We start from the raw sequence: 60,948 nt of genomic DNA on the forward strand, positions 1-60,948 counted from the left end.
CAGTAATCAGTAGAGAAACTTGTAATTAACAAGCATCAAGCCATCGACGTTCACCAACCATGAGCAGGCTTTTCACATTTGGTTTAAAAAAAATTTTTGCAGTCAGCTAGATTTTTAACAATGGTAGAGCGGGAAATAACATAAAAGTATATAAATTAATTTCAAGGTTATAAAAACCCACTAGATTCTCCAAGAAAACCACTAGTTTATTTCAAAAAACACTAGATCTAGTGGAAAACCACTAGGACTGACAACCCTGATAACAATTAAGCGGCAGCAAGCCCAGCATAGTTAGGGACATCATTCCCCTACTGTAATACAGCTAAATTGTTTGTATTTAATAAAATATTTATGTAATTTTCCCTTTCTAAATGCTTTTATTATTAAAATTATTTTTTTTTTGAATTTATTTCTTAAATATTTAGCCATTCATCATTGCACAATCTACGAACAAATGGATACCTTAGTGCAATAAAAAAAACAAATATTACTTTTCTGTACGGTTTCCAGGCCAGTATATCACACTCACGAAGATTCGTGAGTGTTATGAGCGAGTGGAATAAGCTATCCGCATAAAGCGGAACGCTAAGCCGCCAGTGGATCAGTGGACATCCACGGGATTGCTTGAAGGCCAAGGAAGTGAAATTATCAGACGGCTTGAAGCGACCGAAACGAGTCGGATCGGGTGCTCCATGGCAACACCAATAAAGCCTTTCAAAGAACCCGCGTGGAAGGACTACGCCTGACTGATCGCGCCTTTTCATACCGAACAATGCCACGGGTGCGACACAAAAACCGAAAGGCGAATGTAATTTGGCGAAGCAGGTCAAACCTTATTGTAGTCGGCCGCCCACTCGGATCTTCCGTGCAAAGATAATGTTGACACAAAGTCTGATATTTTCAGGGCTCGTAAATAACGTGTTCATCTCTCTGGGTTACCGGGTTCTATTTAATGGGCGTGGGGAGATTGTTGTGTTTACCGGCTACAGTTTAAATATTTGTAAAGTAATTCGTTTGTAAAGAACGACAAGCCATCCCCCATACTTTGGAATCACTGCAACTAAGGGGCGATAAACTACGACTTTTTGCGTCGGATATTTACCGCAATGCTTTCGCAGTTTATTTTCTCAAATGATAATTCCCCGTAGTTACGTGCTTGAGTTCATAGAATTCAGTGGTTCCCAACCTTACTGTTCTCGCGACCTTTTTTAAGTTTTCGATAAGTTGCGTGACCTCCAATTATATTGCGTATGATGCGTAAACCAGGGTCAATTAAAAACACATTCCAAAATTGGAAAAAATTTTAGACGGATTGTATTAAAATTTGGTTAAAATGTCTGAATTTCAGTTTGCACAAGATAAAGTTTGAGGGTTCTACTATTTTTATTATACATTGTTTGACTGAAGCTACGCTTGATTCATTAATTGAAAACTGTAATGGTGACGGTCGGTTGCTTGTGCTCCTAAATGGTTATATTTTATTCGTTCCCAATATCTTGCGGGTGACGACAACCACTAAATAGATGAGAGTTTAAATAACAAAGATTCCTTTTCTTAACTCTTTATACTTTACTTAAGGAGTCAGTTTTAATCGACCCGAAGCATCACGTTAATGATTCACTTAAGCGATAAAAGTACTTCGGACTTGAAACTTCAAGCACTTGATAAACACGAAGCTCAAAACCAAACAAATGGAGAAAAATTTAACAAGGACGTTTTGTTTGCTCAACTTTTATTTCTCCAAGGCGAATTGAAAAACGCGAGTTTAATATTCATCTTCGGCTTCTTCAGCTTCGCCCTCGACCGAATCGACTCCAACCTCCTCGTAATCCTTCTCCAGAGCTGCCAGATCCTCGCGAGCTTCTGAGAATTCACCTTCTTCCATTCCCTCGCCAACATACCTTTGATCAAAATCAGTCATTGGCATTAACTCGGAAATGAACAGGGTAATTTAAAGCAACGCAACTTACCAGTGGACGAAGGCACGCTTGGCGTACATCAAGTCGAACTTGTGATCCAAACGAGCCCAGGCTTCAGCGATGGCTGTTGTGTTGCTCAACATGCAAACTGCACGCTGCACCTTTGCCAAATCACCACCAGGAACAACAGTTGGAGGTTGGTAGTTGATTCCAACCTTGAAGCCAGTTGGGCACCAATCCACGAACTGTAAATAAAGAAAATTGAAACAAGGCGGAAAATATAAGAAAGTTTACGGGAAATATAAGAAATAAAGTGTGTTTTTATAATTTCCTGGATGGTACGCTTGGTTTTGATGGTTGCAATGGCGGAGTTGACGTCCTTAGGGACGACGTCACCACGGTACAACATGCAACAAGCCATGTACTTGCCGTGACGTGGATCGCATTTCAACATCTGATTGGCTGGCTCGAAGCAAGCGTTGGTGATCTCGGCAACAGAAAGTTGCTCGTGGTAAGCTTTCTCGGCCGAGATCACTGGGGCGTAAGTGACCAATGGAAAGTGGATACGTGGGTATGGCACCAAGTTGGTTTGGAACTCAGTCAAATCGACATTGAGAGCGCCATCAAACCGCAGAGAAGCGGTGATTGAAGACACAATCTGGCCGATGAGACGGTTCAGGTTGGTGTAAGTTGGTCGTTCGATGTCGAGGTTTCGGCGGCAAATGTCGTAGATGGCCTCGTTGTCGACCATGAAAGCACAGTCGGAATGCTCCAGAGTGGTGTGGGTGGTCAGGATGGAGTTGTATGGCTCAACAACGGCTGTTGAAATCTGAAGGAAAAGCGTAACATGACCCGATTGTCGAAAAGCACACCAGACAATGAAGTCAGATATATAATATTTCGCCCGAAGCAACACAGACCGCAGTTTTACAAACATATGTATCAAGTTTCAGTTGCACAATGCAATAAACAAAACAATTATCGTTTTATCACATAAAAATCGCGTATGCCAGAACTTAGGATGTTTTTACCTGTGGGGCCGGGTAAATAGCGAACTCCAACTTAGACTTTTTTCCGTAGTCGACTGACAACCTCTCCATGAGAAGAGACGCGAATCCGGATCCAGTTCCTCCTCCGAAGGAGTGGAAGATGAGGAATCCCTGGAGACCGGTGCACTGATCGGCCAACTTGCGGATGCGGTCAAGGACCAAGTCGACGATTTCCTTTCCTGAAACCAAACCATTTATTAGTTCACCATCTAGTAAGCAGAAAAGCAAATCGTGCAGGCAGCAACTCACCGATGGTGTAATGTCCACGAGCGTAGTTGTTGGCGGCATCTTCCTTGCCGGTGATCAACTGTTCGGGGTGGAACAGCTGGCGGTAGGTTCCGGTGCGGACCTCATCTGAAATTAACACACGATTAGGTATATTCGGTAATCACGGGTGAATGTCATGTTGATGAGTAAAACAAAATAGGTGCCCATCAGTGGCGTATCCAGGGGGGGGGGGGGGTTTGGACCCCCCCTTTTCGGAAGTGACATTAACGTTTATTGTTCGATTTTGTCAGGGTTTACCTCACCGTCCTAAGCTGCGTGTTTTTTTCAGTGTAATTGGGTCGCACGTCTTGCTAATGCGAAACCAAAATCAAAGGCAAAACGCCTTTTTCGTTTCTTGTTTGGTCGACCGTAAACGCAGGATATTTTTTTGTCTTTCGCCTTTCGTTATTCGTTAGGGTTGGCTGATAAACAAGTGGGTGTTCGACAATTAATAACAGTCAATCAAGCGGTCGCTGTAATTAATCGGGCCCGCTGCCTCTTTAACAAACTATACACGAGTCCATTTTAAATACTTTTTGAAATCGCGCTCGCTTCGCTCGCCAGGTCTGTACTGAGTTAAAAAGGTGAAAAACACTGAACTAGATTAACTATTGAAGTGGCGTTTTTGCAGATGTTGCGCTAATGAAATAACACCGGGAAAATGCGATCTTCGTTTAGTATTGCAGGTGGCGAAAGACGTGCTTTTAATTTAGCGTAGTCCCGTAAATGGATTTACCAAAATCGATCACATATATTTCACGGACTTCTTTTCGTTTTTCTCATGAAGTTAACGATTCTACACTAAGCGGTTTCGCAGCTGGCGCCTGGCAGGAGTGTCAACGATGTACGTGTGAAATGTGTTTTGCGTCTAAAAGTTTGCTTTTGCTGGACGTTAATTGGCTGTTTCTGATGATTTTTTTATTATTTATGACGTCATTACAATCGCTGTTTTATGACGTCATATCTGTCAATATTTTATGACGTCATTTACGTCAGACGGAAAATTCCCGAAGTTGAAAATTCAGGACCCCACTCTTTTTGGATTTCTGGATACGCCCCTGGTGCCCATACAGTCTTCCTAGGTATTAAGCAGGGCTGGGGAGCCACCATAAAATAGCATTAGCTCCGGCTCCAGCTCCGGAGCCATGAGGCAATTATTAAATGGCTCCGGCTCCAGAGTCGTAAAACTCAATCCTTTGGCTCCGGCTCCAGCTCCGGAGTAGTAAAACTCATATCCTTTGGCTCCGGCTCCAGAGCCATCAAACACACACCCAATGACTCCGGCTCCGGTGCCACCAGTCACTTATTCAATGGCAAGTTTTAAAAATTGCTTTTGGCTAAATAACGTTGGAGATGGAACAAAATATAATTTCTTAGCTTTAGCACCACAAATTGTAAAATGGCTCCAGCTCCACAAAAATAATAAAAAGGGCTCCGGCTCCACAAAAATAATAAAAATGGCTCCGGCTCCACAACAAAAAATAACAATGGCTCCGGCTCCAGAGAAAATGCTTAGCTCCGGGCTCCGGGCTCCAGCTCCCCAGCCCTGGTATTAAGTATGCACTATTGTTCGTTTTCCAAGCAGACATCTAAGCATTATGCATTTTAATTATTTTTTGTTTTTTGGTTAAATAACGTAGCCTTTATCAAAGGGTGTTTAGTCGACTGTATGTAAAGGTGGTTGTAAAACTTTATGCCACGAAACTTTGCATTTTGAAACTTTAGTAGTGAAAGGATATGGAGTGGCACACAACGTAACAGGCACCGTGATGTTATTCCATAGTACAGTTCGAAATTTCCCTTATTTGCCCTAATGCTGGCAATCAGGCCTGCGCAACAAACGATCCGGAACGAAGTGATAACTTTTGTGCCGTCAAATGCTTACGAAATCACCGAATTTCTCAAGTTAGTTGTTACTTGTGAATATATTAACGTTGGAATCTGTTAAAAATAAATGAAGCCCAGCCTGCTAGAAATGCGTCAAAACGCCATTGTTGGCAACCGAAATTAAAGTAGCCAAAAGCGTAACAGGCAATATTAGGTTAAGGGAACGCTTCGCAAACTTCTCAGTCTGCGACCTTTTGTATTAATTTAATTACACTTTTTGTGAATTTTTTGGTTTGAACGATGTTAAAGTGAATATTAAATAAGTGAGCTTAGCTCTTTCGCTACCTTCTCAGTGAACAGTTTTCTCATGTGCGCAAATCTAAAAGCGTTATGCATATTATGGCATGTTGCATCGCGTGACTCAAACTCTGTGAAAGCAAGTAATATGCGAATCTATTTTGTGTGCCTAATACGTCACGTATCCTTTCAAATAGAAAATTTTGACACTTAAAACCAAAAAGTCAATTTTTTTCGCGCTTTGGGCGATTAAGACTGGGTTTCTGGGTAGCATAGTAGCCCACGAGTACGCTAAAAGAACATTGAACGGTATATTTTTGGACAATATAAACTTCAGTATACGGACATGATATTTTATTTTCTTGTTGCGACCCTTTTACCATTTTGAGTTTTGTAGACTGAGTTTAGCAATCACATAGATAATGGAATAGCCAGATTATAGTGAAAGTCCCGGTCCTTTTACTAGGTTAAACATTTGCGCTAAAAATAGCCAGCGCATAACAAACGAGGCTTTGGGCACAAAACCATGAATCTTTATATAATTTATCACGAGCGAGGTTCCTAACACATGTTAGGAGGTGAGGAGGGAAATGGGAATGAGCAAATATAACTTAAGGGTACTTCAGAAGTCACTCAAGCGGAAAACACAAGTGGATGGGATTGAGAAGTAAACCGGGAACGAACAAAGCACCTTAAAAAGTAGAACTAAAGCGACTAAATTTGTTTATTTCATTGCTTGACACAAAAAGGAGAAAGTAAACTATAACCAGGTCGCCGTTCTTTGTTTAAGGAGGCAAAAACGCGCCGCGCGACTGTGACGTCATACCCACGAGTCGCGGAAATGAATTTAACATGCTTGAATAAGCTTTGCGTTACGGCATGAATTCAAGTTAATGTTTAACGTTTACTTGTCGAAGCTGCTTCCAAACCACAGCGGAAATTGATCAACCCTGAACATTTATCATCCAACTCAATGTCAAACCTGTAATAATGAAACCCTTACAAAGTATAATTATCTGCGGAAAAAAGGTTATTGTGAAAATAAAACATGTTTTATTCACTAACCGACAACAGTCGGCTCCAAATCGACGAACACGGCTCTCGGCACGTGCTTTCCCGCTCCGGTTTCACTGAAGAAAGTGTTGAAGGAATCGTCGCCGCCGCCGATAGTTTTATCGCTGGGCATCTGACCGTCGGGCTGAATGCCATGTTCGAGGCAGTAAAGCTCCCAACAGGCGTTTCCGATTTGGACTCCGGCTTGGCCGACGTGGATTGAGATACATTCACGCTAGAAATGTTAAAGACACATTTGCACCCTAAGTTATTGATTGGGGTTTCATTCGCACGCGATATCTATATCGCAAACCGCAGCCGTGTTATAAAGCGGTGCTAGGAACCTGGACGCTTTTAGTCAAGTTTTGTTAAGGTATACAACACAGCATAAAAAATATAATGCAGAAATATTCCCGTAAGTTGATTTCTGGGCGCTGGTCTGCAATCATAGCACAGCGTTAAAACAATTGTTAAATCAACGCACATTGTTTTGGGTTTTTTCGGTTAGTGTTTGGGTGAGTCAAGTATTAATATTTAATAATATTGATAAACCTACCTAAATCCAAACCCTAATAACGTCCATTGTGGTAGGATTCTAGACCAGTGCCGGTGTTTGCATTATTGGCGATTTATTTTCGACAATCCCATTTTGGGCGCTCTTTCACTATTGTACGTAAAAATTAATAAAAATTTTTTTTCTTTAAATACCGCATACCACAACGCATATAATAAGTGTTATTAATAACAAACATAATATTACTTGACCCACCCTCACCCAAACAATATGCGTTGTGGTATACGGTATTATTATTTTTTTTTTTTGCATAACTTTTCACGTACAATAGTGAAAGAGCGCCCCATTTTGCATTATTGGCGATTTATTTTCGACAATCCCCATTTTGCATTATAATAGCATCAAACTTTGTTAAAAATCGCCAACGGTTCAGTACTCGCAACTTTGCGTGAACAAAACGTTACTTGAATCCTACTTTTTCGTTCGGTGCGTTTATTTTGCTAAAATTATTTGGGTGCGAGTTAGCGTTTGAGTTGGTCAAGTATTATTATCATATTTATTTCTTCCTTGAAATTTCAATTTTAACAACTCGTTTTGGTACTGTACATTAAAAAAGTGGTAGAAAACCAGCGCCAAGTATTTGCATGTTTAGATTTCGACATTTCATAGGCGAACATTTCCCATTTTGCGTTAAAATAGCATCCAACTTTGTTAAAAATGACCGTTCAACACTTGATACTTTGTGTGAACAAATAGGCGGTAAAACACCAGCAGCCATTATTAATGCCGCCTAGATAAGTCTAGAAGTGTACTTTTTAGCTAGCTCTCAGTAACTGTACACCGCAAAACAGTTGTTTACCTACGACGAATAAAGTTAAATCAACCTTAAAACTTACAACACAAGTATTAGCAACAAAATAAAGCATACCAAGTCAACGTACCATTATTCTGAATTAGTAGATCGAAGATTTTCAAGCAAATTTGCGCAGAGGAACGAGACACAGCTTTACGATGTGACTTCACCACTGAATGTGCGCAAAACTCGTGAGTGTTTGTCTGATGTGTCTAGGCGACTATGACGTAATAGTAAACAGTGTTTTTTCGGGCCTGATTGAACAAGATTTAGGTAACTAAGGCTTTTGATTGGTTGTTATTTGTTCTAGAAAACTATTCAAATTAGATAATGTTATTGGTTGGAAATTATTTTAACGTCACGCAAGTTTTATTTGTTTTTCGGGGAATGCGGGTTTGGAAAGACCTTATTTATCATTCCTGGGGTTTTAGGATTACGTATATAACAAATTATTTGATTTGCCAAGTGCCATTTGTCAAATGTTGCAAATAATACCATTAGTTGATAATTTCGTTTGAAGCTATTTAGTTATGAAATCTGTTAAGTTATGTGGGAATAACTAACTCTATAACTCTTGACTACCTTGTGTATTTAAGTGACCAATAATAACCCACAATTAGACGTGTCCAAATTGCGCCTGGGGGTTAGCTTATCAAACATAACCCTAATGCACATTTCCTCTTAGTTGTATCTATTACCATTCAGAGAAAATGTTTAAGACTTCGGAGTTGTGCCTAGACTTGATTACTGAATGTAGATTTATTAAAATCTTACAGACTGTACCCTGAGTTGCAAAGCTGTAGAGATAAAAATACAGAACAAAAAACAATTAAACCTGATAATAAAGTTCCCAGGTTTTATTAACGGGTGACGGCTTTTATAACATGCAATCAATTTCATTGTTTTTAAAATTTAATTTAATTTACCCGAAGAAACAGGGCACCATTCATACAGGACAGGTCATTACAAAAGATAGTGTCAAACTAAATTGTACTACAAAATGTTTTTGTAGGGCTGTTTGTGGGACGGGTTGCTATCCCGCAAGTAAAAGTGAGCCATAATTACAAACAAGCTGTGATGGAGAACAAAGGGTAAACCTGCTTTACGGAAATAAAATATTAGTGTCAAAAAGCAACTGGACACCATTATTAGCGGTTTATTGAATAAACGTTGCAAATATAAAATAACAGTAAGTTAATTTGGACCCATTTAGGACAGACAAACATCTTGTCAGGTAGCTATCAATAGAAATGTTTTAAAAAAATGAAAAATGTGCATGTAGCCATAGTTTAAAATTGTCTCTTCCTATTATAGTAAGTGGATGTTGAAATCAATTGTTTCATATAACATAGCGTGTGCTTCTCGACCTAACCGGCGATTTACACCACAGCACAAAATTTTAAACGAGGCAAGGAAATATTCCATAAGCGCGTTTACAGTTTTGGTATAAGGTGACCTCTCCAAAAGAGAGATAAGTTACATCACATAACTCCAAAACAAGTCGTCGGGGTTCTTGTCAGAAAAGTTGAGAACACTCCAGCCTACACGCGGCATAAACAATCAGGCCAGGCCCCCTGAAGAAACTGACACGTGTATCCACGATCTTATTCTGTTTCCAGCAACTAGGCACTCAGTCGGTCACTGGAAGGTTGTTGAGTACGTCGTACTTCAAGCACCTTAAAAAGCTAACAGGGCGGTATTAAAGAGCGACACATGATATCGAACTGAATTGTATCAAATCTAATCAACTGGGATTTTAATTTGTGTCAAGCGAACGCCGCCGTCATACGATAAGTTTTGTAATGTAATTACGTAACGTTGCTCGAATGCTTGAATTCATTATTGAAGCGTTTCAATTTAAAGGTTTTCCACAAAAGGGACCACTCTTTTAAATTCGAATTTAAATCGCTGTGATTGCCTTGTTTTCACGATTTCACCCAAGCATTTATCCGCATTTCCAGGGCTTGAGTAACGCGAATTAAAGAGCATATTAAAAAGCAGGTCCTGTACGTGATAGGCGTCGAGCCGCGACATGCCATACCGCCGGGAAAGAAAGCACAAAGCTAATTTGTTTGGCCTCCTATCGCTCGGCAAACATGGGTGCGGTGTAATCGCCCAGCAACCAGCCCAGCAAATCTGCGTTCAGCTATCATCCAAACGAGCCTGGCTTCGTATGTTGTCTGCTGTGGCTTGTACTTGTGTATTCGTTGCCCTGGCTGCATTCGAATCACAACGATTAGGCCATCCAGCTGCCTGGCGTACACTGCTGGCAAGTGGAATCGATAAGCCTTCAGTCGCTTGGTCAACATTCAGTCGCTTGGTCAAGGGTGCTGAATCTGACGGTACAGCTCTCACCGAAATAAGATTGAGTAATAGGTAAGACCCCATTAATCACACAAAAACACACATACCGCGCTGGTTTAACCTAATGCAAATCTTTAACTTTGTATGTTTTCGTCAATCGTTTCAAATAATAGGTTTCCCCAATTGTATTGTCGGTAATGTGCAATAGAAGTTTTAGTTTTTGAATAAACTTATTCTTGAGTTATAAGGTTACGCGTTGGTATATTAAATTATGGAACACGTTGCAATTTTTTGAAAACATATCTAGTTTAACTTACATAGTGTATTGGCATTTAACGAAAAAAATCGATAGTTATATCACCTAAAAAAAGGTCATATGAAAGTGTATTTAGTGTCATTAGGGATTTTATTCTGCAACAAAAAAATAAGTTCAATTAATATTTGTTTAAACTAAAAAAAGCTTAATGGCGCACATATACATCCAAACCAAAACGTCAAAAAACTGTTGCTATACTGTTCCACAACGAAACAAGCAAGTTGGTACAAAATGTGTTTCATAAAGCCACAATACAGTATGTGGGAGTCTTATTCATAAAGGCGTTGCTGAACGATTTAAGATTACCTTTAGCGCACAACCTAGTGGTGGAAATATAGGTCTACCGCTGGATAAACATCTTTTATAAATCTATATAGTACAAGAAATTGTCGAATTAAAGTGTGCAATTGTATTTCCATCTGTGAAGAGTTTCTGTAGGCTATTGTACTTTTCAAAAAGTGAAGCAAATTTAAAGTTTAACGAACAAAAAATCTATTGAACTTATTTTAAAATATTCATCATGCTTTACAAACTTCTTAGGTTGAAATCACTCCAGAAAAGATGTTCAATGCAAGCCAAAGATTCGTATACCATCAGCAGTAGTTCAGTTACGCCAGCACAATTTCAATACGTCATAGTTGATGACGTAAACAAGGTAAAAGTATTTGCGATGGCATTTAATCTGGAGTAGTCTTACGTAAATCATATAAGTAAGGCACTTCTTTCGATATTTTAATTCGTGTAATTTTCCTAAAGCATTTTTTTTAGTTAACGACAGTTTTTGAAACAAAAATCGGTTCTCGTTGACCTGGGTCAGGAATTACTTAACAATTAGAATTTAAAAACTTGCTGTTTTCGGTCAAACTCATGCGTAAATATGAAACTGAAATTAAATCTAAATACATTCAAGCAGAAGGCACCAAAAGCATTATTTTCAATTTACTCTAAAATTGAAAAAATGAATAAAAATTTAAAATTTAAAATATTGAAATTGGAACAACATTATTTCCACGTACCGCAATGGGTCCACGGATCACAGGTTACGAACCCCTGACTTAAAGTTAAATGACTAAAGGTATACTCATGCATTTGCAAATGCAAAACAAAATATTAGGCTAATTTTATTTTTTATTATCCAAGTGTGATTATTCAACGTTGTGATGTTGGGCACTTTTTGCATGACGACGTTTTTGTTGTTGCAGGTTTTGTTTTGCTATGTGTCGAAGGCAGGCAACAGCCACTGGAAAGCAGTTATGGCAGTTTTGGGAGGTTCACTGAAAAATTCAGACCACTCACGTCGCTATGGCAACGTGTCAGAAGTTCCAGTTAAAACAGGATCACCAATACATGAGCCCGAATTTTTCAAGTAGGTCCCGAAAATTGCATAATTTGTTAATAGTTTATTATTGCTTTTAATAGATCCCAACTGTTTCCCTATATATTAAACATTAAAGCAAGAAAAGCTATCGATATTTATATGGTTTCGTAACTCTGTATAAATTATTTTTACCAGAAGTGATAAGGTTAATTCAGCGTAGCTGAAACAGCATTCTTTATTGCTTAAAAATAGTTTGGTTTAAACCTTTGTAATTATTTTTGTTCGACTTGTGCGTTAAATACGCCTTTTTATTGTCAAAGAAAAACCGCACAAAATTTCGTAAGAAACGCAATTACTTTTTCTTAATAAAACAGTAACACATTTTTGTCCGTTGTTTTCCAGAAAACTTAGCGACTACAGTCCAAGCAGAATTGAAAAGATTCTGAGAGACCCGGCGTACTGTCGATTTATGGTCGTTCGACATCCTTATGCAAGACTACTATCAGCTTACAAGGTTTGTATTAATGCCCAATCAACGCCGTGTTTGCAAAATTTGATTAAAATGCCATATATAGGTTAGCAAAAAAGACTACGATTCAAATCCTGTGTTGTACTGTAGTTAGGCATATACAATCGAACTAGTGTGTAAAATTAGCCAAGTAGGTGCAACAATTCCAGTTGTAAATACAGAGCCCTAAGCATTTGTCGAACATTAACGTAATACCTTTGGATCGTAAAAGCTGGAACTTGTAGTAGACATAGAATAAATATCAAAGCCCATTCCAGAAGTAGGTGGCATATTTCACATGTTTCGAACGTTTCATATATATTGTTGTTGAATTGTTGAAAAGGGACAAAGAATCATCAAACATTACAAATACGCAAAATTTGCTACCTACTTCTTTATGACATTGATATTCAAGGTAATACCTATTTCTTGCGTCTTAAATGTAAGGGCGTAATTAAAAATGTGAACATATTTATATTTCCTTGGTAAAAACTACTCTCCGTAAAACAACTCTTGTTTTAAAGTGCGTTAATTATAATTGGAAGTCTTCATTTTGAAAACCTGCGTTGTTTTTGAGGACAAGTTTGCGCTTAACAACACCATCGTGCGGCGAAAGTACGATCGTTTTTACGGCAAATATATTTTCCACAAATATCAGCGGGGAAACTTTTCGGAAGCGGAAACTGGCTACAAGATTTCCTGGAAGGCTTTTAATAGGTACAGAAATTCGGTAAAGAAAGTAGCAGAGGTTAAATTTCGACTTTAATTAATCAAATAAATACATTGGTCGCACATTTAATTTTAGTTTCTCCGACCTAGTTGTGCTTAGTCACATTTTTGGCATTTTTGAAATTATGAAGAGATTGTTATATACTATCACAATTCATTGATACCTGTAGGTGTAAGTCAAACGGCAAAACAGTATTATAACATTGTCCAGCAGATTAATGAGAGATTTTCAGGCTTAAAATATTTAAATGTGGTTATCAACTACTGTCGATATACTATCAGCCACATATGTATTTTTTAATTGGTGTTTCAAATATATTTTTTCTATGTTTTCCCGTTAAATTCCTAATGACAACTTGCATAGCTATGTTTAAAATGAGTTATTCGAAACGTTTAAAGTGATACCTAGGCTACTTCTGTACGGTCATTAAGATTCTTATTACAACATGCATTTAAAATAAACACCAAAAAGACAAAAACATGGACGACTAAAATCTTTCAGATACGTCGCAGATCCGAGCCTCACAAAGTTGAACGAGCACTGGCGACCACAACACCAGCTTTGCCTTCCTTGCAAAATACACTATGACGTCATATCTCATCTTGAAGCAAGCCGAACAGAAGCTCCTTACATTTTAAAGAGGCTGGAATCCAAACTACCCGAAAACGCTGGGATAAAGCTGACTTATGCAAACGCATATCCGGGACACGTCAGTTATAGAAAAGCAAGGTCGTATTTTCGAAACTTGCCCAAATATGTGTTGAAAGGCCTTTTCAGCCGCTATGAGCTTGATTTCGAACTGTTTGGATACACACCTGGAGATATATTGCAAAATTTATAGGATGGAAGGGGAGTCCGATAATATCGGATCGTTCCCGATACCCGATAACGAATGGTGGTATCGGTACCCGTCCGATATTAAGGTGGAATCGGTGTCGGCATTATACCACACTCACATGAACTTTCGGCCATGATTTGCAATGAAACGCAGCAATTTTTACACTGAACAGCAAATTTGTCACAAAATAGTAAATTACCAATTAAAGATAGCTTGAAGCTTTCTAGCGTTAAAGCAAGTTGTGGCTTAAAACACCCTCAAAAATCTTTAATTGTACAAATATTGCTTGTTTCAACAATATTTTAAACGTCATGTTGTATCGGATCAGACGCAGTGTAAATTTGGCCGAAGCATCAAGTACGATGTCAGACCAAAAAATAAATTATTGGACATTCCTAAAAAGAAACCTATACTGCACTTTTTCGAATGTATTTGACTGTTGTATTGTGAAACGACATCAGATATTCCCTCACCTTGGCGCACACGATTTCAAGACGAATGAATAAAAGTGGACGTCGTATAAAAAGTAGCGCCGCAAAAAAGAAGTTCGTGAAATAAACACCTTACGTTAGTTCGCCACCGTCAAATAAAAAAGAAGCAATACTGATGACGTTAGACGAGCAGTTCATATGTTTAAGATGAATTTCTAGGCAGGTTGGTTTTGAAAAATTTAAATCAGGAACTTTTTTTGTTCTGCTATATCTTTATTATGCCGAGTCAGAATTTTTTTACGTTGATAATAAAAACTCTCCACAAAGACAACAAACATGACAAAATCGTTGTGTGGTTTTAACCGTAAAAACACAATAGGCATCATATAATTGTCAGTCAAGCATTCAAATTAAAGAACCTGGCTCAATAATCTCAGGCAAGATTGCAGATAAAAAGCACCTACAAAAAGCCAAGTATACAAATAAACACGCGTTCATTTTTTTCGGTCCGCAACTCAAAACAGCAAGAGAGTAGTCTACGAGTAGATATTACAGTTAAACTATCCGAGTACTCCAGGTATTCTTAACTATAATTAAAACCCGAGTGTATAGTAAGTTTGACACATTGCGAGTACTCAGAGTTGGATTTTTCACGAGTAAATTGAGTGTTACATTTAAGTTAAGGTATATTCCCGCTTTGATGACGTTCGAGTTAGACTGGCAGTGAGAAATTCGGGTAGCCAGAGATAGGCTTGTCAAATGTAATCAAACAGTCTGAATAAGATTAAATACCAGTCGTTTGATTAAGCTGATGTTAAACTGATACAAGCACGCCTTAATATAACGAGTGAAACGAGTAGCGCAAGTTAAAAAAGTTATAAACAACGGAAAATCTCAAATAGTCTAGTCAGCCAAAGTATTCCGAGTAGGCAGAGTTAGACAAACCTCTAGTAAAACAAACCAAAACGAGTTAAGCTGACCACGAGTAGTGTGACATCGAGTTATCTACGGTTGTGCGAGTTTGTTAGCCACCGACAATCTTTATTTTAAGTCAGAAAAAAATCCCTAAAAGGCCGAGTTAGCTGACCGTGAGTTATATTCATATTACAAGTCCAAGAATAAGCCCTTACATGTCATTTGACCAGGAGTTATGCGAGTCGTGCGAGTTAGGATAACCACGAGTACCGTGAATCAGGCGGACATCGAGTTATATTTATTTTTGAGCAGGAGTTAGTATTCGGGTTATTTTGATAGTACGAGTGAGCAGTGTTTTTTTAAGGTGTTTTGGGGGACCGAACTACTTGGCGGTCACCCAAACCACACCTTAAAAAAAACTTGCGAGTGAGTACGAGTTTGAATTCGGGTTATTTTGAAAGTTCGAGTTAGTACTTGAGTTATTTTGACATTACGAGTTTGTATTCGAGTTATTTTGAAAGTTCGAGTTAGTACTTGAGTTATTTTATTAGTACGGGTTACTACGCGATGTCTTTTGATGGTACGAGTTGGTACTTGAGTTATAGTGAGTCAAGAAGACCACGAGTACTTCGAGTTATTGTGAGTTAGGGCGAAAGCGAGTAGTGCGAGTCGTGGAAAGTGTGCCAGCAGTATGCCCACTTGGGGTCGCCACCGTAGAACGGATGATCGGGAGGTGCATTGAGTAGAGCCTAAAAAAATAAACAAAACAAGTTCGTTAAAAACCTTTGTAGATTCCGCTTATGGATTAGGAGGAACTGTCCATGACCCCTTATTTCTAAATAGTCAAGTTCTATATTCAAATCCTGATAAAAGCTCATTACAAAGTACGTGCGACCGAATTTATTTAAATACCTTCCAAAAGGCGGTTTACAGTTGGGCTAAAATAAAAACCAAAGCTGAAATGTGAGTAAAAACAAATTCTGCCAACATATTTCGCCTGTGTTTAAATACTAAATAATTTTTGTATTTTTTGATATTTCACTTTATATCAGGGACGGCCATAATATAGTAGGCCTACTAATATATACAAATCGCAAATATCAGTTCAAGAAAAAAATAAATAAATAAAAATGAAAAGCAGAGTGCTTCATTATAGACCAAAAGTCATAATATTGTTTCAACTAGTTTCTGTATTGTCGACCGCAAAGTATATTGACACTTTTACATAAACTTTTTCCTTTTTCGATTCACGTACTTTAAGAAAGAAGTACATTGTTCCAAAGACGAATATGATTGTAAACACCCAGAGCAGCAATCGATCGAGTACAGCTGCCACAAAATGCCAGTCTTCAATCATCTGCGATAAAACAAATTTCGTCAAACAAGTCGACGTACAAATGCGATCAAACAAAACATGGTAAAAAGTTATTTGGCGAGCAATTATACGGACATACTTCAGTGCTACCTAACCGGGGTGCTGTTTATAATGTCCTGGGAGTCCAGAGATATTGTGGAATCTTAAAAAATCTGATTTTTGATGAATTGTTAAGCCTCTTACACATCTATGTGTACAATTGGAGTACAATAAACCAATTGATACTTTCGTATATGTGCGTAGTTGATTGTGCTGCTTCAGTTCCATTTATAATGAATAAATTACACTAAACCACTTACCGAAAATTTTAGTAAGGGTGCCGCAAACTATTTACTATTTCTGGGATGCCGTATAAGCCATGAAACGTTAAGAACCACTGGTATACGTAAAAGTGAATGTATTTTAGTAGTGAGACCTTTCAATTATCTGATTTTTGTGTATTTTTCTAGTTAGAATTTGAAGTAATATCGGAAGGATATTTTGCAAAATTAACAATTTTCTTGCACTTTTGTAATTGCAAGTCAACGCCAGCACAAATATAATAACGAAAAGAATCAAAAATGTGAACCAATATTGACTTTAACCATCATATATCGCGACTGTCATCCCCGCTGGTATGATGTGAGCCTTTGTGGGCCATCAAGCAAGCACAGGTAATTCTACCCACCACTTTCATTCTGTCTGTCGTTTTCATGTTCTCGGCGATGTACCCGACAGCGTTGGCAGCGATCAGCATTCCTTCGGGAACGTGGCCGGTAGATGGCAGTAGAGGAGCGGGCGAGTTGTAAGCGGCCTCAAGAGCTGGAACTATTTCCGTGTCACTACCGTTGTCGGAACTAAAAAGAGAGAGTAGCATTGATGAGATGTTCGAGACAAACAAATAGGGGTTTTGCACTGCATTTTAAAAAGCAAGAGTCTCGAGTACAGGGGTGGCCAACCAATCAGAGAACAAGAACCACATTCTTACTTGGCTAACTGCAAAAAGCCACACTAATGTACACATGGGTAGAAATGAGTATCACCCTGTTTCTTACAGACGTACCTTCGCTCAGCTAGATTTTTTATTGATATCGCAGAATAACATTATTGCGTAGGCTTCATTGAACGTATTTTTATTCGGATTGCTTTTCAAAATAGATGCCATCACGCCCTGTCATAGTTTCTACAATGTTGTTGATTAAATATTAGCAAATTGCCATGAGACGTACGGCGTGTTTATGTTGGCAAGTGGCAAGATTTGCCAAAGTTGTCTAATATTTGTGACACTACTACTAATTTGAAATTCGCAAACTGAAGTCCGCGCAACATTTTAAAAACATATTGTTAACCCATGCCACGTGGATATTAAATCATTTGATAGCTCATATACAGCAACTGGTTTCTTTAAGTTGTGATTTGTATGACACAGAAATTAATGTGATTTAAAATAAAGATTTGATCTGTCTGATTTCAAAGAAGCAAAAGGTTCTTTTGAGAACATCTGTCCGATAATATCGATCAGGGCCAATACTTTTGCGTTAAAAAAATACTGGGTATTGTATCGGAATAAAAAAGTCAAGCATGGGACATCGCCAGTGTGCAAGCCGGTGCTTGACAACCGGGGTGCAGTTTCGAATGCTCAACAGCGCCGAGGGATATTTCGTAATCTTTTAAGGTCCAATGCTTGCTTTATTTGTAAGCTTCTTAATACAATTTTTTGTGGAATTGCGATTATAGAAGGCAAACGATCGTGAAGGTTTTTTGTACCCTGTTCGCAGTTAATGTGTGGTGTTTCTATTTAGTGTATTGCGTAGTTACAGTGAACCAGTCAGCAAATGTGCTAGTAAGGGCCGCATAAACTGCTATTTTCTGAAGTATGCAACAAGACAAAAAAATGTTGAGAATCAGTGGTGTAAGCAATAGTTTAAAGAAAAGTTCAACCAGCCAGAATTATCTGCAGCTCAAAGAAACAAAAAGTAAGTACAAACCTGGAAGATCTTCTCTCAGTCTTCTTCTTCGAAGATGCCCTGAAGAAGGCTCGTTTCTCCTGCGCACTCCGAGGAGAAGACAAAAGAGCGCAGCTGGAGTTGCTCCCCACCGGAAGACTGCTTGAAGAGGCGAATGATCTCTTCCTCCTGTGTCCCGGAGACCGCACGTGGCAGAAAGGACGCGCGCTCCTTCGCCTGACCCGCGTCTGCCCCTGGTGGTCATGCCGCGACGGTTTGGTCCGCCACACGTGGGCGTCGTGCGTCCGGTACACGAATACACTGCTTTGTTGTTGTTCGTGGGCGCCCGAGTCGTCCCAAAAGCCCTGGTCGGCCTCGGGTAAGTCCCGGCTCGCCAGGGACCCGTGACCTCTGACCCTCGCGGCGCCGGGGAAGCCCCTACGACGCGCGATGTGCTCATTGTGACGTAGCTGGAGCCTGTTTTTGATCGACGATCGCAGGAGTTCGTGCGAGGCTGAGAGGTTCTTGAGGTCAAAGTTCGTCACGCACGAATTGCGGCATGTGACGCATCCAGAGGAGGCGCTCCTCTTTGCTCTTAACTCCTCCTGCGGATGTTGGATGGAGTCGGCCGGAAGAGTCCGGCTTGAAGAAGACGAGGTTTGCTGGTCGCAGCTTTCTCGCTTTAGACTGGCCGCCGAAAAAGCGCGCTCGTAAGTTTCAAAGCGCGGGAAAACGCAGCCCTCATCCGACAAGTGGACTTTGCCCTCATCCGGCAAAAATCCGTTCCTCTCATCCAGCGAAAATGCGCTTCTCTTATTCGACAAAAATACTCTTCGCCTATGCGACATTAAAACGTTTCGCTCATGCGGAAAATCAACCGTGCTCTCATTCGGCAAATTAACCTTGTTCTCATCCGATAAATTGAATTTGCTCTCATTTGTTAAATAAACTTTGTTCTCGTCTGGTAATAACACGCCCCTCTCATTCGGTAAAAACGAATTCTTTTCCGTCATTGAAACGTTTCTCTCATCCGACATTGAAACGTTCTTATCATCCGGCAAATATACGCTTCTATCATCCGGTAAATGCACCCTGCCCTCATCCAGTAAAGCTCCGTTCGAGCTGCTTACTGATTGGACAGATTCAAATGACGTCGATTCAGGCGGTTTTGAAACCGACTCGCTTACGCAGTTGCAGCTGAGTAGTCGAGTAGAACCGCTGTGCGAGTTACTCGCCCTACTCGACTTCTTTCGGCGCCTGGCGCGAGGCAAACTCGAGTCGGAGAAGTCGGGTATAACCTCCGGGCACGAGTTGGTTTTCGTTGAACACGAGTCCTGGATAAAATTACAAGGAAATAGTAAGAAAACAAGGAATCAAGTAGGTGAAAAATATAGTTAAGCAATAACCAAAATACAGCTTTTTTAGTAATTGTAGTTCTTGTAAACGTTTCGCAAAATATAATTACCAAAGGAGCGTAATTAATATTATGCCTGTTAGCAATAGTTTATATTATGTTAGTTAAGCACGTTAGGGTTTTCTGTCTAAAAAATTTACAAATGACAAACTGTGCATATGTGTTTAGACCGCAATACAAAATCAAACAAGATAACGCAAACAAAGTAGCGTCGTAAAAGTAATTCGACTTAAACAAAGTATAGATCCATTCAAGAAAAGTCTTGTTTTCAATCCCTTGGTCAAAAAAATTCATTCTATTTTTCAAATTATAAGTAGGCTAATATTGGGTAAAGCGTCTTAAGCTAATACAAAACCGAAATCAGAGCAAAACGCCTTTTTCGTCTCTTGTTTGTTCAAGGGTCGACCGTAAACGCAGGACATTTTACTTTTTTGCTTTTCGTTATCGTTTAGATTGGCTTGATTAGCAAGTTTATATTCGACAATTGACAACGCAAAGTCAAGCCTTCTTTCTTTTTTTCTCGCTAAAAACATGAGTTACGCGCAGCTATATTCTTCGCTGTCCGTCTGCTCTAATATGGGATGTTTTTTTGTCTTCAAAAATTTGGTATTAAAAAGTCATTTCATTTTTTAAATAATAAACTATGTTTTTCACTAATTTTAAAATATAAATCATTTTTTAAATAATAAACTATGTTTTTCGGCCATATTTAACCCTTAAAACTAGTCCATGTATCCCAAGGGTCCACGAACCCCAGTTTACTCCTACACTAACAGATTCTTCAAAAAAAACATAAAATTCTTAAAAAATCTATACTAAAATATTCTTAAAAAAGGAAAAAAAGCAGTTCAAGGAAAACAATTAAATGTGAAGAAACCTGGTGTTTATCGAAGGTTGCGTACTGGTTCTTCTGCGTTTCTTCCAGCAGCATCTGTCGAGTGCTGAAAGGTCTCTTCATGCGAAGAATCAAGGGAAGACGCTCCATGAAAAGCTCCTGAACCCAGGGGGGCATTTCAGAGGTGGAGGGGGTACGGTGGTAGGTGTTCAACACTATCACACTGTAATCGAAAGGACATTTTAGTAGGTTTCGAGAAATAAGTAATTTTAAAATTAAAAGTGTAAAAAAACAACAAGTCGACAAACAGTTCAACTATGCTTTCCACTTGTAAGAGGATTTGATCCAAACAGAACCACAAAGGTTAGAAAAAAAATTTAAAACCACTGCTCTTTTTAAATAAAGTTGTTTTAGATATTTTTTATAACCATTGTGGTTTTGTTTGGATCTTACGATATGGATAAAAGAACAACTAGAAGTATAGGAACAGGCTTATAAATACCAATATAAATAACAAATAGAATATTATTTTATCAGCTATTAAAGGATTTGCTTTCAAGTTTAGTATTTGGTATTTTACTCTTTTTACCACTAGATTTATCTGTAAAATGTAAAAACTTTGGGCCGCACACTTATTATTAGAAAGCGATTTCCTCAGCTTTGAAGCGCAATTTGGTGAAACAACGCGTTGGCCTCGCTGCGCTATTGAGTTTAATGCGAAGTTGACATCGATTGAAAGTGATCAAATATTCACCGCAAGCATCAGCGCTTCCACGCCCACAACAGTGCTGGCGTCATGAGCTGCTTGTAGTTACGTCATACATGTGCGTAAACCAAACAGGCGTGACGTGCCTGACTAACTCACGGTCAACGATGTTGTTCCATTCATTTTTTTTGATTAAAGGTAAGTTACATTGGGAAACACTTGGCATTCCTAATGGCTGTTTATACTTAATAATAATGTTGATTTTTATATTTTTAAGGGATTATGCGAGTTTTATGGGTTACATGAGTTCCAGGAATAATGAAGCAGGGGATAATGTGAGTTCAAGAGGTTATGCGAGTTCAAGAGGTTATGTGAGTTCAGGAGGTTATGTGATTGAAGGAGGTTATGTGGGTTTAAGACGTTACGTCAGTCAAGGGATTAAAAATATGTCACGACAAATCCTTAAGCCATCAATCCAAATGATCTCCCAAAAAGTCTGTACAATAACCCTCCCACATGAAATCAAAAACAAAAGGGTTCAATTGAAATCTTGAAGTCAATGGCCTGTTGCGCCATCAAAAAGTCCTTTTCTGACAGAATCAATTGACTGAACAGCCTCATAATGCCCCTAAACACCAAAAGATGCAGTTCACAAATTAGATTAGAATTAAAATTAGCCGACTTTCGCTCGAACTCGCTGAATTAGACAACTACAATGTAAGATCTTCTTGCAAACCAATTTTTAAAAAAAGTTTTCATGTATGCAATTTATTTTTTATTTATTTATAAAAACAACACGTTGTCTTACAAATTACAGGTGTCTAATGGAAACTACAGGATTATTGCAAGAAAAGGCAGGTTTTCTTGCAAGACAGAACAAAACGTACCTGAATATGATGGAAAGTGTGACTGTAAGCATTGTGAAGAGAAGGTAGGCTCCGATCAGGGGAACCCCCAACGATGTCTCGGGGACCCTCTTGGCCAACAGAAGAAGATAAACGGTGAGACCTGCCATTAATAGAGTGGTGATTAGAGACATAACATAGTGTTTTATGCTCTTTTGCCATAGCGGTCATTAAAAAGATGCAGTCTCCTTAAGGGCTTAAGACGTTATACTACTTTCAAGATTTATCCAGTTGCTTTGCCTCGTCTTATAAATCGTGTTTCAATGTGTCTTTCATTATTGTTTTATTGCCCCACACAAGTTTCAATAGTTGTTTAAATATCTTTGTGAGTTCTAGAAAGTTTTTAGCCATCTTCCTCTGTTAGCAGCAGCTCATATCTTGCTGCTTGAATGCTTGTTTGGCCGCTATATATATATATATATATATATATATATCACAAAGTTGCATATCCATTGGCCTGACGAAGAATTACCTGAATAGGTCGTTTAAACGTTGGCACATTTAATCAAAAAAAAATTATCTTGGACTTAGGTTATTTCGCAAATGACTTGACTTGGATTTAGGTTATTTCGCAAATGACTTGACTTGGACTTATATAAAAATGACTTGTTTATGACACTGCATATTGTACCTTTGAAAATACCCCAACAACCCTAAATTTCGTTTCAAGAGGTTTCGTTTTATATACATGTTTAAAAACACAGATTAAATAAATGCTTTGTGCTGAGAATAGTCTGTCAAAACAGGATTAACCTTACTAGAAAGTAAAACGTGAATTGCCATACCGCAATTTTTTGAATTTGCTTGGTAAAAATAGGAAAAAATTGGTTAAAATAGGAAAAAATTACCATGTGTTCCCCTATCGTTTGAAAACACCAAACAAACTTAAACCACGCACCGAGAAGAACTGAGATACTCATCGTCATCTTTTCGCTACTCCCACTCGGAAGATAGAAAACCATCACCGATAGCGAGGAGATCAGGACGCACGGAACAATGATGTTTATGACGTAGAAGAGGGGCTTTCGCTGGATGATCAGGTGAAGAGAAATATCTTGGTAGCGAGGATCGTTTGGGTCCTCGTTGGTCCGGATTGGGCAGTGGATGATCTTCCATTCACCTACATTTCGAAACGAAAGGTTGTTGAAATAAAAATGTTTTTTTTTGCATTTATCGACTTTACTTTAGTAATTACACAAGTCTGCATGAATTTTGTTAAATACATTCTACTAAAAGAATGTAACATTAAAAAAATGTAACCTTGTCAACACTACTGTACCTGCTGAACACCTGAAGGTGCTAATTAATGCTCCGACTATAGAAACTCAGAATAATAACAATTGCGTCCCACCTTTTATAAGTAATGCTTTGATTTACTTCTCAGTCACATTAACTGGAAATGATGCAAGTTTGTATCAAAACGTCTTAATTAAGATGATGAGATAAGTTAATGTGACCAAAATCTATTCAAACCTCACTTGAAAAAGGTGGAACGCAGATCTTATTATTGGGTGTTTCTAATCGTTCGGAGGCATCAATTGTGTGTTGAACAGGTACAAATCAATTTGGGGTTACTGTCTTGGAATAAAGTTACATTACAATATCGGTGCATAGTGTACCTAAAAAACGCCCAAAATTACAAAATGTTTTCCCAAAAATTTTGCCAAAATAACAAAAATGTTTTCCAAAAAAATTGCCAAAATAACAAAAATGTTTTCCAAAAAAATTGCCAAAATAACAAAAATATTTTCCCAAAAAATTAGACCATAAACATCGTTGAACGGCTTTGTCATGCGGACTCACAGGTCGAAAAAACTCTCTCTCTCTCAAGTTCATTTGGCGAGGTCACAAGCAACCTGTCTCGATTTGATTTGTGCCGAATCGCTCACCAATTAATTTTGCCGACTGCAAGTCTTACTGTCAAAGACACTCGGACCTACCGATCCGTGGTCCCCAGGGGAACAGCGGGCCAGCAAAGCCAATCCGAATAAAAGCGTTCCAGGCTAAATCCAATATGCATTGACGCCGAAACGCGGGGACGACAGGCGAGCTGTTGCGGGCGAGACAAGCCTAATTGAATTGCAATTGCACCACGAAAACCTTCCCTCCCCTTCCCGAACACGCAAGCACCCCCAAAAACCGCGTTGCGTTTTTTTTGGCAATTTCTCTATCTTTTTTTTCTATTTTTGTTTTCTATCTTTCTTTTAAATTCTTCTATATCCTCTATCTCTTTTTGTCTTTTCCTCCTTTTTTCTTTCTCCCTCTCTCTCGCTTTTATTCCCTTTCTCTCTTCGTTTCGTTCTTCCACTGTTCTTCTCTCTTTTTTGTTGTTACACCTTCTTTTGTAAATGTGTCGTAGCAGAAAGGCTGGATTAAGTCCCGGTCTGTTGTTGTACAGTCAAAAGGGACGCTGATTAAGAGGCGCGGTCGATTGGCATATTTTTGATCTTTGTAGCCGCGCGACAGCTCGTATTTTAAACTAATTTTTTTTCCTAATTTAATTTAATTTTTTTTTTTTTTTTTTATTAAATTTAACACGATGCTTTAATAAAGCAAAGGTAAACACAAACAATGGCGAACTTATATCTTTACTAACTGCTAAGTAAAACTTTTTCTTTGGCTATGACCAAACGATATTTTTAGCAACGATTCCAGGTAATCCGATCAAGTACTCATTATAAAAGGGTCGCACAATACAAGGAGCGAAATAAACAAAATGCCCTGCAAAATCGTCGAATATTTTGTACATTTTAGAAAAGCCATTGGGCATAATACAATTTTTTTTTGCCCGATAACGTGAACAAATCACAGTGGGGTGGGGGTACATATGTCCAATTGTCCATGGGAGCCAAAATGAGGCCTACAAATGCCAAAATGAGGCTTCTTCTTCTTTAAATCAATGATTTATAAAAATTTGAATTTTTTTCGTATAAAACAAGGTGTATTATGTTAATGTGATTAAACATGTAGGAGGGTGCGCCAATTTCATAGTTTACCCCCAGGCGCAAAATATAGTTGCTACGCCTGTGAAGTCAATCGCCTTATGCTTACCGCTATCCATGTAGGCCTGCTTGTCAAACACCACCTTGTCGTAAGTGCTGGTTATGTAGAGCTCCGTTTTGTCGTACGTGAAACTTCGGAATCTGTGAAGGAACCGTTTTAGTTCGATATAAGGACAGATTCGTGCACAACTCCAGCATAGTTATTTGAAACACAACTAAAAGGATTTTCATACAAACTGAAATAAATAAATATGCCATGTTATATGTCCAATTTAAAATTTAATACAAACTGGAATTAATAAACTGATTATGTGTCCAATTTAAAACTTCATACAAACTAAACGAGTTTTCATACAAACTGGAATAAATAACCAATACCTATATCGAATTTAAAACTTTATCATAAGTCGTATATAGACCAACTGTAATCTAGGAAAATCCGGGAAAGGTACAAAACAATACGAAAAAACAAAACAACTACAAAAAAAGTTTTGCAGTAACGAAATTACCACACGCCATCAATAGTCGACAGCATGTTTTGATCTGCTAACAGCTTATTGAGTTTGCCCGAATCTAACAAATCAAACATATAAGACTTTGCAACGAACTTGATAAAGGATTTAAAGGTGTTTTAAGGCGACAAAACCTACTGAGGTAAAACAAGTTTGTATAGAAAGGTTTCACTAAACCAAGCATTTATATTGCATCAATGATTGTTGAAATTCGAATTAAAACTTTAATTAAGCTAGAACGCTTGTACATTCAAGAATAGGTTCCATACTTTATGGTGCAGTTTTGCCGGTCGAATGGCTTAGGAAGTGTAATAAAACAAATGTTAGGCGACAAAACCCATTGAGGTAATGTTTCACTAAACCAAGCATCTATATTGGGCCAACGATTCTTAAAATTCGACTTTAAACTTCAATAATAAGCTAGAATGTTTGTACATCCATGAATACGTTCCATACTTCATGGTGCAGTTTTGCCAGTCGAACGGGAACAGATCAACTTTTATTTGGCAGGCGCTCTTGTATATAGCAGCGGGTAGCCATTCGACCATTCCTGTGTGGTTGAGAAGTGCATTCACTGGCACCGTAGTGTCGTATTTTCCGTCGTTACTGTGGAGCAAAAACAGTATCGTTATCTTGGTGTCAATGTAATGAGAAGGCACTCATTATAAGTGTATATATACTGCTGAGACATACGACAGAAAGAGGTAAACAAGGAGAACCAACTTGGTGTCAATGGTTGTTGTATTTTTGATACGGTTTTGTTTGAAAACACTTTTCTTTTCAAACAATGAAATAACACTGCAATGCCTCAATTATTTCAATACATAAATGTCTACTATACTCATAATTATAATTGCCAATGCTGGATAAGTACGCATACGTGCACAGAAACTGTGATCTAGCCCTTACGAAGTGTTTTTTTATTAACGATTACGGCTCACATATCATAGCACATTGGAAGCCTTCGACAGACTAACTGAATCAGTCGATCAATGAAGCAAGTAAGGCAGAATAGAAAAACAACTAGTCCGTGTAGACGTTTTTTGATAAATTACTATTCACTGACGGCCATAATACTGCTCTACTTATTGTTATCAATAGCACCCAAAGAAAACATTTAAAGGTTTTTAATACAACTTTAAAATTTAGTTTTTAAATAGTCCCTTAGGAAGCATAGCAGACGTTATTAAATGCAACTTTCGTTGTATTAAAATGAAAAAAAAATTACTAAAAAATAATTAATTTGATTAAATGTGCCTCACAGTTGCATATCCTTATAGCAGTGCTCCGCAACCGGTGTGCCGCGGCGTTCCCGTATGTGTGTTACTTACGCTTTTTAATTGTACTTTGTACAGCAGATTATAACGAAATGGTGCATCAAGGCAGGCATTTTAACTTTATGCAATAATCAATGTAAATTTTCCTTAATATATAAAACTATGACCTATGTTACGTTCAATCGCCAGAAGTCAAATTTTAAAACATATTTTTAACTAACTCAATAACAGGAGTATACATTTTCAGCAAATGATTTTTAACCACGATATAATTATATCTAAAATCGTCGAAAAATGGCTAAACCTGTCGGAATAAACCCAAAGTTGATGGGAATAAGGCCTAAATCGTAAAACCGTAAATTCAGAAGATAAAACAATGTAAAACGCCAAATTCGTTGTCTATCCTCAATCGTCATATATTTCGTAGGTGTGCCGTCAATTTTGTTTACCTGTGTGGGTGTGCCGCAGCGCAAGTGAAAAAAGGTTGCGGAGCACTGCCATAGTACCGTGAAATCAATTAACTACGTCAAAAGAAATTGTAAAAACTAAATGAAAACATATATTTGTAGATAAGAATAAACTTTCCATTGGCAACCTCGCCAATTCTGAGGAGCGAAAAACCTAATTCCAACTTACGCTACTAAACACTCAACTTTAAAGAAGGTATCATGATAATTCCACATTATTATTACCGGTAATTAATTATCGGACAAAATCAGTGGCGAACCGATATGATCGTGCATCATTGGTAAAAAAAAAATAAATATCGGACACTATTAGCTGCAGTTAAGTATTATCAGTACAATAACTAACGATACGATATTATCGGACACTGTTAGCTGGGATTATGTATTATCGTGCTTTCAGCAACGATACGATATTATCGGACATTATTAGCAGCCATCTGAAATCAGCAGTACAATAACTAGCGATACGACATTATCGGACGCTATTTGTTAGGATGAGTATTATCGTATTTTAAGCAACGCTACGAAATTATCGGACCCTATTTGCGACGATCTGATATTAAAAATACGAAATTATTGGACGCTATTAGCCGGGGTTAGGTATTACCAGTACAATAACTAGCGATACGACATTATCGGAATGCACCAGGATTGATATCGAACTTTTTAGCAGTGATACGATATTACCGAACTATTCCGAGCTTTTAGGGGGCCGATACGATATTATCGGACTATTCTGTTAGTGATATCGGACTTTTAGGCGGCGATACGATACTATCGGACTATTCTGTTATTGATATCGGACTTTTAGGCGGCGATACGATATTATCGGACTATTCTGTTAGTGATATCGGACTTTTAGGCGGCGATACGATACTATCGGACTATTCTGTTATTGATATCGGACTTTTAGGCGGCGATACGATACTATCGGACTATTCTGTTAGTGATATCGGACTTTTAGGCGGCGATACGATACTATCGGACTATTCTGTTATTGATATCGGACTTTTAGGCGGCGATACGATACTATCGGACTATTCTGTTATTGATATCGGACTTTTAGGCGGCGATACGATACTATCGGACTATTCTGTTATTGATATCGGACTTTTAGGCGGCGATACGATACTATCGGACTATTCTGTTAGTGATATCGGACTTTTAGGCGGCGATACGATACTATCGGACTATTCTGTTATTGATATCGGACTTTTAGGCGGCGATACGATACTATCGGACTATTCTGTTATTGATATCGGACTTTTAGGCGGCGATACGATACTATCGGACTATTCTGTTATTGATATCGGACTTTTAGGCGGCGATACGATAATATCGGACGCTTGGCTTACTTGTTGTGAAGGACCAGGTCCGGCTTCCAGAAAAGATGTGACGCCAGTCGTAGTTGGGTAATCCCTTTGTGGTCTTTTGGCTTCCAGGTCAGTCTCGGGTCTTCCCACTTCAAAGTCACGTATTGTGACGTCGTCATCTCTTCCGATTTCTCCGTCACGCTAAAAACATTGTGACGTCGTCAAAGGATTCAAGGTTTACGTTGTGCATATGTGTGTCCTAATCGTTTAAAATCGCGAATTTGAAAAGCTCCTCTTATCTTTGCGTAAAAACAGTAAAACTCAAAGTTTAAAAACCTGAGTAAAACCAGGATCAGACATTTTGTAAATGAATATATATTTCGCCTATACTGGCATCGTCATTTCCTTATATAAATAGAATCTGCCAGTATAAAAGGCCAGTATAGGCGAAATATAAATTAATTACAAAATATCTCATCTTGGTTTTACTCTGGTTTTTAAACTTTTATTGTTAATATACGCGTCAGCGGAACAGTGATCGACAAGCAAAAAAAATGCTGCCAATGGTTTTGGATTCCATAAAGATACGCCCTTTTGCGTAAAAATGTGCGAGGAAAAAACTTGTGACGTCATCTTACAAATCCTGGATCCGTCATGTTTTGCGTGTGGCCGGTGTACAAGTTGCAAAGAATATTGTCGCCCCCAGATGATTTTTAGCCGGGACGCTATTGCTTTTAAAACAAAAATCGCCTTTCATTTGTCGAGTGGGATGATTTACGATTATACGATTATACCTGACAAAAATGACTCCAAGTAGCTCGTTGAAGAACGCCAAGCTAATCCATCTTATTGAATAAAACTATTTACTTAATTAGTGTACTTGTTTAATGCATTGGTAGTAAATTAAGTTATTTACGTCGACTTAGATTGCTCAGGGGGGTGATGATGTATAGATTGTCGTAAGGGGGTGAAGGTGCATTTTAGGTTGAAAACAACTGCCATAGTACACCAGAAGCCTTAGACAGAATAACCGAACCAGTCCATCAAGATGCAAACAAGGCTAGAAAAACAACTGTAGCCTGTGGTAAGTTTCGAACTCACGACATCCGGCCATACCGGGGCCGTCGACCAATTTAGCTTTGTTTATAGTAATAGGATGCAGCAAGCAATGGTGCTATAAATGTTTCTCAGCTGCTTCGTGATGCAGTCAGTTAGAGCGACGGCCCGTTGTTTTCAAGCCTGCCTTGCTTGCATCATTGATCGACTTTTCGGTTAGTCTGTCGAAGGCTTCCGGTGTACATGTCGGCCATTCACCAAATTATGGTCATGAAATCGATTAATTTTTAAATCAGATACACAGGGAAATACGGCAGTTGGATATAGACAATAACAATTATAAAAGTAACTCGTTAAGTTTGTTTATCTTATTTCAATTGGTAAAGTAATTCATTTTCTTTAAATATTCTTTTTGGAAAGATACAAAGGTCTTTGGGGTTAGTTTACAACCCACAAAACCACTTAACGTTAGCGCAAAGTGAGAGAATTGAGAGTAGTGAATCTTAGCGTCGCTCGATGACCTTGACTGACCTGATGAGCTGCAGCAAGGTCAAATAAAAAGTGACGTTCGTCACATCGCCGATGAAGCGTGACGGTCGAATGTGTCGATTGTAATTGGCAAAAAGAGTCTTAACCAAGTCGTTATCGTCAGGAGACGCATTGGAAGGCAAAGCTGAAATAAGGACAAAAAAGAAATGACAGCTGCGGCGGTCATTTAATATGCCACCTGTGAGCCTTTTGTTTCAGTAAAATAACGCACTAACCCGCAAACGGAAAGTTATACGTAGTGAAGATGCAAAGAGCTAATCGTGTCAGTGGTAATAAAAATAATGTAAAACGAGAATTCGCGGACTCGGGAAAACTATCAAACAGTACACAAGTTGAGAAAAATAACAAAAATGCGCAAATATAACACTTTGAAATAGAATTGTACGAACGTTTAAAACAAAGTGCTCTGTTATCGATGAAACCTGGTCAATTTAAATTGGAAACCTAAATATCTTTAACTAATAGGGTTTTCTACGCCTCGTATCACATGGTTTCGATTGGTATCCTTGTTTCGTACAGTTTTATCTCAAAAAGAAAAAGATCTAAAAATAAATTATCCCATGTGTTGAAAATTGAAATTGACAGCTTGGCTTGCGTCAAAAGCTTATGACCTAATTTCTGGAAAAGGTTATTTTCCGTCTTGCTAGCCACTACACAAGGCCAACCTAATTAAGCGGCGGCCTCTTGAAAGATAGAGCGGTTAGGCGATCGATAAGAAGATCCTTTATTTTGAGATTAAACCGTTCCTACAGAATAACGACAATCGCTACTCTGCGGCCAAGTGACCAACGGTCTTTGAACTACAGCCTTGACAAAATGTCTAAATTTACTCAATACTGGTACTGGTATTTATAGTTTATTAGTGGAAAGGTTTGTCGGATTTGAATTCAATCTAAATTTTGGAAAATCTCTAAACAACAAAGTCCATAATGCTCACAATTAAGTTAAATATGTTTTTATTACCTTGATGCATAATGGCTGGAGGTTTGTAGTTGGACGTAGAATGAATATCAAAGCCCACACAGAAGTCGCTAGCGTTTTGCGAACGCTTTAAATAGTTTTATTTTCAACATTTACGGTACCGAAAACGTTTACAAAATGCCACCATATTGGTTTTAATATTCATTTTGCGTCTAACAACCTTAAAATTCATTCAAAACGTTCAAAAAGGTTACCGGGTGGTTTGTCAGCTGCATGTAATAAGTCAATAACTACCCCCGAAAATATTTGTTAATAGCCGCATTTGCCTAATTCCAAACCTGGAAATTGTAATACTAATTCCAACTGATTACCACATCTTAGGAAATAATATCTCTCCATAAAGTTGTGCATTTTCTGCATTGGGTTTATAAATGTCAACACTAGTTCAAAAGGCAATTTCCACCTGGGCTGAACTTTGCTTTAATAAATTGGTGAACAAAAAACATGAACTGTTGTTTATTATGAAGATTAAACTAAGTACAAAACTTGGAAAACCGAAAATCAGTTTGTTTGGATTTTCTATAATAAATATATTTCGCTCCTAAAAGCATGATCAGTGTTGTTTATCCCATTCAAACTTGAAGGGTGGCGAAAAGTTTTAAATAATTATAAGGGGTAACATACTGAAATAATAGGTAAGCCGTATTTTAAACGATTATCTCGTCCTTAATGGAAAGTCCTGTATAAATCTGCCGTTTGAATCCAACCACTGAATAAACAGCTGGCACAGAGGTTTATAACCGGGGTGCTACTGCTGCACCTTGTGATGCCATTTCTCATACTTAAGGGTGCTTGTCTTATTTGACAGTCCAAGGATGTGACATTTGCTCTATCGATAAGCCAAAGAATCAAATGATATTTTCCGTAAGATAATAAATTGCAAAGCCAAAAAGGTCGAGTATATCGACATCATCTTGATTATTAAGACGTTTCGATACGAGCTTGTATCATCTTTAGTTAATCGAAACGTCTTAATAATTAAGATGATGTCCCTCTACTCGACCTTTTTGAAGCTATATTACAAATCCGTGCATAGTGTAATCAAGGATCAAAAGATATTTTATGAAAATCCTAGTAGGTATGCCGTTACTATTATCATTTCTGGGGGTCCTGTAAGCCATAAAAGGTTGCAAACCACTTAGCTATAGCATTTTAACAAAATGAAAAGGCACCACTGCCTTACCAACTGAATTATCAAGCAACTCGGGTGGCATTCGAACTCACACCCATGGGAATACGAGGACCGATCTTTTCACCAACAAGCATTTACCGATTAAAATGGCCCGTAAATTCGGTCGATAAACGTAGCACCTTCCGAGACAACACTGTTATTGATAGATGCATTTATGTATTGATTGTCAAATGCTGCACGTTATGAATTCCCATCTGCCAACCACGCTTTAAGCTTGTTTTAGCAAAGCTAGGATTTTCACAAAGTTATCTTGTAACTCACATAATTTTCCAGGTGATGCAATATAATTTCAAGCAAGTAGAAAGTCATACTCGGTTTTAATACCTGGGCGCCTTTTTAATTGTTTCAAAGCGACGTAATGAAAAGCGAATAATCTAAGAAATGCACATGCACAGACCAACATTTTACAAACACCGACATATAACTCGGGAAAACTAGGGTGTTATAAAATGCTACTAACCACTAATAAAAAGATCAAAACATCCAGCACACTTTTAACAAACAGATTCAGTATAAACACAGTCATGTTTTTTAATTTACAACAAGAAATAGTAGTGAGCGTTTATTAAATATTGAGCGAATGTCGGACATCGTACATGCAACTGTACTAACCTAATATCGGGCGAGTACAGCACCTATCCTACATTATTGGTCACTAAACAACTAAAGGAGTGCATCCTAGCGTAATTTTTAGTAACTAAATAGATGACGCTGTTTGTACAGTTACGTACGGCAGAAATTCTACAAAGCAGTCAGTTGGTGGCATTGCAAAGTGTGACAATGTATATCCGCCAACTTTACTGGACTTACCTGTTAAAATCAGCAGCAGAAAAGCGATGATAGATAAAAAAGAAAGGCCAAAGCGGTCGAGAATCATATCCAAAAATGTTTGAAATCCGACTTCGAATATCCATGTAAATTTTCTGCCGTCATCAGGAAAATTTAGATTTATCTAAAATATTTTTTAAAGCAAACCATTAACTGTCGCCAGCATATGGAGCATTGGAAGTTATTCAACTATGTCCAATGTTCGCTGTAAATAATTTAGATTTCAGTTCACAATTGAACACAAATGGTGCGCAGTTACTGATAAAAAATTCTGCCTTGGTGCTTAATCAAAGGGGTGTTGACAAGAATGTGTCAGTCATTCAAATTAATTTACTTCATTCTAATTGCAGGTAAAACTTTATAATACAGGAAAGGAAATCTCCTAAACAAAGTAGATATTTTTCTCAAAATTAACACAATTTTTCATTAGTGTTTTTACGAGTATCTGTAGCAACGATTTTAGTTCTGTAAACTGTAATATAATTACATCAGTACTCGTGGTGTCCTACAAAGTTTACAAATAACAATTTGTCGAACTACAAAACTATTGAAATCACATTTTCCACATTGTATGCAGTTCGACGTTTTGCCAATGCACCAATTAAAGGGATCGTTTATAAACTAACGAATCAACATACCAAATATATTAAACAAGCAACACAATAAATATCAAAAACAACAAAACTTGGTAAACCATTTGACAAAAGGCAAATATAGTTTTATAATATTTTCTTCCTTGTCTCAAAGTCATGTGACAGTTTTATGAAGGTTTCTCACTGTTTTATTGGAACGGCATAGCAAACTAAACCAGCAAAATAAATATTAGATAAAAACGTAATGATATAACACAAAAGCGATCTGCTAAATTTCCTGACTTGTTAAAATCGGTTAAACTTTATTTCCGCCGATTGCATCCCAATGGCTATTTACACGGGAGAAGTTTAAACTAACACCATAGCACTGACGATTGCATTCAGCAGCTACCGCCGAGACCCTAAACTTCTTTGTCGGCGTCCATTGTACCTACAGCACCGTCGAGAGATTCGTAAGGTCTTAACGCGGTCCGTTTATCAATTCGCATCAGCTCAAACTAAATTAAAGCTGAATGATTTATCGACTTGGCGCCCACGCTTGGGAAAAGCAAACGACAAGGCGAAGTATTAGGTCCCGGCGCCCGCTTAATCCCGCAACTATGGAGTGAAAATCCGCTTTCAAACGCCAGTGGCAAGCTTGCCGACTCCTTGTATAACAGTGTTTCTTAATCTTTTTTCGCAGCGACTTAAATACTAAGCGTATAAGAAAGGGTTACAGCAAAGCTTTGGCGACACAATTATCTTCACTGAATTTTTCAACGTAAACAAAACAGAAATTATTATTAAACGTTATTAGGTATCATTTTAAATGTCTTTTAAAAAACGAAACCAACTTCTGCATGGGTTTTGCTATTTTTATTACGTCTTACTACCACTTCCAACCGTGATGTTCCAAAACATAAGACAAATTAATTTCAATTAATATGATCCATGTCTTATTTTTTGGAAAAAAAAAAATTGGAAAGGACTTGTTCAGAACCAATCCCAACAAATCTATAAAACTACTACAGTCGGCGACCCAACTAAATCAAACGCGACACTTTTTAGGGTTGCGATCCATGGCTGAGAAACACTGTTGTATAACAATAGTGATTGCCGTTACTTCTTATTTCATTCCAATGCCAATATTTTGGGACAAAAAAGAGCTGTCCAATACCAATATTTTCCTAATAAAAGGCTAAACAGTTTCCCATCTGATAAGGTACAATAGTAGCTGATAGAAGTACAGTACATGAACTGTCAGCTTTTAGTCTTTGCCGGCGTCTGGTCTTTAGGTGGATATCGATTGTGCGAATATAATCGTGACTGAAATCGTAAAACGGGCTAAATCTTTTTGTCAGCCACCTACAGTTTTACTAGCTTGACGTAAAGCTAGCCGGTTTTGCCAATGAGATGTTGCATTCGTCCGAGGTTTTAAAAGTAAGTTAAGATACATTACGCTTGGTTTATTTAAAACCCCATAATTCAAACAAGTTGATCTTTCAGGGCACATTTTTTGTCTATTTCAAAATTAATAACGCGCCTATAGACTGCAGCAGAACGTTAATGAGTTTAAAATGGGAAACACGTGCGTAGGAATGTGCTGAAACTAAATATTGGTCACAGACAGTATGCATATACCGACAAATATATTATGGGCGGTGTCTATAGCGGTAATACAACAAAAATATAGGATTAATTTGACTCACTATGATAATGTTAACTTTCTGCCGATGCGCAGTTCAACTCTGGCCCTACCTCCAAGTAGCGGGACTGTCTCCTTGAGAATGGTTGTCCTGAGGACTGGGTCTGAACAATTACTGACATTTCGGGCATTCTTGGTCCCCTTTAGGCCAATATGAAGAAAAATCCACTGCGCGTTCACCACTTATGTCACATTACTTTCTATTAGTTGGTAAAAAAGAATCGACTCACCATGATAACGATTTGCGAGAATTTAGTTACAATTTATAATTTTAACAGTTGAGTTTAATTGAGTTATGTTCGCTGTACAACTTCGTTACGATTGTGTTACTCGGCCTTGTTAAAGTCTATATGAATTGTCAAGTCCATATAAATTGTCAAGTCTATGTCCAAATGAGCCAGATTTTTAAAGCAGCCCCAATAATAAACCAAACTCACCACTTCTTAAAGGTTTTTTTTAGGTTATTAGCGTACTGAACGTCACCGAAACTGTTTTTGTAAACTTAAAAATACTTGTAGCGTATATACAACATCAGTTAAAAGAATGAAACAAAATTAAAAAACGGTTTTCTCAAAACTTAACTAAACCGAATATATATATATATATAAGGTTGCAATGGGAAAAATAATTGTTGGTATATAGTGTACAAAGAAGCCTTATAAACAATTAACTTAAGACGATATTAGGACAAATACTTTTTCAATTTCGTTACATTTTTTTTGTTTAGTGGAACTTTAACAGCTAAACGTTAACAATTCCATTCATAAAGAAAAACTATTGAATGTGTTTTGATATTTATTAATGCTACTTTCAACGTTTGTATTGTTTTTTGCATAAAACACTAAACTAGAAAAAAAATAAGCTTTTTTAAACATGTAGCCTCCATATTTGAAACCTAACCTTTAGCAGAAGTCATTGCAAAACAAACATTTGAGCTGAATCCGCCAATTTATTTAGTGCACGTTAGAAAAAACTTTAAACATCTCAGCGTTGGAATTTGTCGGACATGTAAAAATTTTGCGCGAGCGTATTTCCCGCGGGCAGATGCACTTCTGTATGTCAAAATATGACCTGTCTTTGATTTAACCTTTCAAATGACGAGAATTGCCAGCTTTAAGCTATTTAACGTTAAATTCGGGCGTTAACCTTTCGAATGTCAAAAGCACGCCTTTCCGGGAAAGAGTTGTCTGGTTTTTGTGCTTTTTATAGCTCTTATAGCGTAAACGAGCTTAATCTTTTTTTTAGGGTAAATAAGGCTTGTTTAACTGTTACTAAGGATTTTTTGAAAGCACAACCTAAAATATCAATCAACGGCCATTAAACGCTGAAATTTAAAGAAAATAACAAGCAAATACTTGTTATGCCTTCAATGGTTTATAAAACATTATAACATTATACAAGACACATAGCTAGCCATACTCAAAACCACAATACCTCCAACCATTAGGATCCAAAGAATACAATAAAACGATGTGTTATATAACGCGACAATAATTCCAGTGTTGTATAACGCGACAATGATTCTTATCGCCCCTAGCGATTCAATAATGAATTTTTATGTGATCTTCCACTTTTCCTGGGGAACCTGGTACAACAAAACGATGGGCGTAACTTGGTTCACAGCTTTTATCGGAGAAAAAGGGAAAATTTAGGTGAAACAGCGATCGACGCATGCGATTGGATATGACAACCGCATTAGCGGTATTTATATAAAAGGTGCTCGACGCAAAAAATGCTTTTCAAAAAATGCTTTTCGTGCTTTTTATAGCTCGTTAACGTTAACGAGCTTAATCTTTTTTAGGGTAAAATTAACTCAAAAAAGAAAACGATTAAAACTAGTTTGAAACAAGCAACTTAATTAAAATTTTAGTTGTTGTTGGATTTGACATGTAATTTTTGTCGTTTATAACATTTTAAATGTGTTTTACGGATATTTATACGTGTATAGCGAGCAGCGCAACAATATACCAGTCCTACGAGAATATTCTAAAGAAACATGAAAACATTCGCGGGTTGCATTTTATTTTTCGTTAGGCAACCTTCTTGAGAGTCATGGTATTGCTACGAAAAAAATATTTTGTACGTCTTATAATTAAGAAGGTCCGATACACACTTCATTTCAAAACCGATCCCCGATAAACAATGACGACCCTCATCCAAATGACGTCAAACAAGCGAAATATGAAAACTATGAAACTGAAATGTATTTTTTTCCAATTTATTGGGCAAAAATTTGCTAAAAGTCTACTTTCCTCTTTTTTAAACCAATATTTAAGATATTAAACGCTGGAAATTAGTAACAATCAAATATTTTTGTTATGCCTTCGATGGTTATGAAACAGGTTTGCAAGAGTGCCACAAGACATAGGTAAAGAAACTTAACCATCCTCGAAAAACACAACACAGTTTAAGGCGGTATTAAAATTAATAGGGAATTTACTTTTTTTGAAGTTGCACAACACAAAGCGAAAACGTATAGTAAGACAACCAAAGCCCATGTAGATGTAGGTAGCATTTTTAACGTATTTTTCTTACTACGTCTTACTACAACCATTATGCTCCAAAGAAAGCAAACAAAAATGCTGCGTTATATAACGCAATAATGATTCTTATCGCGCTTAGCAGGCGTAAGGTCGTTCACAGCTGTTAGCGGAGAAAAAGGGAAAATAAAGTGAGGAAAACAAGATGAGATTCGATATTAGTTGTGAGACAAGGGCGTTGGCGCTATTTATATAAAAGGTGCTCGACGCAAAAAATGCTTTTCAACATAAAGAAATGGATTACTGCTTTGGTTTTGGTCTTACAGCGTGGAGACGAAACGGAAAGTATTAAAGGCGAGTAAATTAACTTTGAAAATTTATATTTAATACCGAAAGGAGCAAAAGCGTATTAATGTACACTTGAAACATATAGATGGCACATTTAAATCTATAGATATGAAGATGTTTTCTAGGTAATATTTTTCCTTGTAAAAATTTAAAAAACTGCAGTCTCTAGCTTTTTGTAAGTTTTTGTTTTATGTAAAAAATGCCGTTTAAAAAGCGAAAAGCTTTTTCATATTTAGGTGTAGACTCGCAATTGGCCTCCATAAGGGATATTTCTCTTTCGGTCATATACTTGCTTTATAAATGCTACCGGTAAGCACCAACTAAAACATACGTTTACCGTCAAAGGCAAATTTATCATATAAAAATAGTATAAAATCGGGTTGCTTACTGCAATAGTTCACATGGATAGATATTTTGAGATTGGTTCTGATCACGATATCCCCTAAATTTTGAGAGAAAAGACATGAACCATATTAATTTATATTAAGTTATTAATTCCATTGAACTTTAGGCTTACAAAAAATCAGTAAAGAGAATTGCCTCGCCAAAACTTAGCTGCGCTCTACTTACTCATAGTATTTGGGTCACCGCGAAAAAAATGTTGAGGAAAACTGGACTAAAAATACATCGATTCGGCCTATAGGTTTCGAAATATTAACAGCTATTGCTTTGGATTTCAGTTAATCGACACGAAGGGATTTGTGAAAGTTCGCAAGGACGTTCGCCCATCAACGTCGACTACCAGCGGTTGTGCTTAGGGGGAAGTACCGGCAGGTTTTCAAGGGGTTCTTTTGGCTGGTGGAGATCGGATCATAAGCAGGTTCATTGGAACATTACAACCACGAAAAAATACGGTATTTTGGAGGATTATGTATTCATTTCAGTCCGTGTACTTGATTCTACGTTTGGGATTCTTAAACTGTGAACCTCTTGGGGGTACGTCGGCTAGCTTTAGGAAGTTTAGAGGCCTAATTGAAAATATTGATGTGTAATTTGAAATATGGAGTAAAATTTTCCAATCAGGTCCTCTGGGGCCTTACAACCACGAAAAATTCCGTATTTTTTATTTATTATTTCAGTCCGTATACGTTATGAACTTCGCGGCTTTATCATTATTTTTTTTTATCAGAACCACTCGCATGCTTGAAAAATAGTGACTTAATTGCACAATAAAAAAAAACACTTCATCACGAACATATGTTCTGCATCTGTTTAAAATTACTGCTTAACAATTTAGAGAGGAATAGAGGTTTAGACCGAAATATAGAAAGTATTTCTACACCGCTGCGTCTGTGAGTTAAATAGTGCAAAATAGTAAGCTGTTCTATGTGCTTGTATATTTAGAATAGAAAATGGTATTTTGTTCATTTATTTCCTTTTCATCTGCGCAAATCAGTATTGCAAAGTAGGCTAATAAGTTTATTTTTACATCTAGGCTTAACCCAGTGCTCTTCAACCGGTGTGCACGGTGCACCAAAATATACGGGGGTGCACCAGTACGAAAAGCTATACAAGGATGCATCACAAACTTTTAATGAACCGTTAATATTTGACTTGTCAAGTTTGTTTAAATGCTTATTTTTCTCAATTTAGTTTGAATGCTCTTTTTGACATGCAATGGTAGCCTATAGCCTACTCGCAAGCAGCCTGCAGCCATAATTGAACTCTCACCGACAGTGTGTGAAACTTCGGTAGCTCTGCTTGGTTTAATTGACATGATGATATTGATTTTTCATATCGCTTTTTACACCGGTTTACTTTTTCAGTAAACAGAGTGCATGAGTTCGTCACAACAACTTTTAGGGTTCACCAAACCAAAAAAGGCTGAAGAGCACTGGCTTAACCGACCAAACTCAAAGTTTTGGGAAATTTGAAAAGAAAACAAACCAAGGCAATTTTCAATATGTTAAAAACTTTTTTATTGCTTTCAAGTTGAAATACTGCCGTCACCGCATCAATCGGTGTACATGACACTGCTAAACGATTCTGGAACATTCGAAAAGCATTACGTCACCAGAACCCACATTAAATGGGGAACCACCAAGTATTCGGGGTCTGAGCACGCGCTAAATGGAAGGAAATTCACCGCAGAGGTAAAACTTATAACAAGTTCCTTGTACTCGGTTAACAAAACTATTCATTATACTTTCCAACGGCCTCGGGCAGTGGTATTGTTTTATTTAAATCTATTTTCTGCTGCACTTAACCTATAGTGACCGCAAATATATTGTATTCTGTTTATGAATTTGTCGCTCAATGTTGCAACTGTAAAACGCGTCTCCTACTGAAGTAAGAGAAAGTTATAAGTAAGGGTAATATTAAACGTTGGCGACGTTGAGTCGGATAGGCATGACATTTTTTAGGCACGACGCGATGTAAATGCCACAACGAGATACAAGAGCGTTAAGGCAGTGGTTCTTAACTGGATTCCATGGATCCCTTGAGGGTCCGTTAACTAGTTTTAGGGGTCCATGAAGGCCTAATTAAAATACGAGTGTATACTTAAGAAGTAATTAAGTTTTAAAAGAAAACAGTTTAATTAAAAATAGAACGGTTTTGCACTGAATGTATAGTTACTAGACTTTATTTCACTTACACATTTTTCGGACCAAAATAAACAGATTTATGGAGTTTTGGAGTATATTTGTATTGTAAATTATATTTGAGTTCAGCACCGCTATGAATGACTGTTTATTAAAGAGCTCAGACATAGCACTGCTTAAACATATATTTTTTTAAAGTTTGCATAGAGGCAAATTAATCTGTAAATTTAAAACAGAAGGGTCTTAAAGCCTGCAGCCTTCAACTGGTTTAATTTAAGCTATTTAAATTAAAACAAATTTGCAAGTCTATTTTATACCAATCAACTTTACATTAGTTATTTTCATCTAGATGCAGGTTTTTCATGAGAACGCCGAAGGAACGCAAAGACACGCGATGGCTTTCTTTATCAAGGTATGGTACGAGATTAAAGTATAGGTAACATTTTGAACGTTTTAAGTCTCACTTTATTATTCGATAAAATAAATAGAGTTATTCAAAACGTTTAAAATGTTACCTACTCCTATATGGGCGTTTATATTGCCACAAAGTGTGTGCAGCTTAAGTAATTTTTTTTTGTAAGCAGTTCCCGTCGGTTAGCGTTATGTGATATTGGTAAAATGAAACATGGGCAAACAAATGATGTTACAATTCCAATAACTTTCTATTTTGACCGATTTTCTACTTTGGCCTGATGAAGCACGGTTGTGCGAAAGCTTGTTAAAAATGCAACACAATTTATCTTTTTATAGGGTCACCTGATTACCCTAATTCCAATAACGAAAGATATTTGGTATTTATTCAGGAACGTGATATGATCGACAACAGACACTGGCAACCTCTGCTTAACGCCTTATCGGTAATCAAAACGTCGGGAAAAAGTAAAAGAATTCGAAGTCCAAGCGACCACCTTGCAAGGTGATTTTTTATTAGACGCTATAGGCCATCCGGTTCGGCGAAAAAAGCTATAAAAAACATAACATTTTTCGAAACTAGTAAACTTGCCATACTGTGATTCGTTGTAATTATGAAAACTGGCTCCTATAGATAATTTCAGCAACAATATGGCGTAGGAATATGTTGAGTTATTTGTTGTAAAACAGCATTGGGAAATAAGGAGAATGTCTTGCTAAGCTGGAAGCCTACTAAGGTCAGACGCTTTATAAAGACGTTGAAAGCACATTTCCGTTTAAATGGTCAAGGAAAGTGCAACATTGTAAACAAAATAAATAAACTCTTCCGACCGACAGTACTTTCTTAAAACCACGCTTTTTACTGTTTTAAAGTCAAAAGTAAAATCACGCTTCAAAGCGAATATTATTCAGAGTGGCTTAAACTAGTGAGTCACAATTCAAGATTAAATCTCGATAAATTTCAAACACACCCAACCAGCGATGACTCAGCAGTAAACTATTAATCGAGCTATTTCCATTTTGTAGCTTGATAATGAATTGCAAAGCCCAAAAGGTCGAGTAGATCGACATCATATTGATTAAGACAATTCAATGCGAACTTGCATCATCTTCAGTTAATGTGTCAGAGAAGTAAATCAAATCAAAAAGATGATACAAGTTCGTATCGAAACGTCTTAATCAAGATTATGTCGATCTACTCGACCTTTTTGGCTTTGCAATTCATTATCAAGCTACATTACAGATCCGCGCATATAATGTATACCCAAGTAGCCTATTTCAATTTTGGGTAAAGCATATAAAGGTCGCAAAGTTCACAATAGTAAACGGTTCCATATGAACAACTGGATATTTATAGAGTTGGTTCCAGGTTCCAACGCGTCACAGTTAGAGACATCGCAACCAGGTTTAAAAGATATTTTCTCCGCAAACCGACGAAGCCATATTTAGCATCGCACACAAACTTGCGTTAAAGGTTATCTGGTGAAACGTGCACCAGTGATATAAATTTAGCGAAATGGCAAAGTTAATGAGATAACGACTTTGGAGCCATAAAAGGGAATATGCTTAAACCGGTTTTAACATATTTTCTTTAAAACGATTTTGTCTAGGAAAAAAGGGAAAATCAACAGACACTTTGGAATATAGAAGTAACAAACCTAAGTTCACACAACAATTCACAGAAGGGTATGCACATATTACACGCAAGGTTAAAGATAGACACATTCCGCCAAAGCTGTATAATGTAAAACTCTTAAAGGTTCTTGAGCATTGCAAAAGTCAAGCCAAATTTGGTCACTCTACTTCGTAGGAGTTTTGACATTGATTCCACGTCACACTCCAGGGTTTTTATACTGGGATCCGTGAACCCTTTGGGGGTTAGGTGGACTAGTTTTATGGGGTAAATAAAGTCCTCATTAAAACATTGGTGTTTACTTTAAAAAATGGAATATAATTTTTCAAAGAAAATAGATTGACTGAAAGAAACATTTTAGAACTTTCTTCAACGTATTTTGACATTTAATTTTTGCATTTGTTGAATCAAAACCTGCAGGTTTCTTAGGTCAACTTGTTTTATGACGTCATCCTAAAATGCCGACCCTGTTTCACGCGAACAAAAGTATGTTTCAAAAAGTTTAAGAAACCCTACACCTACAACATGCAGCCTTGATACTGGTAAACGGCGATTAAATTGTCAGATGTTCACTTTTTTTTAAAGGTTAATTTCCGACTCCAGTTCTCGGGGCTACAGCGCTGATTACGTCACCAAGCTTGGAATTCGTTACTCGGGTTCAATGACGCAACCCCCGTGTCATGATGACGTCATTTGGACGGTATATCCACGATGTATTGAAATGTCTTCAGCACAGGTGCGATATATCGATGGAAAATAGACGTTCGGGCCGTGGTGAAAGTAAAGCGGGACGGTCCTAAACGGCGTCACAGAATTACTGATTTTTTACCAGGCCACGTCTATTTTTTACAAGGCTTTTTTCCTATGTATTTAAACTAAGATTTTAGGTGCATATTTGTGGACTACATCAAACGACGACGTTAAATTTGCGAAGATTACTTTTTTAGAAGTCCAGTTATGACGTAAAACAGGGACGGTTCTAAACGGCGTCACAGAATTACTGATGTTTATCACTAGGCCATGTCTCTCTTTTACCAGGCTTTATCGCTATCGGCTAGAATGTATTTAACAAAGATTTCAGTTGCATATTTGTTCACTACATCGAACGACGACCTTAAATTCGCAAAGGTTACTTTTTACGTCCAGTTATGACGAATTCTGTAACATCGTCACTGAAAAGTTCCCACGCGGTAATTTTTTTTTTACATAATTGAAATAAGAAAATTACCCTATTGTAACCCCTGGGATTAGGACAAACTAAACCCGTGTAATTTGTCTAACATTCAACTAAACTAATACGTGCCGCATTCCGCGAGATGTCGCTGGAAGATTTATATTTTTTAGTTTTACTTTGGGATAAGGTTAACGAGCTACGGATTTCTTTAGACTCGCCAATGCACAAAAAATAAGCTTGAATAATATAATATGTTGGTTAAACTTTTCTTAGACAGGTTTGTCAAAGCCGAAAACTTAACGTTGTATATTCCAAAATGAGTGTTGGTTTTGCCAATATAACACTCTATCAGAATGTACAAATGTTGGGTGGTCGATATTTGAGATGAACCACTGTATTTCACTAAAGTCACACAGGCATTGGTCAAATCACTTTTAAAACACAAATCATCTATCCAGCATAAATAAAGACGCAGAATAATTAGTTTTTACAATCTTTTTTAAACGAAGAGCTATACGGGCCTTTGTGGCTTGCTATATAACAGACTAAAAAATGATTAAAAATAAATGTATAAATCACAACGGAAGAGCTTAGAATTCTATCGTATGTGACTCCACCTAAAATATATATTAAGCTAAATTGTTTTTAGTAGCTATAGTCTAGTTGTTTCCATAATCTTAAATGGTCGTATATTGACCGCTAATTCTAAATAAGGAATCAGGTGACACTATAAAGACAAACTTTGTATTGTATTCTCGACAAGCTTTCGCACAACACGGTTTTTTTACATAGTGCAATGTACAAAATCATTATTATCAGGTTTCAATAAACATAATTTTCAGGTGCGCAAGCTTCGTGCGATCAACAAAAACGGCAACCAAGCCAGAGAACTGCAGGAAAACGACGGATGCCAACATCTTGTGCGACGCACCAAAGAAACGTAGCAACAAACTCGTTTGCTGTGCCCAAGAACTCCAGGAAACATTCCAGTAGAGTTTATTGTGTCGTATTTGTTTCTAAGTGTTTTAACCAACTTTATGACGTGCCCGAATGCAGTCCTCGACACCATAAAATATTGACCCAGCAAATAACACGCCTTTGCTAAAAAGAGATTATGTTCGAGCGATGTTTACAGAAGGATTGGCAAAAAGACAAAAAGTAATTTAACACAACTTAACTGAAAAAATGGCTCAACTCACCTATCTAAATAACATAATGTAACATACAGGTTTTATGCTGGACCGTTAGTACGGGACCATGGACGTTTATCCATTTCTGTAAGTTGAATGCCGTTCTGTTGTTATTCAATAAACACAGATACGTTTAATGCATTGCTGTGGCTAAGCTGTTGAAGCACGCAACCTCAACAAGTGAACTCGAATTACTGTCAAGGTAAACCAGAATCAACTTATACAAACTTAGTTTAGCCCTGCAATAGCTTTTTATTTCGCCACATCGATTGTGGGGGGGGGGGTTAAAAGCCAGGCGGACGCATAAATCGTTTTTGGAAAAAAGGCGAAAACTTTTAAGTGCAGAACCGAAAAAAATATCACGAATCGATTCGGCATAGCCATGGGCTACCGCTGTTTTTTTTTGACAATTTTCCAATGGAAAAAGGACTTTAGCAGAAAAGCATACCTATAAATACACTCTAGAAAATATTTCTGCATAACCTAGTGTAGCCCAAGTGTTGTGTTAGGTTTTCCACAAAGCAACCCCAGCCTGTTTCTAAACCGCACAAACAAAGGTTACAGAACACTTTTCTTACATTCCAGGAAGTTTTTTCTAAACGTGAAGAATATAAAAGTTACATTTTCACCTTGATGAAGTTCCGTTAATAACATAACCATTTGTTACATGAAGTAAAAATAGTAGGATATTTACACGTGTCGGATATATCACCTGCCTAAAAAAGGCGTAGGCGAGACACAGCAGTGGTTAATCCACCATGGTGACAACATCCAAGCTGAGAGATTGCTAGTAGCCTACCTTGAAACGCGCGGTTTCGTATTGCCGAATAGTGGGATACCCTACTTTTTTCATCTAATAACAGACATAGCCTACGAGTAAGAAACAACTTTGATACGTTTGTAAACAGCGCTATTCGTTATACTTGAAATATATTAGTCAAATCTTTTTTTTAACTAATAGTTAATGAAAGCAACGAAACTAGATATTCACTTATTTTTACTATTCACCTTCCTTGTGTGTCGCAACTACAAGTCTTAAGCATGGGAAACTAAAATGTGTTTTTATGGATAGTAATCAAATTAGCTTTTCAATGCAGGTGTAAACTTTATTTAGACAATTTTTAGACTATAAGGTTTCACTATCGTTAGACTCTGATCTTCAAACTTAAACATCAATTGGAAATATTTTACGCTACATTTCGAACCCTTATAGGTCAAAAGTAACACGTTCCTACAAAAAAGTGTTCTTGATAATCAGAAAAAACAAGAAGGGATTTGATGTAAAGTAGATGTATTGAGAAAGATACACTCACAATCCAGCAGCCTGTCCTAAGTCACGTTTAAAGACCTAGAGCCTAAACTCACAGCCAGGTACCGTAATGTTGCGTAGTATATGGATCAGGATTCAGGAATTCACCCGTTTTAACAATCGTGATGTTTTGAAACACTATTAACATAAAATATTTCGCAACTTGAAACAGTGCTAATTCCGTCGATATATAGTTATTGTCTGAACCTGAATAAGTGGTAAAAAATGTACTTTAAGGGAGGTCTACCAAGACTGCCAAAGACAACCATAGACCAACTCCTACAAAGAAATAAACTCAAGCCCGACTACGACTCTACAGCATGTAAGCCACATATTTACTTGATATAAATAGGGTGGATATACAGCAATTCACTTAAAGTATACCACATCCACCAACGTGGATGGAAAATATTCCAGCAAATTCAGTTCCACTTTTACCATTAGCAGATGTGGCCTTGTCGGTTTAAACTTCGCAGTCTTACTCTCTAGTCCCTAGTGCGACTCAAAATTAACAGACAAAGTGGAGTCCCGAATTCACAGCGCTTATTAAAGAAGTTATCTGTCAGCAGTGTTTTTTGTGAAGTTTCTGGACAGTAACATCATGTATCATAATTGCTCTGTCTTTATAGCTGCGTTTAGTGAAAGCAGTGCTTTAACCTATGTTACAGGGGTTTACTACCCCCTTACTGGAATGTAAACCTTTATATAAAGTAGTTAGTTTAACTTAAAATAAATCTAAAGCATGATGGCGTAAGAAGTAGGTGATAACTACTGATGTACCTTGCCGTTGATGACCACTTTTATCACGCTTCGAGAATCACCTAAAACGAAACACAAAAGGTTAGAAGGCGTTCAACATGGAGTTTAACAAGAAAAATATCGGCTATTTGATTTACGAATCGGTTTCGGCTTTTTGTGGTTCTTGGCGCGACTTTTGGTTTCTTGTCTTGGTACTTTCCCGATTCACGGCTTGTGACCAAGTAGAGCTGACCCAGCAAAGTCGAGTTGGGGCGAGCGTCGAAGTTCCAAAGACAGAAACAAACAAAAAAGATTATATATAAGCGGTCCTTTGAACGTTGTTGTATTGCATGAAACAAGGTCTAAACCTGCTTTTACAACTCTGATAAACTACAAAAGCCACTGGCAGACGTTTTAATTGCCTTCGTAATGTTTTTTTTACGAACCAAAAATACACATAAAGCAAAGACAATACGAGTAATTATGGTGGTTTTACACAAAAAAGTTGCTCTTAAAAAGCAGAACATACACACAGATCAGGCGAGCATTATGATTTACAACTACCTTCGGTTCTAACATGGACACGAACCGGCGACATTAAGTCGTTGCTGCTTCGTTACTGACTGTCTGTTGAGTCCAACAGCAGTCAAAGCCTGTAAAAATGCATTAAACACAACTGTTTTACTACAACGAGTCAGTCAGGGAAGTGTGCTGTATATGTACAGTATCGTCAAAACGCGAAGCTATGACAAATTTCAACGGGTAAGCAATACGGATTAAGATATAGATAGTGGTAGGAAATTTTTTTTTTATTAAATAGTATTTTCTACTGTCGAGTACATCTACTAAATATTGCTAACCAATAGCGATAGTTCTAGATTACTTAAAAAAACTCGAAACAATTCAGTTTGGTTCACTAATTTACGTTTATTCAAGTTATAAAAAGTTAAGTCAACACAAAAATGCTGTATTCTCATTTGAATACCATTTCGGGAAGCTCTTTAATGGCTTTCAAATCGTCTGCATTCTTACAAGCAGGGCTGCCCGGAGTTCGACTGTTGCCAAAATCAAACCTGAATGGGTGAAGGAGGTTAGGTGTAAGAAAAAACACAACACGAGAAAAAAATTGCAAAGTAGAATTTTCGTTTACACATCCAAAACGGCAATCAGGCAGCTAGAAATTGTAAATCGTGTAAAAAAACGTCGGAATGTCTTTGAAAAAAGGGCGTTTCGCCGTTTTTTCGCTCGCCGGTAAGCGTCACAGTCCAGGTGCAATTAAAACCTGCAAAGTTCGAAATACATTTTACAGAAAGGGCTTTTACAATCGCGTTTCCTTCGCGACTAGGCTACCTTTTCCTGTATGAACGGATGTACCAGGGCCTGGTTGACCGTCATGCGTTTGGAAGGGTCAAGCGAAAGACATTTGTCCAGCAGGTCGGTCAGCTGATTGAGCTTACGGAGCTGGTCTTCAGGCATTCGAGCTGACGACTGGCGACCCAGGATTTCTCTTTTGAGGTCGATTGTCGGATTGATGGTGGACAACACCGTGACCTTCTCGCGTTCTGTGACCTTGTCGACCTCGGTGAAGAGAAAGTTGAGGCTGCTGTCAAAATGCTGATCTGGAAAGGAGAAAAAAATCGACCCTGAAGCTACGGATCGGATGAAAAACTTTTTTTTTGATTTTTGCGACTTTTTTGTGATGACCGCTTACTATAAGTTAACAGGTTTGTGTCATAAAATTAGGTCTTAAAAACCAAAAATCGCGTGTCATAAATCATAATGCGATTTGTATTTTTAACACATTTTTGCCAAAAGAAAAAACATAAGTCTCACCAAATCATCAAACAAGGCGGTTTTCTATGAAAGAAAAGTGTATGCCATACCATACTATATATTTATTTCAAATTCTTAGTCAACATTTCACACTTCGATCACCAGTTTCGATACCAAACGAGATTATTAAAGTGGTAAGAATTAAATCTTTTAAAAAATGTTTTTTAGGGTTGTTCAAATCGACTGTCGCAAAGAATCGGTCTTACCGTTTTTTTTTTCTAAAGAATCGGTCTTTCTAGGTCGAAAGCGCTGTGTTGGTTCACAAAGCCACAGCTGAAATGCCTATGTCAGTTGCCTATCGAATAGACACCAACAGTACTTGAGACGAGTTCAGATACTCACACTTAAGCATAGACAACAAAAGTTTATCCAAACTATCGATGATGCAAAACTTACCTAATAAAGCATGACCGAGTCTTGCATTATTAATTGTAAAATAAGTGGCAAATTAACTTCTGTTTGTAAGTATGAGTGATTTTTTTCAATAGGATATACGAAGGTTAAACAAACCAATAGTGTTAACTGCTGTCAGTACAAGGGCTAGCAAACACTTCACAATTAGTACTACAACTTAACAGTTATTCTCACAGCGTAATTTACTGCTATAATCAGGTTTAGGTTGCCCTTTGGGTGGTCACAGTATGTCACTTTTAAATTCAACAAAATGGTAAAAAAGTTGCTAAACAAAAATAAAATTAAGATATTTAACAATGCTGAATAAGTTTCGTAAATATTCTACAATTAAGAAAAAAAATTGATTATTGAGTAAAACATTATATTTGGGTTCATACTGAGATCACATTAAAACTCGGTTAGTTGTTACTTAGAAAAGAGCCAAAAGTTTGACTTCTAAAGGGTTAGATCACAGTTGTTCACACATTTTAAAATCATTAAGTTAAACAGCTTACCTCTCAAAGTTCCCTTTTTCAAAACCCTGTGTGGAATCTTTCCTTTCACGTCCATCATTAGCTTCAACATTTGGTTGTTTGATTTGCCGGGAAACAAAATTCGACCTACGTTTAATGTGTATGAAACATTTCAACAACAGAAAACGATATTTACATGCATAATATATATATTACAAGTAAAAACGCTTTTTTCCCTTGCCAATATCTTCAATTTGATGTAATGAAAAAACACATTCAGCTTTAAAATATATATAAAACTTTTGAAATAAAAAACACAGGATTAATTTAGTTACTAACTTCTACATCAATGGTCGGCAAACTTGGTTTCACGGTCCAATTAATAGCTTTTCGAAATCTATTTGAAGGCCCACTGTGGGTAACGAGTAGGACAACAGGGGTGAACCCATTTTTTGTGTTGAGTTTATGAATATATTTTAGAATGACGTCATGAATTTAGGTCATAAATAATTATTATTAAAACACATGTTGTCCTTGAGCGAACTTGTGCGCAGATATGCAGCTAAAATACAGGCCAACGGCGTGCAGCACGAAAAAAATACTTTATTTGTATGAAATTACAAAATTCAATCAAAAAGTATCCCTTACGCGGCCTGCATTAAGTTATTATATAACACTGTAATTATAAGGTCCGTGATTTGTGAAACTTTTATGTTAAATAAATACCTTTTAACAATATAAATTGAACTGAAAAGTTTAGAAATGCATAGCTGTGTACAATTCGAAAATGGTGCAGGCAACTTTCAATTTAAGAAACATATTCATTAATTTATCATGTAATACTGTAATTATAAGGCCAATGATTTATGGAACTTTTATGTTAAATAAATATTTTTAACATTACAAATTGAACTGAAAGGTTTGGAAATGCATACCTGTGTACAATTCGAAAATGGTGCAAGCAACAGACCACATGTCAATATCATGTCCGTATGGAATTCCCAGAATAATTTCAGGAGCTCGATAAAACCTGAAACAAACCAGTTGATCGGATCACAAAAACAAAGTACAACAGCCCTATTATTTCCGGTTTTTAAATTTGTTGAACACTTGTTTTGCCCCAACTAATAACTCAATGACGTAACGACCACAACTAATGACTCACTTGCCTACTAACCAAAACAAATCAAGGCATAGGGTTGGGTTGGGTTTGGGTAATTTATACTGACATTTAGTTCACACTTCAAGAACTACAACATTTAATTAACTAAATGTAAATCAAAATAAAAATGCTACTTGGTGAATGGATTACAATTAAAAAAAATCAAACTTTTCAACTACAAAATTCCAACTTTACAAAAGTTTGTAAAATTTTAATTACAATGTAATAAGAATTACCAAAATTTATGGTCAACATTTTATAAACAAAAAGGAAGTCAGGAAATTAAATGATACTACATGGTCAAGTGGTAAAGGAAACAAAGTTTTAAAGTATTTCAAACTTTTTAAAATTGATGCAACAAAAATTAGCTTGAACGTAGAAACAAAATTAGGATATTAAAAAGGTTAAAGATTAAAAAACAGTGACCCAACTCTGTTCTAGGTTACTTAAATTTGTTGTTAATAAAAAAAGGTAAAAGTAATCGACTTAATCAAACTAATCACATATTACAAGCAACGTTAGTTACCTGGATACAAGATAGGGTGTAATATCCTGATCACCAACGTGGGTTGTGGAGCCAAAATCACAAAGTTTCAGCATTGATTTGGTCTCATTTACAAGGATATTATCCGGCTTGATGTCGGCATGGACAAGGTTGCATTTTTTCAGCAGTTTAAGCGAGAGGAATAACTGCTGCGCGTAGGATTGGACCTGAACACAAAAAGAAATACAAACTTTGCATAAAAAGACAAGATCCTGGTTTTGGCACTGGTCTAGAACCCACCACTTTTTTTAAAAACGAGTTCAAAATTAAAATTTCGAGAAAAAAACTAAACATGGGAGAAAAAACATGATAATAATGCTTGACACCCACCCACCCAAACGCTAAATCGCACCCTAACCCAAATCATGTTGACAATATCAACCCCTGGGAGAAAATATGTTAGGATTTTAAACATGTACTCTGTTTTTAAATGATTGTTAGAGAAAGTCGAAAAACTGATTATTGATAAAACATAAGAATTTTTTGAATTTATACTAAAACATAATGGAAAATTGGTTATGTAGAAAAATGCCTCAGTCCTTATTCAAAAGTAATTATTATGTAACTTAACAATATGCAGTTTCTTGGTAAAAATGCTATTCCTTATATATCGAAGGACTTTACTTGTTTTTTTTGGCGCTCTTTTGTTCCACCCATACAAATAAAATAACTAACAAAGTAAGGATTATTAGAACCAATAAGGACAGTGGTCTACTTCTTTAGGGCCACAAGCCATAAAAACACTTATAAACTAAATATCGAATGATATGCAAAAATTCAACAGTAAACTTACAGCTTTAATGTGGAGGCCGATGCTTGCTCCGTATTTTTTCAGCAACTCGCGAAGATTCATGCTGAGCGACTCGAAGACCAGACACAAATGGCTCTTGTGGTTGAACTGGCGGTAGAGTCGCAAGCAATGGTACTTGTCGTCACGGTCCATATCATTAAGCTTCTTTAGGTAGTCAAGTTCTTTTAGGCCTACAATGTTGGTTTGTAAGTACAAAGAGTTAGTAAAGTTTATTTTTCAAAGTACCTTGTAGACTGAAAAATGGAATATAACAATAGTGATCTTTTAGTTTAATTACACAAGGTATCTACAAGATAGTTGAATACTAAGAATACAACAGAACCAAGATTGCAAGGTTTGTTTTGAAAAACTATTAAAAGAAAAGGATAATACTCTATTCGCAAATAGTTTGTAAGCACTGTTCTTTTTATTTGGATTTGCTGATCTCTATGAAATTTTAGAGACTCAAACCTTTTTATCTAATATTTTAAAATAAAATTATTTGCAGTAATAACGTAAGCTATATTATAAAAGATTGTTAAATTAAAGAGACTCTTTAGTTTAAGGCTTGAATAAAATAAAATTTAAATGACCTTAATTTAAATAAGGTTTAAATATTGTTCTATTTACAAACTTTTTTGGGAATAAGATTGTGTGTAATTTATTTTACGTACGACTGATTTCATACTTTTCAAACCTAAAACACTTTGATATCTTTCAATTTACAGGCTTTACCAAGCCTTTTTTCAGTTTATTAGGGTTAAATCATTAAATCAAACAAATAAAAAGTAGCTGTTATTAGGTTAAGAAATCAAATCAAGATACTAAAAAGCTAAAATATTTCACTATGGTTAGCCTTAGGTTACCTGTTTTATGCATGAGATCATTTCTCCTGATGATTTTAATGGCAACCTCGGCGCCGCCCCTGGTACTGTCCCTGGCCCTGACCACATTGCTGAACACCCCCTGCCCGGTGTACCCATATACCTGGTAGCGTTTGTCCAAAACCTCTCCGATCGAAACTCGGTAGTAGCCCTCTGCATCTGTCCAGTTGTCCTGCAATATTATATGAAGTTATATTAAAAACTTTTTAATTTATTTTAAAGACATAAAATTTTATAAGTTTGTGTACAACGCTGCACAAGTAGAATGTTTTTTTTTTAACTCCAATTATACTTCAACAAAACTAATTGATAATATATTTTACTGATAGGTCACTGTTAATGATTTCATTTTGTTTTTCCAAATGATACAAAAGTTTATTATTTAAAAAGTAAAGATTTCACATGATATCATAAAAAAGCTTGCATTTTTTTAATTTCTAACTATGCTAAAGGATGTTATTTTAGTAAAGCACAAATTTATGTACAATTTTCTGTAACACACTAAAAACTGCATATATATTTACTAAAAGACATCTCCTCATAATTAACACAAAATTTAGGAACAATTTTCTGTCAAAATAAAACAAAACTTTTAATAACCAAAAAGGCGACTGGTCCTAAAAATAAGTAAAATCAACCCTTAATAAACAAAAAAAAAAGAGAGAAAATAATTTCAAATCCTTTTTAAAAGTTTATTCAACACCATAAACAACTGATTAGATGATGAGAATATACAAATAGTTGCAATTTAGATAGAAATCTTACCTGCAAACTGGGGTCCTGAGAATCGGAGGGACGAGAAAGCATTTTCGACGACATTTCTGCGGCAAACTCTTCGGAAAACATGTCGCTCGAGGCTTGCTTTTCATTCTCGCTTTGCTTCTCTTTTTCACTTTGAATAGACCTGAGATAAAACGCATTTCAGGTTTAAAAATATTCGTTGTTTGTACACCAAAATAAAATAAAAATTTTATGTCTTATTTCTAAGATCTTTATCTTTTTAGGTGGCTTCAAGATCAAGATAAAATTTGTAAAGAAAAACACATTTTTCTTTTTTGTGATCATTTATCAAAGCTAGAGATTTTTTTCTTTTTCTTAAAATGGCACAACTTGTCTTTTTTTCATGATTTCCTTACCAAGACATTTAATATTTTTTTAAATGATTTTTACTTTTATCTAGTTTTATACCATAATGAACATTTAAATGAAAATATTTATTGAAATGACGAAAACTCCAAGCTAATAGGCAAACTTCAACATGCATGCCAATATTTCAAACAAATTCACTCACTTGTTAATCTGCTCAATCTTGTCTTTGATTGCATTTTCAAAGTCTGCGTTGGTTAAATTTTTCAGTGCGTCTGTGGAAAGCATGCTCTCCATGTCAGGAGTTACAGATCTGAAAAAATTAAGTCCAATAAAAACATATTTACAGAAACACATAACAAAATAAAATACAAATTTGAATGACAAAATATTTTAACAATAGGGAAATAATATACAAAATACTAAACTAAAACTTGTTTAAATATAAATACATTTTAAAATGAATTTGGCTAGTGTAGTCTATTGCAAGGGATGGTAACAATTACTTTGTGCAGTTAGTCATTTAAAATAAACTTGCTCGTACAAATTTGTTTGCATATATTACCAATCAATTTTTTGCCTGGGGTGTTATTGGTCATATATGTTTATGGCCAGTTGTCCACGAATGACAATTTGATTGCTCTTGTTTATCATGTTTAGTAGTTTAAACTACTGGAAGTGCAACACAGCAAAACAAACTTGAAATTATAATTTGAAGTAATACAAATGGATTTTGTGGTAAACAAACACAAATTGTAAATCATATAAGTGAGAAAAGGATGATTTTTGGAAAGCAACATGAATAATGTTAACTCTGTGTTGATTTTGTGTAACTTCTACAACTCAACGATGTCCTGTTAATAGAAATGTTTCTTTAACAGTCTTGCAGTAATAACACATGAAAAAAATGTTAAAAACTTAAGTTATTTAAAACAAATTTTGACTATCCACATAGGAATCTAATTTACACACATTTTAAAGTAAACTTGCTGTAACTTTTGAGTACTTATTTCACAAAACAAACCTTTCCCGGTGACTACTGGCAGGTGTCGATACGTCAGTGTTTGCGGCAGACACAAACATGTCGTCGGCAATCACCAGGTCGCCAGAATCTTCCTCATTGTCTCTAGAAAGCAACCGTTGCGCGTCCGCGACTGCTGTGAGACCTGAAAATAAATGGTGATTCTACAAGTTTTAAACGATCAACCTTTTGTTGAAATTACAATAATTAGTTAATATAACTATCATGTTCATAAAATAAACTTAAAATAAACTAATAACTATTAACATAAAGCGAATAAGTTGTCTTATATTTAACTTTTGCGATCAAAATTAGTTTCACTTAAGCTTAACTAAAATGTTGCGTTGACATACAAATTTATATAATTCTAACCGACAATAATATCATTCTCAAACTCTAAACTTGTACAATACTGATGAAAACAGCTTCCAAATTTAAAAATAGAGGTTTAACAGTATATACTACTCTAAAAGTTTCCACTTTTATAACCACTTTTTTATAACTTTACTGCTATCAGTATCAATTCTAAACAGATAACTTTGTGTATAATTATGTAGCACCTTTTTTGGTTTAAAGACTTTCCAGACAATATTAAATATGAATGGAGCAAAATTCTTACCAGGTATAAGTCCTTTCTTCTCTTGTTCTTGGTATTTGTTGACGATTGCGAGTCGTTCTTTTCTTCTCCTCTCGATAACAGCTTCCTCGTCTTCGTCAGAGAATTCAATCGAGAGATCTTCAGACTAAATAAAAATGTTTTCTATTTAATTATTTTTTAGAAATCGACAGGATTTTTTATCCACCAGACCAAAGTGCTAACAGTTTAATCGGGAACCACAAAGTTTAACATCCACTGGAAAATTTTTGATTTTTTTAACCCTAATCTTTAATCTACAAAGATACAAATTAAATATGTCAAAGTCAAATTACAATATATACCACAAAATAGATATTTTAGAACTTCTATAAATGGTTTAATATACCAAGAACTAACAATTTCCATGGCGCTAATATGAAAAAAAAACGTCTGAAAAAAAAGAGACATTTAAGGGGTTTCTGTTGATGTTAAACGAAACTTTCATTAAGGACCAAATACTAAAACTTAAACCAAAAGTTAAATTTACCTCCCATTACAACTAACTGCATGATATAACAAAAAACATTAGAAGCAGTTTTAAAAATCAAAGCCTTAAAATCTCTCAACGTTACCTCGCTGTCACTTTGATCCCTTCGCGACTTCATCCCCTCGGAAAAGCTTCCCTTATATTTATCCTCGTTGTGACTCGAACGTCTCCGACGGTGGATTCCGTGTCGGTCGTCTCTCCTTCTCAAGCTGTCATGCCGACCCGATCGATCCCTCGACCTGCTTCGTCGCCTCTCACGGCTAAAAAGTTTTCATAAAAAATACAATTTTAGTTGGTTGATAAAGTTGGTTGAATAGATTTCATAGAAATATAACAATAAAGGATGTCTGACCATATTGATTAAGAGCCAATACCAAGTAGTAGTATTGATACTCATCCGACAGTAGGGTGGTATTGAGGTGACGATCTGGCGCAAATTAAATTTAGCATTTTAGCAATGATTTGCAATACAATGCAGAGAGCGTAATTTTTTTAAAACAATTAGTAATATCTATGGCTTATTTAGGCATAATGAGATTTAATATTGGATCAAATTGCAATACTTTACTTTCAAAATTTATGTTATGGGAACAAAATGTTTAATATAAAACATCCCTAATAACAAATAAAGTTTTGAATAAAAAAATCAATTTCAAGATACAAGAAGGTATGTTAGATTAGAGGTTTTACCAAAGACCAAAATGGAAGCATTTTAAAGTGGACAACAGTGCAATAAATGATAAAAGCTAAATTGGTACAAAATGTAGTTCAATTTGTCTCACATAAGTTAATTTTAAAATAAAAAAAAATACATTAAATTTGACTGGTAACTTATATTGAATAAAAGGAATTTTAATTTTGCTTAAATTTTACAAAAAAACATACCTTCTACTTCTCCTGTGAACACGGGACAGGGTCCGTGAAGAATTGCGGTCGATTATGGCTCTCGATCTACTTCTGTGGTTGCTTCGTGATCTACTGCGCCTCCTACTTCTGGAAGAACTGCGCTGCCTGTGGCTAACACGTTCACTGCAAATAGTAAAAAGAAATTAAGCAGGCATTCTTAAACTGGGGTAGGTGGACTCCCTTGAGGGTATGTTGACTACTTCTAGGGGGTCCACGGAGGCTTAAAAGATTTGAAAACTGAAATGACTTTAACAAAAGAAAAGAGTTTATTTGAAAAAAAGTGCTTTGCCACCTTCTCCTTAAATGTTGACTACATTTCAGTTTTACAGTAGTCGGCCAAAACAGCAGGTTTTCTAAGTATAAATTACTTGTATGATGGTGTACATCATTTTATAAAAAATTACACAATTTTTATGTAATTTCTAGCCTTAACAAATTGGGAAATAACACTTAAAAGCTGGGAATAAAAACTGTGTTGTACCATTAAACTAAATACAGCTTGATAATAAATTACAAAGCCAAATAGGTTGAGATCAGCACCATCTTGATTAAGACGTTTCGATACGAGCTTGTATCATCTTCAGTTGATGTGACTGATACAAGCTCGTATCGAAACGTCTTAATCAAGATGCTATCGATCTACTCGACCTATTTGGCTTTGCAATTTATTATCAAGCTACATTACAGATCCGTACATACTGCATAGTGTACCCAAAAACTAAATACACTTATTCTAAATACAATAAATCTTATTAATAAACCTAGGTTTTGAGCGGGAGTCTCGAGAAGTTTCATGGCTTGGCCTGGAGTGATTTCTCGATTCAGAATGACGATGATCTTTCTGTGAACTTCTCCTTGGTTCCTCCTTTTTATCGAGACGACTGAAAAGTTTAGATAAATAGAGTTGGTTTTTGTCTAATATACAACCGTCGTAGGGGGATGTGCATATACTATTAGTATAAACACATATACTATTAGTATAAACACAATAACTTTTAAGCTAAATTTTAGAGATCTACCTAATGTATTAGCGTAATGTAGTTAGTAACTTTGATTGCTATATAAACAATGGACAATGCTAAATAGAAAAGACAAAATACCACATTAATGATTTGCACTGTTTTAATAGATAATCAATTGGGGCTACTGAATACTTTACTATGTAAAAACGGAAAAAATCATACTCTAACAAGGCTTTTGCTTGGTTAACATGTGCTAAAACCTCAAAATATAGTCATAGAAAATTTTGCCTAACAAAGCTATTTCTGAGTGAAACGGCCTTGACGAAGAAACATCACCAGTTGAATTTTTTGTTATGTTTCAAAAAACTTTTGAAACTAGGGTTGGACATTTGAACAGTCAAATAAAATCCGGTAACTTGACCGGTTAAACAAGTCAAATATTGGTCAAATACTATACACTATACACACTATCAAAATGCAATAGTACAATGGTTTGTAAAACAAAAACAACTATTTTTTAAACAAAGCAATACTATAGTATTGTAGCAATTTTTACCATTACTACAACCACCAAGTTAAGCCCACAAGTTTATTAAAAAACAATAAGTAAATGTATCAGTAAAAATCATTTTTTCATCAGAACTTTGTTTGTCACTATTTAAGATTATTAAAAACTCAAATAGCAAAACAACCCCAATAAAATTTATAACATAGTGATTCCAATATGAGAATTTGACTGGTCAAATAAAGTGACGTGACCGGCCAATTGACAAGCTTGCCAACTCTACCTGAAATAACAGGTGCACTACCTGAAATATTAGGAGTTTTGCCTGAGCGAGTATCTCAATATCCTGTTAGTGCTTCTGCTTTGTAAAGCAGCATAAAACAAAAGTAAGTTAAAAATTGAAATTACCTTGAACTATCTCTTTTGTCTTTCTCTCGTTCCGAAGAGGGTTTACTTTTGGAGTTTTGCTTCTCCACACTTTTGGATCTTTCTCGCTTTTTCTTTTTCTTGCTCGACTTCTTTTCAGCAACAGTGGAATCGTCCTTAGCGTTAGTGTCGGTGTCACCGTTTTGTACAACGCCATTCGTTTCTGAAACCTCACCGTCTTCGATTCCGTCATCACCTTTTAAAAGTTCGGCTTGGATCAAAGCTTTTTGTCTTTCGAGTTCCAACAGCATTGATTTCTCCTCCTCAGTAATCTCAACATTGTCAACTGCGTTCGTTTTAGCTTCGTCTTTTTCCGGTAGGGGTTTGCCATTTTCTTCGGCATCGGAATTGTGCAAGGAGTGTTTTCGTTTCTTCTTTTTTGGCGGTGTTGCTCCATCGTCTACGTCCCTTTCCGACTTTTTCTGTTTCTTGTGTTTGTGCTTGTTCTCTGAGTTCTTTTTGTGCTTTTTCTCCTCCTTTGAATGCTTCTTGTGCTTCTTTTTGACCTTGTGTGCCTTTTTGACCTTGGGAGCAATTTCGTCGGCCACCGAATCAGAGTCGGATTGTTCACTTTCCGAATCTGATTGATGCTTATGTTTTTTACTCCCCATTTTTCTTATCAAAGTTCTGAAACAATTTAAAAAAATGCAAATACATAAACAAAAGTTTAAGGAATATATATACTTTTATTTGTTACAGACGTGTGGTGCACCAGATTGAAAACAGGGATATTATGCAGCCTAAATTTGCAAAGTGATAAAGTTACTCGAACAATTTTTGCGCCTTTAATACATTTATTTGAGCTAAAACTTGTCCAGCCAAATACCACACGACTCAAGTTTTGCCCATTTGGTTGACTTTATCTGCTGATTACATTGTACCGTGATTTTGATCAAAAATGTACAGCTACGGTTAGAAGTGAACTGCCTAGGCAAAAAATCCCCAGCAATGCAGGACAAATTTCGGCGCTGGTCTAGAATTATTTGGGTTAGGGTGCGAGTTACCGTTTGGGTTAGGGTGGTTCAGGTATTATTAATAAATAATGAATATAATATCACTTGACCCACCCAAACCCAAGCACTAACTCGCACCCTGACCCATATTGTGCGTTGATTTAATAATTGTGGTAGGATTCTAGACCAGCGTCCAAATTTCTAATCTGGACAGTGTAAAGGTTAAACTTATTGCATATATATAAATCAAAAACAGCTCCTCTGGTAATTGTAATTGTTAACCAACGTTTCGGCAACCTATACAAGC

General features: G+C 36.6%; 5 protein-coding genes across 9 annotated transcripts; 2 read left to right on the plus strand and 3 right to left on the minus strand.

Annotated features, from left to right (window-relative positions):
• Window positions 1–1,725: 1,725 nt before the first annotated feature.
• LOC146146695 (tubulin alpha chain, testis-specific-like) lies at window positions 1,726–9,333 on the minus strand. 3 transcript variants are annotated; one of them, XM_083388568.1, is made up of 7 exons: window positions 9,325–9,333; window positions 6,425–6,647; window positions 3,218–3,322; window positions 2,951–3,147; window positions 2,256–2,748; window positions 1,971–2,169; window positions 1,726–1,901 (listed from the first exon to the last, which is right to left on the minus strand). In XM_083388568.1, the coding sequence occupies exons 1-7, from the start codon at window positions 9,331–9,333 to the stop codon at window positions 1,766–1,768; spliced, it is 1,362 nt and encodes a 453-aa protein (XP_083244694.1). In that variant the 3' UTR covers window positions 1,726–1,765. The 3 variants fall into 3 exon arrangements, 2 of the variants coding, with proteins under 2 accessions (XP_083244694.1, XP_083244693.1); XM_083388567.1 differs by lacking the exon at window positions 9,325–9,333 and adding an exon at window positions 7,868–7,998; XR_014494833.1 differs by lacking the exon at window positions 9,325–9,333 and adding an exon at window positions 7,868–7,998 and having other exon boundaries at window positions 1,760–1,901; window positions 1,971–2,748.
• Window positions 7,636–13,914, plus strand: LOC146146696 (carbohydrate sulfotransferase 14-like). The gene is made up of 6 exons (XM_083388569.1): window positions 7,636–7,970; window positions 10,940–11,054; window positions 11,602–11,765; window positions 12,120–12,231; window positions 12,803–12,942; window positions 13,457–13,914. The coding sequence occupies exons 2-6, from the start codon at window positions 10,968–10,970 to the stop codon at window positions 13,794–13,796; spliced, it is 843 nt and encodes a 280-aa protein (XP_083244695.1). The 5' UTR covers window positions 7,636–7,970; window positions 10,940–10,967; the 3' UTR covers window positions 13,797–13,914.
• A 1,869-nt stretch (window positions 13,915–15,783) lies between these two features.
• Window positions 15,784–48,162, minus strand: LOC146146697 (uncharacterized). Its single transcript, XM_083386969.1, has 15 exons — window positions 48,144–48,162; window positions 47,738–47,827; window positions 47,622–47,662; window positions 33,459–33,600; window positions 30,458–30,599; window positions 28,913–29,071; window positions 26,270–26,419; window positions 25,351–25,442; window positions 23,198–23,419; window positions 22,282–22,402; window positions 20,731–20,911; window positions 18,482–19,773; window positions 17,182–17,350; window positions 16,395–16,496; window positions 15,784–15,888 (listed from the first exon to the last, which is right to left on the minus strand). Exons 4-15 carry the CDS (start codon window positions 33,523–33,525, stop codon window positions 15,784–15,786), a joined length of 2,802 nt encoding a protein of 933 aa, XP_083243095.1. The 5' UTR covers window positions 33,526–33,600; window positions 47,622–47,662; window positions 47,738–47,827; window positions 48,144–48,162.
• LOC146146698 (carbonic anhydrase 1-like) lies at window positions 38,470–45,663 on the plus strand. The gene is made up of 7 exons (XM_083388574.1): window positions 38,470–38,587; window positions 39,262–39,435; window positions 40,514–40,674; window positions 41,474–41,536; window positions 41,928–42,040; window positions 43,754–43,904; window positions 45,185–45,663. The coding sequence occupies exons 1-7, from the start codon at window positions 38,509–38,511 to the stop codon at window positions 45,284–45,286; spliced, it is 843 nt and encodes a 280-aa protein (XP_083244700.1). The 5' UTR covers window positions 38,470–38,508; the 3' UTR covers window positions 45,287–45,663.
• On the minus strand, window positions 47,990–60,311 carry LOC146146699 (serine/threonine-protein kinase PRP4 homolog). 3 transcript variants are annotated; one of them, XM_083388571.1, is made up of 15 exons: window positions 59,671–60,311; window positions 58,557–58,676; window positions 57,775–57,918; window positions 56,975–57,149; window positions 56,385–56,508; window positions 55,769–55,910; window positions 54,950–55,057; window positions 54,424–54,562; window positions 53,641–53,830; window positions 52,778–52,965; window positions 51,967–52,151; window positions 51,214–51,308; window positions 50,321–50,425; window positions 48,930–49,198; window positions 47,990–48,232 (listed from the first exon to the last, which is right to left on the minus strand). In XM_083388571.1, exons 1-15 carry the CDS (start codon window positions 60,297–60,299, stop codon window positions 48,152–48,154), a joined length of 2,694 nt encoding a protein of 897 aa, XP_083244697.1. In that variant the 5' UTR covers window positions 60,300–60,311; the 3' UTR covers window positions 47,990–48,151. The 3 variants fall into 3 exon arrangements, with proteins under 3 accessions (XP_083244697.1, XP_083244699.1, XP_083244698.1); XM_083388573.1 differs by having other exon boundaries at window positions 47,990–48,652; XM_083388572.1 differs by having other exon boundaries at window positions 47,990–49,198.
• Between the last annotated feature and the right edge of the window lie 637 nt (window positions 60,312–60,948).

The sequence above is a fragment of the Ascidiella aspersa genome, chromosome 4 (genome assembly GCF_963924565.1).
Source record: "Ascidiella aspersa chromosome 4, kaAscAspe10.2, whole genome shotgun sequence".
NCBI lineage: Eukaryota > Metazoa > Chordata > Ascidiacea > Phlebobranchia > Ascidiidae > Ascidiella > Ascidiella aspersa.

Bases quoted from the DNA above. Each gene is read 5' to 3' on its own strand.
- LOC146146695 (XM_083388568.1), bottom strand. The intron at 3,323-6,424 runs GTTAGTGAATAA...TGTTAATTTCAG, and splicing joins TTTGGAGCCGACTGTTGTCG to ATGAGGTCCGCACCGGAACC. The intron at 1,902-1,970 runs GTAAGTTGCGTT...TTTTGATCAAAG, and splicing joins AAGCGTGCCTTCGTCCACTG to GTATGTTGGCGAGGGAATGG.
- LOC146146696 (XM_083388569.1), top strand. From the start codon at position 10,968: ATGCAAGCCAAAGATTCGTATACCATCAGCAGTAGTTCAGTTACGCCA. The intron at 11,055-11,601 runs GTAAAAGTATTT...TTGTTGTTGCAG, and splicing joins TAGTTGATGACGTAAACAAG to GTTTTGTTTTGCTATGTGTC. The intron at 11,766-12,119 runs GTAGGTCCCGAA...GTTGTTTTCCAG, and splicing joins CATGAGCCCGAATTTTTCAA to AAAACTTAGCGACTACAGTC.
- LOC146146697 (XM_083386969.1), bottom strand. From the start codon at position 33,525: ATGATTCTCGACCGCTTTGGCCTTTCTTTTTTATCTATCATCGCTTTT. The intron at 30,600-33,458 runs GTAAGTCCAGTA...TCCTTATTTCAG, and splicing joins TCTGCTGCTGATTTTAACAG to CTTTGCCTTCCAATGCGTCT. The intron at 23,420-25,350 runs GTAAGCATAAGG...TTCGAAATGTAG, and splicing joins GCAGGCCTACATGGATAGCG to GTGAATGGAAGATCATCCAC.
- LOC146146698 (XM_083388574.1), top strand. From the start codon at position 38,509: ATGCTTTTCAACATAAAGAAATGGATTACTGCTTTGGTTTTGGTCTTA. The intron at 39,436-40,513 runs GTATTTTGGAGG...ATTGCTTTCAAG, and splicing joins TACAACCACGAAAAAATACG to TTGAAATACTGCCGTCACCG. The intron at 43,905-45,184 runs GTGCGATATATC...CATAATTTTCAG, and splicing joins TTGAAATGTCTTCAGCACAG to GTGCGCAAGCTTCGTGCGAT.
- LOC146146699 (XM_083388571.1), bottom strand. From the start codon at position 60,299: ATGGGGAGTAAAAAACATAAGCATCAATCAGATTCGGAAAGTGAACAA. The intron at 58,677-59,670 runs GTAATTTCAATT...TAAACTTTTCAG, and splicing joins GACAAAAGAGATAGTTCAAG to TCGTCTCGATAAAAAGGAGG. The intron at 52,966-53,640 runs GTAACCTAAGGC...CCAACATTGTAG, and splicing joins TGATCTCATGCATAAAACAG to GCCTAAAAGAACTTGACTAC.